Source organism: Uloborus diversus, chromosome 7 (assembly GCF_026930045.1).
Source record: "Uloborus diversus isolate 005 chromosome 7, Udiv.v.3.1, whole genome shotgun sequence".
NCBI classification, from domain to species: Eukaryota; Metazoa; Arthropoda; class Arachnida; order Araneae; family Uloboridae; genus Uloborus; species Uloborus diversus.
The window spans coordinates 19,698,181-19,749,693 of record NC_072737.1 but is presented as its reverse complement, the minus strand read 5'-3'; the positions used below and the strand labels follow the sequence as shown (position 1 = coordinate 19,749,693).

The 51,513-nt window shown below is 35.8% G+C and overlaps 2 protein-coding genes across 2 annotated transcripts in view; one reads left to right on the top strand and one right to left on the bottom strand.

The window, feature by feature from the left end:
* Nucleotides 1–4,356: 4,356 nt before the first annotated feature.
* Nucleotides 4,357–27,777, bottom strand: LOC129226574 (uncharacterized). Its single transcript, XM_054861191.1, has 5 exons — nt 27,640–27,777; nt 26,159–26,368; nt 20,411–20,581; nt 15,980–16,111; nt 4,357–4,670 (listed from the first exon to the last, which is right to left on the bottom strand). The coding sequence occupies exons 2-5, from the start codon at nt 26,256–26,258 to the stop codon at nt 4,570–4,572; spliced, it is 504 nt and encodes a 167-aa protein (XP_054717166.1). The 5' UTR covers nt 26,259–26,368; nt 27,640–27,777; the 3' UTR covers nt 4,357–4,569.
* A 20,602-nt stretch (nt 27,778–48,379) lies between these two features.
* Nucleotides 48,380–51,513, top strand: part of LOC129226318 (coiled-coil domain-containing protein 66-like) — a 53,947-nt gene continuing 50,813 nt past the window's right edge. The window contains exon 1 of the mRNA XM_054860919.1: nt 48,380–48,388. Coding sequence (XP_054716894.1) covers nt 48,380–48,388 — 9 coding nt within the window. The remainder of the gene's footprint in view (nt 48,389–51,513) is intronic.

Sequence of the window (51,513 nt, the reverse complement as noted above, 5' to 3'; positions counted from 1 at the left end):
AAATGCCGTAACTTATAACTTGCTTTGACGCTTAGTGAATGGCAGTAATTTTTCATCGTATTTGTGGGAAGCTTTCTTTTCTATTCTTCTGAAATTACATTACACCGCAAACTGTCTGAAGCCTGCAATTTACCCCCAAAGAAAACACGTGGAATGGAATGTTTTACCCCTTTCTTTAGTATTATTAATCACCGCAAGGTAGCGTATTCGAGCTCTGGATTTGCGAATTACTGTTGTCAACTAAGTTTAAAATTGCAGCCGAAGATTTCATGCGATAATAACATGAACCTTTTTACACGAACAAAAACTTGTTCGCGCTTATTTGAAACATATTCTTCAGAACGTTTACAATCAGAATAATTGCAATCAGAAATAGTAATGATTGTCAAATTTTAAAAACGACAAATTTTGGTGCGTTTTATAATTTTGTAATATTGTGTACACTTGCATTAACTAAATCTGAGAACGTTTGCCTTTCGTCGATATTTCCAGTTTACAGACGATGAAATTTAATTCAATTTTAGACATCCTTAGGATTAAATTCAGTTTTAACTCGATAATAGCGTCACCCAAATATAATTCTTAACTTCAAAGTTTCTCTATTTAGCAACAATTAATCTATTTGAACAAAATATAGTTTTCCAGGATATTCATCAACATGTTTTTCAAATCTGATTAAACAGTTCTACTAATTCTACAAAACAATTTCGCATTTTTATCCACTAAATTTAACTGACGGATATCAAAATCTGAAATGATAGCTCTAGTATTTAAACTATATCATTTGATCTTTCAAAAACTCTCTTACGTGTAAATAGTAAATATTTTTGTAGTCATTTGCGATAAAATAAACAGTCAAAATTCACTTACCGACTTCTTTGTGCTTGAAGTTTTTCATAAACCATTCTTGTTAAACAACTGCCAATAGTTGAAATTTTAATCACAAACACGAACAATTGGGACGATATTCTTACTAGTGGCACTATGGACTCTTTAAAAACAAGCAAATTCATTTCATCACAGCTCAATTGAAATTGTGTCTAGCACATTATGAAGAAAAAAAAGACTTAGTTTTTTTTCGCTACAACAGCGCCGTCTTTCGGACAAAATACTTATATATAGTCAGTACATTGGCTCAATACTTAGATTTTTTTTTTTCCTTTTTGTACTACTTCAAGACAGGGGTGCCCACAGGGGGAATTATAACGCAAGTTGTGGCATCAAAGGGGGGGGGGGGGTAATTTTTCCATTTATTCATTTGAATTTATTTATTGATTCATATTTAATTTAAATTATTTATTTCATGTTATTGTTTTCTGTTTATATTTTATTTCATTTGTTTATTTAGTTTATGTGTGTGTGTATGTCATTGGCGTAGTACAGAACTTTTCTAATAAAATAATAATAATAATAATTAAAAATAAATAAATAAAAATATTTAAAAAAAAAAGAAAGCTAAAAAATTAAAAAAATGAAAAAAGGGAAAGAGGGTTGAGAAAAATGGAGCGGGGGGAGGGATTTGCGTCATTGAACTTGGGGGAGTTTGGCACCCGTTTCAAGATCTGTAAAACACACAATGTGCACTATTTGTCCAGAACTTATCGTGCTTAGTACCTTTGGTGCTAGTAGATTAGTGACCGACTTCAGAATAAAAATCAGGGAATGAGCAACTGTGGTAGTAAAATACTGAGGAAAATGCAAGCGATGACTCTCCACATTGACCAAGATCTGTGGACCCGAAGAAAGGGGGGTGGGGGAGAACGCTTGTAGAACTTGACGCAATTTATTTCTGATTATTGTTATATCCAGAGCTGCCAACTTTTGAAAATCCGAAATCGTAGCAGCATTTTGCAGGGGGGAGGGGGGGGCCGCTGCCGCAGATTTACACAGTGATGAATTGTCGACAGTATAAAGAACAAAAACAATGATATCAAACAAATTTCAAATATGATAGAGAAAATATTAACACGGAATTTAAAAAAAAAATTTCTTCTCGGAATTATTGGCAGTTCTTCCGCTTTTTTTTGCCGAAGATTCAACCACTGGATCAGCGTCGTGATCTAAGAACCAATACATCTTTACACCACGCAACTTTTGAAGAGGGATGCTTGTTGCGTAGAGACCGTCAGCAGTCAGCACATGTGTAGACGTTCGATTTTCTGAACTTACCGGTTTAGTTTTCATGCTGTTTTTTTTTTTTTTTTTCTCCCTTCTTGCTTTCTTGGGGTTATAAATTAGAAAAACAGAAAATCGTAATTTTTGGACCCGCTTTCGTAGCATCGTAGTTAAAAGCTGTAATTCGTAGAAACTACGATTTTTTTCTTAGCAGTTGGCAGCTCTGGTTATATCTATTATAGTGATTGTAATACGTTGAGGTTAGAATGAGATTGGTATAATACTCTAATCATCAGCGATATCATTCTAACGAGTAAAAGAAGGTTTTGTAAAAAGAATCAAGAGTGGAGTATGTAAACTAGTAATTTCAAAAACAGATTTGTAATTAAAGTCAGATACTTTTTTTTCTTTCTTATGAATCAACTTATATCAAGAGTTACTTGTAAACTGTTTTTAAGTAGCTTTAAAAGAACTACACAGGTTTCTACATTTACGATGGATTTACTTAAAGAAAGTCAAATACAAACCCCTCTGGAGTGGACATTGACGGGACAAACCTTTTCTTCGGAAAAACAGGGGTGCCCGCTAGAGATGAGTTCGGGCTCATTTTTGAGAGCACGAGCCCGAGTGGAATAGTCTCGGACCAAAATCCGAGCCCGCCCGAACCCGAAGGAAACTTGTATTAAAAACATTCTACAGTCTGACATAGGGCCGTGGTAGCCTGATCGGTAGGGCATTGGACTCGGGGTCGGAGGGGCTCGGGTTCGATCCCCGCTGGTCGAAGACCCACCGTCGTCATTAAAGGGGACTGGGCGACGTTAAATATGCTCGTGGTCTCAATGTCCTCCAAGTGAAACGATACCTCTGGGGGTGCTAGTTCCAGGTAGCTATTAGCTCTTGGACTAGTTCTAAATTCTCATTAACTGTTCGATCCGGTGATGGTGCTGCCATCTATCGGTGTATAAAATAATGGAGGCAAGGCACTTTGTATGCAGTCCTCGACATAAATACAGTTGTAGTCAGTTGTGACTCTTGAATAGAATAGAATAGAACAGTCTGACATGATTTAATGAGATGTTAATCTCAGCAGTTGTTTTGCAATAACTAAATATATGGGTACTTGTATTGCAACTGCGATTGGTTCTTTTTTTTTATCTCTCTGTCAATGAAAAATGTTGTTGAATATTCTTCATTGACAGAAGTTTCTAAATTTTCTCAAAATGCTCCACTTCAAATGCATTACTGTGTGACATATTGCAATAGTAATTAAAAAAAATCATATTATAAATTAAGCGTTAATTTATTTATTTATTTATTTGTTTATTTATTTATTTATTTGGTTAAATTTTCACATTGATTGAAATGTTCGCTTCTTTTTCTCACAGCATGATAATGTTTTTTTTTTTTTGCTTTGAATTTGTTTGGAGATAGACGATTGAATATCTTAGCTTGCGTCCGAGCCCGCGCGATCCCGAAATCTATCTTCGGTTGTAGAGCCCGAGCCCGCTTCGTGCCAGGGCTCGGGCTGTCGGGCCTGGGCTGAGCCCGTCTCATCTCTAGTGCCCACAGGACAATGGTTTTTTAATTATATTTATTTATTTTATTGGCGAATGGGCTGGATTCGGAAACAGAACACTTTATTTTATAATGCGTAGGATCAGCGACAATGAGAGAGCAGCAAAACTTCAGTGCTTGCGCGTTCCCGCTGATTCTATCTTTAACAAAATGAAGTTTTCCCTTTTCGCTTCCAGTTCTTCCCCCCTCTTTCCACAGCACAACTACATCTCCAAGCGTCAGGTTGCTTAGCTTACCTCCGCCCAGAGGTGCCCATCCCCCCAAGTTCATTGGCCCAAATTCCCCCTCCCTCCAAAAAAAAGTCAACCCTCTTTCCCTTTTTTTTATTTTTTTAAAAATATTTTTTATTTATTTATTTTTATAAAAATTATTATTTTATTAGAAAAGTTCTGTGCTACGCCAATGACTTACACACACCCAAACTAAATAAATAAATGAAATAAAATATAAACAGAATAAAATAAAACAAAAGAAAATTAAAAATAAATCAATTGATAAATTCAAATTAAAAAATAAAATTAATTAAAAATACCCCCCCCCCCCCCCCCCCCCGTAGTTTTTTTTTTTTTTTTTGATAGCGCAACTTGCGCCATAATCCACTCCTGTGGGCACCCCTGCCTCCGCCAACCGAGTTTAAACTCACTCAATGCACAATAATTGTCAATAATTATAAGAATCATTCACTCTATTCTTTTTTTATAAAAAATAACCATTTATTATAAATATAAATTCTGAATCACGAAGACGTTGATGCATCCCCCATAAAGTCTTTGGCGTAACGAAGCACTTTTTACTGCCGACATCCATGATCATTTTAGCTTTGCTGATCCCAACAGCGAGTTGAGTTGTCATGTGGGAGAAAAAGGTGAGGCTGATCTTTCACTTTTTCTTCCTCGACATCCAGAAGTAAGCGCCCAGCGTCAAGAGCACAATGCCAGCCAGTGCCGCACCCACTGCTATGGGTATCAGATCGCTTTTTTCTGTAAAGATGCAGAAAGAAAATTTAATGGGGGTGCATTGAGGTGGTTCAAAAATACATGTTAAAAAAATGTTTCTCCTCGATAACAGGACAAACCCTCAATATTTTTAGACTTGTGGGCAGCAATATACTGGAAGAATTTCAGCTTCCTATTTCAACTGAAAGAGGGTGCTCAGCCCCTCCCTCAAACTGCATAAGTATGGGGAGGGGAGTTAAAAAAATACATTGAACTGAAAAAACAATGCTACATATTATAATATACACGAGTAATATGCATAATGCATAGCAATAAAATAAGTATTTACAAAATTAACAGCTGGGGAAATTAAATGTTTTTAATTTGTGACATTTTCTATGCTACGGCTAATGTTAAATTGAGGGATCATTGAGCACCCTCTTAAAATTTGAGTACGAAGCTAAGACTTTTACAGCATAATTCTATTAATAAGTCTAAAAAAAAAAAAAAAAATTAGGGGGTGTCCTGGACTCTAGCTGAAAAAATGTTTTTTTGAACCACCCTAGGGTGCATCCTTCAGTCAAAAGTATCACTTTGGGTCACTGAAATTGATACAATTAGCCAAAAAATTAATTAATTAATTATTTAATTAACTAACTAACTAAATAATAATAATAATAATAATAAATAAATAAATAAATAAATAAATAAACAAATAATAACAATAATAAATAAATAACATAAAGCTAGAAAATACTTTTATTTTCCCAACATTTAACATTTACTTAATTTTTTAAAATGTCAGATTTCTAAAGACGTGTGTGACGTCATCTTTTAGAAACATGGAGCAAGCAACTGTAGAGCATAGAAATTCGAAAAAAAAAAGAAAGAAAAAGAAAGAGTGAAAAGCGTGACGTAACATGTGACGTCACAAGTGAGTCACATGAAAGTTGTGACGTCACAAGTGAGGACAGAAGCTTGTGTGAAAGAGAGCCGATTCAAGAAGTGAGCTTGAATCGGAGTGCGTGGTTGTCTTTCCTGGCAAGCTATCGCCTTTTGGTGATTTTTCACTGCGAGCAATTATTAGAGGAACGAGAATTTATATTTGATAGTTAAAAAAATATTCATTTGGCGAAGTTTGGTATTGTTCAAAGGTTTTCTTCTGGTAACCTTAGCGACTTGTTCACCTGTGACGTCAGCAGCGAAAATGAAAACAGCGACTGAACGCCCTTGAAGATATTTTTTAAAGAGACAATATAGGTAAAAATTACGAAACAAAGTACCTCAAACCACGTTTTCGACTATGCTCTTTCAAAACAAATATTTTTGAAAAATGAGAAATAACCCAACCATAAAAACAACTAGGTAACAGTAGGTAGAAATGGAAAAGATATCATTTACGTCGCCGCCATGTTTGCTCGTCCTGTTTCAATTTCGTATTTTAATTTAAGTCTTATTGTGTTATTTATCCTTTCCTCATCTTATCTGTTACTGGGTATCATCAGAGTTGTCGGTGTCTGTTACTGGGGGCCGGACCTTTTTTCGAAATTGAGCGAATAAAACTAGAATGAACTCATTCAGAGGATCCAGAAGCAGCCAAACCTTAGATGAGATGTAGTTGCACGAAAGGAAAATAGTTTTAAAAGTCTAAATATATTAAAAGACTGAGTTAATCCGAGAGCGATGTCTTAAGCATGTGTCTGACTGATGCCGTTATCCTATACAATAAAAAATGTTATTCGAAAAATGTATTCGTTTGTATCTAGTTAAAGTTTGTGCAGTCAAGGAATACAGAACTTTTTAAAGTTTTTTTTTTTCTTTCCTTTCTTTCTTTTTTTTCTGAGACACTTTTTCTTTTTCGTTTTTTTCTTCTTTTTTTTTCGAATTTCTTTGCTCAACAGTTGCTTGCTCCATGTTTCTAAAAGATATAACTTTGCGTACATTTTAGTCTATCTTTTAAGATTTTTTATTCATAGGAAATATGATACAAAAGGAACACTAATAAATCTAATATATTAAAAGTTAATGTGTAATACACGAAGCAATTATCAAAAATTTATAAACAATTTATTTTAAGGCTTACTAAATGAAAATGAAAAAAACATATCTTTACTAATATTATAAAGAGAGAGGGCGGATTTTTGTGTGTTTATATGTTCGAGGTAACCTCCGGAACCACTGCACCTATTTGAAAAAAATTTTCATTATATGAAAGGTACTTTCTTACTGAGTAACATAGGCTATAATTCGAAAAAAATCCGATAAATAGTTCTTTATTTAATTCAAATTTAGGCTCAAATTTCAATTAAATTGCCTATTATTGGCTATTAAAGGGGTGAAAAATTACTTGCACATATTCATATTATATATCGTTAAAAAGGGTAGAATTTTCTGCGTTCTAAACAATTTATTTCAATGCTCTAACTTAACTACGGTGGGAGTAATTTGCGTTTTTAGCTCGAACCTTTTTAGGCTTAGCAGAAATTTATGCACTACTTTCTTCATTAAATCTATCAATAAAAAGTGAAGGAATTGTCCCACAGTTTTCTTTTTGACAGCATTGGAAAAAGCGAGATTTTTTACTACAGATCTCTCTCGTTGGTCGAAAAAATTAGCTTCTATCTTCAAAGGAAAAAAGTTACAAGCGTATTTAAATCAATTTCGAAATATGTCATTTTGATTCAGGTTGTCAACCATTTTATTTTCACGTTTCCATGGTTACGCTTTTTTGAATCCATCTTTCGCATTTTAATTTCAAAAAAGTATTTTAATATCTGTCGTCATTGTTTGGAAGGGTGTTTTTTTTTCTTCTTTTATTTAAGTTATTCTTTAAGTTATTAAGTCATTCTTTTAATTAATTGTTGAATATATGTCACTTGACACAATTTTTGTTCTCAAGGTAGACCGGACAAAGCCGGGCTACCTTGCTCTTAATATATAAAGCTTAAAGCTTATACATTAAGATTTGAAAGCTACTGTTTATGTGATTTTATACCTTTTTGTTTGTTTGGCGAAACATTTATCATTGCCAAAGAAAAAACATCCGCTTCACTCGCAAAAGGGCTGGGTTCCGGTAGCGTGGTCGCTTGGCACGTTAGGCGTTGAGCAGGTTCAGTCTAGGATTATTGTTTTAAGGCAGCCGTTAATGTAATTCATTGTTTTGGCGATTTGTTTTGAAAGAAAAGAAACTTTTAATTTGTTTTTATCTGAGTGAAATGTACGACATTTTCTTATTTTTTTCTGACGATAATTTTTGAATGTTCCACGGGATGTTTTTTTTTTTTTTTTTTTTTTCTCTCGTTAGACGGATGGATTATGATAGCGTGGTTACTGGGCAAGTTTGGCGATAAATAATAGAGCTGTGAATTATTTTTACATTTGAAAGATATTATTTGATGTCTTTTTTTGTTTATTTGGCGAAATATTTTAAATTTCAGTAAAAACCGCTTCACTCGCTAAATAGAGTTTTAAAGCAACTGTAAATCTAATTTAATGATTTGACGAAAAGTTTTAAATTCCAAAGAAACTTTTTTTTTTTTGAAAAGGTGTGTACGCATTTTATACAAAGAAAAATGATCATTTCACATCAGAGAGGGAGGGAGGGTCAATTTTTTTATTCAACGGACTTCCATTAAATTTTTATCACGGGCATCGCTGTGCGGGTACTGCTAGTTTCAAATAAATTCATTAAAACATCTTTGGTAAAAGAAATGCTTACGTTAGTTAAGATTTAAAGAAACAACCTCATATAAATAATAGCCAATGATCGAGTAACCCGCGAGTTTCGACAATGATATTCGCGCCACGGCATGATAATTTGATAACATGTTTTTGTAATGATTAAAATGCAGGGAAAGGCTGCATGTAACAAGGCTGAATTCGATCCGGTAACTTAACTATTTTACTGGTAAGATAGTCGTTTTAGGGGAATGAAGGTTAATCCACTGGAGTTAGGGTTAAAATTTCAAGTATCAAAATATCATCAAGCAGGCAATGGGGTCCGTTCCAAAATTTTAAAAGCATTTTTTTCTAAAGAGCATGCTTAAAAACATAGGATCTCACCATCTTTTAAATAATTTATTTATATAAGTTTAATATTTAAAAAAAAATTCTTCAATCGGAGCGCTTTCATTGTTTTACGCTTCTGCCATTGACATCACAAATGATGAAATGCCATTCTGTGTTGCCATTCACAGAGCAAAATAGTTAATTCGCATCTTTACTCACGTGTATTGGCAACGATATGGTTCATAGCAAGCGCAGAGCGCAATTTTAATTCGCTTGTTGATTATCATAACGTGGAAACGCGAAAGAAAGATGCGCCAAAGAGCATCATTTGTGACGTCATCAAGACCACGCCTTGTTTAAAAAAAAATCTGACATTTAAAATAATTAATTAAAAAATAACTGTTGGGAAAATAAAAGTATTTTCTGAATCCATGTTATTATTATTATTATTATTATTATTTTTGCTCATTCTATCAATTTCAGTGACTAAAAGTAGTACTTTTGACTGAAGTTAACCACCCCATTTTCACCCGTCATACCTTGACGGGCGACTTTCTAGTTATTCGTAATCACCGTACGTAACAGTTTAAAGTTGAGCATTATTAAAAACATTAACTGAAAAAATAAACAGCTAGGAGTGACATCCAATCCTAAAGAAATTGCCGAATAAAAAGAAAAAAAGAAAATATGTTTTATAATTTTTTTTAAAGTAATCTTTATCTTTACTAATAATAAAGCTGTGAAAGTCTCTCTGTTTGTCTGGATCTCTGTGACGCGCATAGCGCCTAGACCGTTCGACTGATTTTCATGACATTTGACACAGAATTAATTTATAGCATGCGGGTGTGCACCTTGAAGTGATTTTTCGAAAATTCGATTTTGTTCTCTTTCTATTCCAAGTTTAAGAACATTTTTCCGAGCAAATTATCACAACGTGGAAGAGTAAATTACCAAATTATCATGACGTGAAACCGTAACATGGGCAAGCAAATGAACATAGCAAATTGGCGAGAAATTCATCATCCATTATTTGTAAATATATAGGCGAACCAAATGACCTTTTAATTTTCTACTGCGAGCAAAGCCGTGCGGGTGCCTCTAGTTAATAATAAAGCTGAAGGTCTGTGTGTGTGTGTCCTGTGTCTCTAGATCTCTGTATCTCTTGACGGGCATAGCACCTAGACCGTTCGGCCGATTTTCATGAAGTTTAGCCAAAAGTTAATAGTCATAGAGATGAGCACCTCGAAGCGATTTTTTGAAAATTCGATTTTCTTCCTCTTCAATTCCAATTTCAAGAACATTTTACCGAGCGAATTACAAAAACGTGGACGAGTAAATTACCATAACATGGCATATTGTTGAGAACTTCACCATCCATTATTCGTAAATGTACAAGCGAATCAAATGACCTTTTAATTTTCTACCACGGGCAAAGTCGTGCAGATACCACTAGTTTATTAAAATAAAATTAAAGAAAAAATAAACAGGAGAGAAAGACAGACGCTATCAAGTCGTCTGCAAAGCACTAATGCCAAAGATAAAAAGTTGATTGTTCGATTATTATCTGTCTTGAGATAAAAAAAATGGCATTTGTTTGGAACTCAGAGAAGTAGCAACCTGTTCGTTGCAATCAGGATTGAAACCATGCCAATTAGAATCACGGTGCGTGTGTAGGAGTTTTAGAAACACTTCCTAAAATCTGTGACGCACAAATATTTGCACAGGGGGTGAAAGATAGGATTATTTGCGGTTACGAAAGGAGATGGTATTTAAAACTTGTATTGCGAGCATTTTCGATGCGGGTTTTTTCTTCTTGATTTTATTTATTTATTTCTTTGCTTATTCTTTATGTATATCTTCCTTATTTTTTTTTCTTGATTGGTTTTTTCACACGTTTACATCATATAAGGAATGTACAGGCGTACCTCGTATAGCAAATAATTCGTAATTCGTTCCGTGCAGTACCGAAACCGTGCTATACGAAACTGGCAGCTTATGACTTTTAAACTTATTTTTTACACTAACTAATCATGTACAGTAAATCTTGTGTAAGTTGACCACTCGCGGTGCAGTACTTTGGCGGTCAACTTAGACAGGTGGTCAACTTATAAAGGGGGTAATGTTTTTCTTTTTTTGTCATTTCTTGCACCATGTATTCATTTTTTGAGTAATTCCACCATATTCTTTCTGTTTAACTCACTTTCATTGTTTAGCATTATTGAAAGTGAAACAATAATTAAAAATACTAATCAAATAATTTTGTTGTTTTTTCCTTGTTTTTAACTATATTAGACACTGTAGTTTTAGAAATTCCATCTGTGCCGTCTAATTTTCTCTGGCTTTCTCCATTTTCAATTAATTTTAATATAATATTTTATACTTTTTTTAAATCTCAAGTTCAACTAACTTTCTTTTTCAAGCCTTTTTTGTACAACTTATAGCACAAAGAGCAATAAGCGCGACTCTCCCAGTTCATAAAGGCAAAATTAAAATGTCCTATCTCTTAATCCCTTGCACCAGAAACATGTAACTTTACTCATTAGCAGGCCCAGATCTGCGTACCCGCAGTGCGAGGACCCGCGTCCTTAAAGGGGCTAACGGCCCTACAAATTGAAGAAAAAATAGAAAAAAAACTAGCTTATTCACTTTACAATTAGACACTTCTGGTCACTAGGGAGGGGCCCTACATATTTTGTTGCAGGGGGACCCAAAATGTATAGATCCGGGCCTGCTTTTTTTTTAGCACAATTCCTGTTGTGCTACAAAATATTGCAACTGAAAGAAAAGACTTTGAACTTTTCTACTGACACCTATTTTCATTGAACAGAGTACAAAAAGCTATCTCAAATAGAACAACAAATGAAAAACAAGTTTGGAGAATAAAGATCAGCATAATATTTATGCTGCTGTTTAGTTAGTAAAATGCTAGTCTGTCATCGAAGCATTAAAAACAATTTTGGAAAGCTATCAAAAAAAAAAAAAAAAAAAAAGAAGAAAGAATAATAATAATAATAATAAATAAATAAATAAATAAATAAATAAATAATAAAACTAAATGATTTGCTGAAGAAAGTTTTAAAAAATAAACCAAGTGGTCAACTTACTAAGGGTTTTTTACAATACTCCAAACCAAATTTGGTGTACATTAGTGGTCAAGATAGACAGGTGGTCAAGATAGAGAGGTGGTCAAGTTACGGAGGTTTTCCTTCATTATATGAGATAAGACTGATTCCGTTCCTGACAAAAGCGGTCAACATAGACAGGTGGTCAACTTTTAAGGGTGGTCAACTTGACAGGTTTTACTGTACATAGTAAAAATCATGTCAATATGTATCGTGTTGTATCGAAACCGTGTTTCGTGTTATAGCGAAACCCTGCTATACGAGACTTAGAAATAATGTAAATCAAGGGATGTATACCGTGTTATATCAAAACCAAGTTTCATAAATTCGAAGTTAAAACTTATTAGAGTTATTATCAAGCATTAATAGAATGTATTAAGGGGTCATAGCACCTTTTAAACATTTTTTTAAAAGTAAATCCTATTTTTGTTGAAACCATAACATGCTTACTTATTTTGCAATCAATAATTCATTGAAAATTTTTTTCAATATTGCCTACTTTTTTTTTTAAATTAAAAAATTTTAGGAAATGTTCAACTTTTAAAAATTTCTAAGGTTTTTTTGTTTTTAAACTAATATTAAAAAAATTTTGCTAAACGATCACAATCATCATCTCTAAAAATCTGTTCATGCATTTGCTTTTGTGTTTATTAGAAAATTTTCTGTGATTAATTATGTAAAAAATCGTATTTATTTTTTAAAAAAAACTTGGTTTCTCAAGGTATAACATGATCAAAACAATTAAATTATAAAATGCTTATCCAATGCACAGTTTTGTTACATATACAGTGGTGGACAAAATTATAGACTCAGTTTTTTTTTCTTTTGTTTCAATTACAACATGAATCAATTTAAATTAATTTCATTGAAGTAAAGATGAATAGTTGAAGAAATAGTTCTAAAATTAGTACATCTTATCAATTAAATTAAAAAATTCATAAAATTAGAAAATTTGCAAATTTAATATTTTATCATTAAGTGAAACCTGGACAAAAGTTTAAACTCAGAGGTAAAAAATCCAGGATTATGAGAAAGTTTCGTTCCAAAATGTTAATTTAATGCCATAGAATGAATAAATGTTGCCATCAGTGATTGCTAAAAGTTTTGTTTTTGGAAATTAATGAGAAACATATAAATGCAACCGCTGGACAAAATTATAAACTGACTTTTTTTTCATTTTTTCAATCATAATTTAACTCAGTTAAAAAACTTTTTGTTCCAGTAAAGATAAATAACTGACTAAATAGTCCTAAATTCAGTATAACTCATAAACTTTATGAAATAAATAATTTAATTAAAAAAATCTCAACTTTAATATCTTTATAATACATGAAACCTGGACAAAAGTATCAACTCACAAAAGTAAGAAACTCTGAATTTTGGTAGAATTTTATTCAAATACTTAATCATTTAATGTCCAAAAATGAACCAACGCTGAATTACAAAATTAAACTTACAATACTGCATAAACACAATTATAAGCTAACAAATTTTTTTTTTTTTTTTGAGTTTAATTAAGTTACATTTGCAATTACTTCAGTAAAACAAAAGTATAGATTTAGGAAAATGTAATTTTGCTATTAACATGGATAAATTGAAAAAAAATCAATATTTGAAATGTTTTAAAAATTAACACTGCATTAAATCTAGCCATTAGTGTAAACTACAAACTTTTAAAAACGAGTTGGGCTCTCAGTTTTCTGAATTACCTCGAATATGCGAATGGGCATGTAGATTTCACAAGCGTTTCCAACAGCTGCAGTGGCATATGGTTCCATACTGAAAATATTGCCCTTTTTAATTCCTCTATGGTTTGGTACAGGTGCCGATCATGATAAACTTTGCGAACCGTGGTCCCCCAAAGATTTTCAATCGAATTAAGATCCGGACTACGAGCTGGCCATTTGGTAACTTTGATACCCCAGCGCTTGAACCATTCTTTTCTACTTCTCGCTGTGTGTACACTCGCGTTATCTTGCTGAAATAACCAGTTACCTCCAAGAATCAGATGAGCAAAAGGTATGAGATGATCTTCCAGTATTAATTGATAATCTTCAGCGTTCTATCTTCCATTAAGAAATGCCAATCCTACTTTACCATGCTGAGAGATTTATTTATCTTTACTGGAACAAAAATTTTTTTAACTAAATTAAATTATGATTGAAAAAATGAAAAAAAAAATGAGTTTATAATTTTGTCCAGCGATGCATTTATATGTTTCTCATAAATTTCCAAAAACAAAACTTTTAGCAATCACTGATGGCAACATTTATTCATTCTATGGCGTTAAATTAACATTTTCGAACGAAACTTTCTCGTAATCCTGGATTTTTTACCTTTGAGTTTAAACTTTTGTCCAGGTTTCACTTAATGATAAAATATTAAATTTGCAAATTTTCTAATTTTATGAATTTTTTAATTTAATTGATAAGATGTACTAATTTTAGAACTATTTCTTCAACTATTCATCTTTACTTCAATGAAAATAATTTAAACTGAGCCATGTTGTAATTGAAACAAAATAAAAAAAAAATGAGTCTATAATTTTGTCCACCACTGTATTATCCTAAATTCCATAATTTTTAGAGATAACCTTCGTGTTATATCAAACCCATGAAGAATTAAATTCAAGTAGCGTACCGTGTAGTATCGAAACCGTGCAATAATAACCGCAAATTTGGTACCGTGTAATATCAAAACCGTGTTGTACAAGTACTGTGTTACACGAGGGATGACTGTATAGGCTTTTATTGCTTAAGAGATTTAATTGTTTTATTAACTGTTCTTAATTTTATCAAATTCTAAAGAATGCTAAAAACAAATTATTTCGTCTTGAAAAATTAAGTTCAACTTGAACATTTGTTATCATACAACCTTTGACAATAAAGTTCGGGGAATAGACCTGTTATGTAAAATTAGATGAAAATTTCCCTACTGTCGTTCGAAATAATCACTTCTCATAATTATGCACCACTGAGATCTGCTATAGATGTCTTGTAAACTTTGCAAGATGTTTTCTTTTGGGATGAAGTTCAAAAGCCTTGTCACGTTGCGCCGAATGTCGGGAACATTGGCAAATCTATTTCCTTTAAAAGCGAGTTAGAGTTGTGGGAATAGGAAGAAGTCTGGAGGACTGAGATCTGGTGAACATGATGTATGTTTCTTTCGGAGTGTGGCCACGCGTCAAACAAAATTTGTTTCAATAGTGTTGCCAGTTCGGTCGTTCTGACTTTATTCACTGAACTTTATTGTCAGAGGTTGTAATATGGTAAAAATTACAAGGTTCAAATAATTCTAGTCAGAATGCCTAAAACTTGCTACAGAGTGAGAAACTCAAAATAGTTTTTAAAGCAAAATGCTTTTAAAAGGAAAAAGATCATTCAAAATTCATTGAAAAGAATGATAAAAAATAATTTTAAAAATCTATCAAACCAAAAAAAAATTATTATTAAAAAAAATTAAAAAAACAACTAAAAATTGAAAAAAGTGACAAAAAAAAATCACTTGAATTCGTTTCTGACGAATTGAAGTTTTTGCAACCAGAAAAATGCATATCATAACACAATTCTATGTCTAGGATAAAGAGAGAGGACCGCATTTCAGATCTTTACTAATAATAAAGCTGAAAGTCTCTCTGTCTGGATCTCTGTGACCCGCATATCGCCTAGACCGTTCGGCCGATTTTCATGAAATTTGGCACAACATTAGTTTGCACCATGGGGGTGCACCTCGAAGCGATTTTTCGAAAATTCGATTTTATTCTTTTTCTATTCCAGTTTTAAAAACATTTTACCGAGCAAATTATCATAACGTGGACGAGCAAATTACCATTTCGTGGACTAGCAAACTACCTTAACGTGTACGAGCAAACTACCATATGCGACCATGGGCGAGCAAAAGAACATAGCAAATTGGCGAGAAATTCATCATCTATTATTTGTAAATATACAGGCGAACCAAATGACCTTTTAATTTTTCAACTACGGGCAATGCCGTGCTGGTACCACTAGTATTAACATATAAATCAAGGTTGTGTGATTATTTTCGTAGAAATTTTTCTCTGAAACGGAAAAAGGACCTCGTGCCCCGTATCTGCCAATCACAAACACACTGTATCAAACGACATTGATCGGGCTAAGTGAGAGTACTAAGCGATCTTGGTTGCCCTGAAAAAAAAAAGGTATCAATCCCCAACTTTCTAATTCTGGTTATGTGAGTACGTACTGACGGGTTTGCATTCTCCTTCGTCTGATGACGTGAATCTCCTCTCGCATGCGCAGACGCCATTCGCACACAGACCGTGGTCGTAGTCGCACTGCTCGCTGAAGCTGCAGTTGGCCCCCGTCGTGTTCCACGCTGGAAAAGAAAATATCAAAAGGATAAAAGAACTTCAAATGAAAATAATATGCATGCGATATACTGACAGCCTGGTTATGGCATCCAGAGACTGCAGTTTCGTCTTCGTTATGGACTCATCAGTTTGGGACAGTCAATACTCCCATTGGAAACGAGATTACCAACAAACTGGTTGCCAAAATTAATCTAGTATACAAACGAGAGCCCGCAAGCAATGGTGCGGTTCAACTTGAAAATGATGCTAAGAGTTAGCTCGGTTATTGACTTTTCCAGACTGATGAGTCCCTAACAAGGACGAAAAGCAGTCTCTGGCTGTCATAGCTAGGTCGTCGGTGTATTGCATGTACTTTTGCCTCAGCCTTGGTTCAAGAGCGGTAAATTACAGCAAATAATATTTTACGGAAAGGTTGTATTTTTTGTTTTGCAACTATGTGGTTTTGAACAGCAAGATATCGAGTAGTCCAGTGACGTAAAAAGCACCACCACAACCCCACGGCGCGTGGGGGGGGGGGAGGGGAGCAAGAGGTATGAGAATGCACTCTCTAAAAAAATAAAACTATGATGAAATGCAAAAAAAACTTCTTATTTGAGGGGGTATTATTACTTTAAAATTGTTATTACTTATAAATCTTGTGAGAGGAGCACCGAAGTCTGTATACGCTACAGCCCTTGCCATCCCCTCCCCCCCCCCCCATACACAAGTCTCACACAAGTAGGCTCCATTGAGTACAACTGACCGTATATTTTGTTATGGATACAACACGTGTTTAAAATTGAGAGGGGAAAAATACAAAAAAGAATTCTTCTTTTCGTCGGAAAAAAAAGGTATCTTAACAACGTGCATAAATTAATATTGAATCCTCACTCAATACGATCATTTTGTAATAAGGTGTTCCATTCAGTGCAGACGCATTTGTTTTAGTTCAGAACTCTCGCGTCAATACCAGACGACGAAGCTACTGATTTAGAGTTTTAAACCTTAGGATATTGCGAAATTAATCATGATTTATGCGTCGCGTCGTTGAAACTGTTGCGAAACCAGAGCAGCGTTTGTGGAATGCGACTGAAATCCGAGAGACACAGAGATTCAACAGACAGGACTGTGCGAAATTGTCTGGCGTGTGCCATTTCGATTAAATCATGCATTGAAAAAGCTCAGTCTTTTCGAACTTTTTTTGTGGTAAGTGAATTTTTTATACATTATATAGTATAATATTTGCTTATTTTGGAAGTTCTCCTTTTTTTCCAGTCTCCAGCTCAGTCACTTTTCTATGCCGGGCTGATGAGTGCTAATAAGCACGAAATTGCAGTCCTCGGTTGGAAATGACTGAGCTGGCGGTGTATTTCATGTATTTCACCTTCATTTTATTTTACACGGATGAGTTTCGATTTTACGCGGATGCGGTAATGCAAACAGATAGAATTTTCCCCTCTTTCAAAATTCAAACTCCTAAAGATTTCAGATTACGCGTAATCAACTGCATTTTGGCGTGCTAATAATCGAGCTTCGGCCACTGGAGACATTTTATGCGATTGGTTCCAGAGCTCTTTCCAGAAGTAAAGTTATTAAACCCATACAGTTCAGAACTTACTGGAAGAAGAGCTTTTAGGAATGACAAAGGAGGCCAAAACCAACGCAGGTACCGACGTCGGTGATGCTCAACCAAAAACATTCACATAGAAAATTTTGAGCCATTCCTAGACAATAGAAATGATCTTTCTGATTTGTTAGTGAAGGACGATTCCATCATGGAAATGACGCAAGTGATCATGGATGCATTAATGCTCTGCAAGGAATTACAGAGAAAAATTCTTAATGACTGCAAAAAGACTATCATAGTAGAGATGAGTTCGGGCTCATTTTTGAGAGCCCGGGTCCGCCCGAGCCCGAAAATTTGTAACCGAGCCCACGCGAGCCCGAGTGATATTGTCTCGGACCGAAATCCGAGCCCGCCCGAGCCCGAAGGATACTTCCTTGTATCAAAAACTGAGCCTTCTACAGTCTGACATGATCTCTCTGTTAATGAAAAATTTTACATCAAATGTTCTTCATTAACAGAGAAGTTTCTAAATTTTCTTAAAATGCTGCACTTCAAATGCATTACTGTATGACATATTGCAATAATAATCGCAAAAAACACTATAAATAAGCGTTAATTTATTTATTTACTTTTTTGGGGGGAGGGGGGGGGGTAAATTTGACATTGATTGAATTGATTTAAATGTTCCTTTCATTTTCTCATAGTAGGAAAATATTTATTTGCTTTGAATTTGTATGGAGATTGGCGATTGAATATCTGTGCTTGAGCCCGAGCCCGAAACCTATTTTCGGTTCTAGAGCCCGAGCCCGCTTCGGGCCCGGGCTGAACCCGTCTCATCTCTATATCATAGCCAACTCCTCTTTATAAACATAACACGAAATTGGCTTATGTTTTCTTTATGCGTGTTGTGCATAAAAGTCGATATAAGTTCACATTAAACTTATTGTACAATTAGTTATCACTAGAATGAAGTATCTTGTTATCTACGGAACCAAACCCCTATTTTAACACTAGTGTTAGGTCTCAATTTACGCGGTTTCGATTTACGAGGCATTTCCGTGGAACGCAACCCACGCGTAAATCGAGGGTCTACTGTATTAATATTGATGGTGATTTTTAGCGCATGAGAAATTCAGCTTTAAAGTTTTCCTTTTAAGTTATTCATATATATATCAAATTTCAAAACAGTACATCAATGACCAACTTAGCTTTGCTTTCCTCATAACTTTTCGGTTCATATGTACTACATCAAACCAGATTTTGCGAGGGAAAGAGCCAGGGATTAATCATTAATCCAAGGTTTCAGTGGTGGCGATTCGGGGGGGGGGGGGGGGCAAGGAGGGGCAACAGCAAGTAAAGTCAATTTTGGGTGTAATCATTTGCAATTTGTTTTAGCTGTTATACAGTGAAGTCTTGATTAACCCGAGGGATATGTTCCAATGACCCTCGCGTAAGTCAACGCGCGAGGTTAACTTACTGTTTATTTCGAGTTGTAAAAAAGAGCATGTATACAACTTTTTGATAAATATACATCATTATTGTGAACACTAGTAAACATCCAAGAGACTATCCATAACCGTTCCTTACCAATGTATTACCCTTTCCTACATAAAGAACTCAATTTATATTGTATTTCAAAAAAAAAAAAAAAAAAAGTGTTAACTTTATTAATAATAAAACTGAAAGTCTCTCTGTCTGGATCTTTGTCTGTCAGGATTTCTGTGATGCGCATAGCGCCTAGACTGTTCGGTCAATTTTTATGAAATTTGGCGCAAAATTAGTTTGTAGCATGGGAGTGCGCACCTCGAAGCGATTTTTCAAAAATTCGATTTTGTTCTTTTCCTATTCCAATTTTAAAATCATTTTACCGAGCAAATTATCATAATGTGGACGAGTAAATTACCAAATTATCAGAACGTGGAACGTAACATGGGCGAGTAAATCGGCGAGAAATTCACCATCCATTATTTTTAAATATACAGGCAAACCAAATGACCTTTCAATTTTCTACTACAGGCAAAGCCGTGCGGGTACCACTAGTTCTACATAAACTGGCGGTGGCTGCATAAAATCTTTCCTTAACTGTAAGTGGTTTTTCGTACACAATAGCAAAACGAGATTTAGACTAGTAACGTAGAGTGTAGTAACTTTCGCGTTCAGTGCTGACAAAGGGATGAACATCCATGGACGAAGCTAATAGATTAGTAGTCAATAACGAAGCCGATACTAAGGCCAGAGTTTCGCGTCTGAAAAATTTTATGTTGCGGGAGAGGAGTTCGCTTTAGTTCTGGGATACGTTACTTGGGAAAAACTGGGGATTGTATCCATTTCATCTAAGTCAAATCGCGTTGCACTGCAAGTTCCCTGCAAGTCTTTGCATAGTTAAATATTGCAAAGATATTATGGGTGGAAGCTTACTTTTGCTAAAATAGCGTTGTGGACATGACGTCCTACGTCAGTTTCAAAAATTTTCATATCCTTCTTGCTCTTAACAGAAGTAATTTGGGTCAAAAAATAAGACTAGATTTCAGAGGAATTTTAAAGAAAAAATCAAGTTGGTGTGATTTTTTTCTGCAGAAGTTATTTAAAATTTAAAGACACGAGGATTTCAATCCCGTCTACACTTTACTCCCCCCCCCCCCACAATGGAAAACTTCACTTAAAAAAATAAATTAAAAAAAGGACAGATTTAACAGCCTCATACGCTTTGTCCCCCCCCCTCGAGATGTCAAAACAAATCATAAATAAATGTACTTACACTCTAAACAGTAACCTTCACTGACTGTCGAGTTGATGGTCACATTGACGAAAGCAGGCTTGTCTTCTGGGCATGCGCAGATGCTGTCTTGGCAAATCGATCCATTAATTGCTTGGCAGTCGGGGTTATCTTTGCAAGTAATGTTCTGTGGAATACCTGAATGTGAAAGCCCTAAATCAAAACAAAATTCAAATTAATAAATTTAAGTATTTCAATCAGTTCATTAATATTTCAGTTTGGGCACAATCTCTCGCTTACTACAAAATTATACATTGTTTAGTTAAAATATTTTAAGGCATTTTTTGTACATGAAAAAGCATCATTGGAACAATGCGTTTTGACTTTTTTTTTTTTTGAAAACTTTGTTATAAATTCTAGTTTAAAAAATGTATCTAGAGCGATGTTGTAAATAGGCAGAGTAGGCAGATGCCTAGGATGCAAAATTTTACCTTTTATTTCTTTATTTCTTTTTATTGTTCATTTATTTTTTGCATAACCTTCGAAAACTAGAAAAAAAATGTGCTTTTATTGGAATTAAAGTGCACGTTTAGTTTGACCAATGCAGATAAACTGCATCGACAAGACATACTGTAAATACTTCATCTGTGAGAGAGTGGCATAGTGGTTAATTCGTTATAGCAGAAGCTGGGATAAACAAGAATTTAGTTCTGCTCCTATAAGTTGGCTTCTTGGGCCGAGGTCACGGGTTCAAACCCGGCTCAAGTCGGTAGATTTTTAAGATGTAAAATATCATCAAGGTCCACTCAGATAACTATGCGGCACGTAAATGATCACAAGAGTGCTCATTTGACTCGGGCATTCTTGGCAAAAGTCAGTGTAGTTTTTTATCAGGAGAGCCATGAACCTCCATCTGATGGAAAACTGGGCGTCAGAATTCGTAAGTGGTAACTACTTTCGTCGATAGAGGTGCCATATGAAAGAATGGATGCCAACCTCTGAAGAATTTACTATAGTTGGGGCAAACCTAACCTGGCAGCATTGTGAAGGCTGCGCAGATCCTAATCACAGCATTACGAAGCTGCCAGGTTAAGTTTGCCCGAACGATAGGTCTGCAGGTGTCGAGGAGTCAGTAGGCAGTCCCAATAGTAACAAACATTTCAATATACTTAAAGGAGCAAGATCTCATATTGGCAATCTCTTATTGATAGACTCCTCTGCATTCCATCATTAAAAAAAAACACTTACTAAGAAGAGCATAATTTGTTGGTTGTGCTGTTACGGAAAATTAAACAGGAAAACTTTCGCTGTTGATGTGTTGAAAGTTATTGAATTATAGATGGCGCAACAGTGCTAAGACGCCTTCTGCCGGTGTACTGAGGAAACAGATCAGATAACACTGAACCTTGACCCCAGAAAGACATGCTGGAATTACATGTCACTTTTAGTCACACCCCCTTTGGCAAGTTTAATTAAATCCTTTTTTAACACGTTTTTATTAGCTTCACCTGCATGTATGTATGTATGTATGTATCTTATAACGGAATTTTGTAGCTCAAATTTCGCCCACTTCCTGCGATCGGATTCTTTTGAAATTTGGCACGCGACCTCAGACCCGATGACAATGCAATATTCTATAATCAAATTAATTAATTAACTCGTTTAATTGTTAGTTTCCTCCAATTTTAATCAATATTTTGGTATAAATCCAACAATGTGAAAAAGGAAAAATTTTAAAAAATACATTAAAAAATGCTCGCAAAAATTATTTAAAAATATCTACAAAAACCTTTAATTTTTTCTGCATCAGACAAAATTTGTTCCAATGTCCCAAGGTAATTAGAACATAAAATATAATTGTTTTTAACTAATTTCACGCCAAAATTTAGGTGAGCCTTCAATTGGAAATTCATTGCTGATCAGAACATTGTTGAACAAAACTTTTATTCAAATGCATCTCAAATTTTCAAAGTAATGTAGATATGATTTCCGCACACATACATCGATGACTGAGATGGATTAGCTGGATTAGACAATTACTCCACAGGCAATTTATCAGCGAAGTTGAATGTTTTTAGAGCTCGGCTATTACACTTTAAGGGGTACAGTTGCTCTTTTTGGAGTTCGAGAGACCACGTTTCGAATGCCACCCGAGACCTTTAGTCGCTTTTTTTTTGAGGGGGGGGGGCGAATTTCATGAATATAAAAGATTTTGAACAATGTTGAAATGAATATTTTTTCGTAAAACAAGTAAACTAAAAAGAAGAAAATAAAATAATAGTTTAAAAAACTATAAAAAAAACACGCTTTCGTAGCAAAATGAACTAAAAAGTGAAAAATAATCTTTGGATGATAGTAGTTGACCAATCACTTAATTTTAATGTGATACAAAAAAGCGTGGGGGGGGGGGGGGGGGGCTTCTTATCAGTTGTCTTGAATTTCTTCCATTTGTTGTCCATGCAAAAATGTAAATAGACAGCACCCCACGGTTTCTTGTATTACATTAAAATTAAGTGATTGGTCAACTACTATCATCCAAAGATTATTTTTCACTTTTTAGTTCATTTTGCTACGAAAGCGTGTTTTTTTTAGTTTTTTAAACTATTATTTTATCTTAATCTTAAGTTGATCTTGACATTGATATGGCAGGCATCACCATTTCTTTTCAGGTATAAAACAACAGCTACAGTTTAGAGCAACAAGGTGAACAATAACGTATTTTGTTGCCGTCGCAGCTGGTGTGAAACTAACATAATATTTAGAAACAAATCGATACCCTTGTACATAAAGTAAAAATATAAACAACACATTACAAAAAAATCAAGCGTGTCTGTGAATTTCAAAAATTTGTAGACACGTGATTTCGAGGAGGGGATTACAAGATTCAATAAAAACTTTTGCTAGTTGTCTTTACATTCAAAACTCCAATCTTTTTGCGCTGAAAAAGGAGCTCTAGGTAATGCAGAAACATAAGCTTACAATAGTCTGTAAAATTGTCTTTTTTTTAAAGTTGTTCTATAGATGTGTTTAGCACAATTCTGGTGGAGCATCAATTTCTTTTGTATTCGGCATTAGGCAGCTTTTACAATGAAAATGCATTACAATACTACGCGGGCTGTTGGAAAATTATCCGACCCTTTTTTCTATGAAAATCTGATTTATATAAAACAAGTGGATTTGCATGAGCTGACCTTGAACCTTTGTGCGCATGCGTGAATTGTTTCCCCATCTGTTAGAGTGTCAGCAGCAGGCTGCTGGCAAGAAGTTTAATTTAGTTAGTATGTAAGGCTCTCGACTACTGAAGCAAAATTTTCCATGAACTAGGTGACATCCAAGTGAAAACCATTCGACAGATGCAGACTGCTTTCGGTGACTATTTCTAAGTGAATTTCTCGCACTTAATTTCGACCAGACTCCCTGTAGTTTTATGGACTCTTTACTCTCCCGATACGGCTCCTTGCGACTTCTAGCTGTTTTCTCAATTGAAGAGGCTATTTTGAAAGGTTAGTGCTGCTCCGATTGCTTCGCCATTTTGTTTGAAATTTAAAAAGAACCGACGAGGCCACTACACTTTACGTCGGTCAAATTTGGTTTCCCAGCGATTGATGCAATTGACAGACGGTAAAAAATACACGCATGTGCAAAAAGGTTCAAAATCAGCTCAGAAAAGCGTGCTTGATTCATATTCATCAGGTTTTCACAGAAACAAATGAAGTCAGATACATTTCTAACAGCCCTCGTATAATGGCGATTTCCTTCCCATTGCGACAAAGGCAAAAGTCAGTGTTTCAGTCAAAACAGACTTTAAGTTAGCTATCAATTTAATCGGTTCCAGGTGACGTCACAGCACAATCAACAAATCACGGTCCGTTCAGTGAACGTAATTGTTATTGACGGAATAAAATATGCTAATGATTCAACCAGAAGGCGAGTTTTGTGTTGCTCTGATAAGTGGGACATGTAACTCGCGTGGATTTGAGTGGGGAAAATTTCTTAATCCTGCCACGAAAGCAATCCAACTCAACGAACCGCCGATTACCTTTGCCTATTGCCCCAAAAAGAAGTAAAAATTTCAAGGTCATGCCACAACGTATCGGAGCCACACTGTAATTTTACCATTGACAGGTACTGACACACTTCGACAAACTTTCTGCTGTTGCAGTGGAGTGAGCCATAACAATGTAATTTTTTTTCATTCCGTTAAGTTTAAACTAACTAATAGAAACGTCAATAATGCAACAACTTAAATAAATGAATAAATAATATGCCGCTGCTGAGGGTATCCATCCCCCGACGTCAGAAAGATCAAGTTTACAAGGGAGCATTGAAACGTCTAAAATTTTAATTTCTAGTTATCAATATACCGCCCAAAAGGACGGACATGTCAGTAAGGGTTATTGGGGGTTGGATTGTCTGGGACAATTATGGAATATTACAGAAAATGGTTTTCGATTGGTAACAGTGGGCCACACGGGTCAGCTTTGCGGGCCGTAGGCTGGGCACCACCATAGATGTAGTATTAACAAGACTCACAACGAGAAACCGGTTCCATGGGCAACAAGCTCTTTTAGTACTGACGGGCAAATGTCCGAAAAGCGCATGCAAGCAACAACTTTTGCTGTAACCTGATGTAAGGCCCTCTATATATACGAGCCGGCGCATCAGCTTAAGATCAGCCTTTTTGGATCGGAGAGCGTGTTTGAGCGGTTGTCTTTTCTGGCGAGTTATCGCGTTGGTGATTGTTCACTGTAAGCAATTATTATCGGCACGTGAATTGTTTATAAAATAAAATATTATTTTCTGCAAATTTGGCGAAATCCGAAACTTTGCTGTGAAAACCCAAAAAGTGCAACAATGAAAAATTCGATCCAAAATGGCTAATCTTAAGCTGATGCGTCGGCCTATCTATATAGCGGCTCTAGCCTGATGAAATGCAAAACAGCTTTGCATCCGCGTAGGCTCAACACCACACTAGAGAATGTGTCTCTAGGGTGGTTGTCTCTAGTGTGATGTTGGTAGGCGAAGCTTTTGCCAGTCTATTTCAAGTTTCGCGCGTCCATTGGCTTTCGCTACAGAATCGGGTTGTTTTCTTCAGTCAAAAGTACTACCACTGAAATTGATAGAATAAGCAAAAATAATAACATGGACCCAGAAAATGCTTTCATTTTCCTTACAGTTATTTTTTAAATTAATTTATTTAAATGTTCGATTTTTTCAAACAAGGCGTGGTCTTTATGACGTCACAAATGATGAACTTTTGCGCATCCTTTCCACGCTATGATAATCAAGAAGCGAATTAAATATTGCGCTCTACGCTTGCTATCAACCCTATCGTTGCCAATACACGTGAGTAAAGATGCGAGTTGAATATTTTGCTGTGTGAATGGCAACAGTAAATGGCATTTCATCATTTGTGGTGTCATCGGCGGGAAACCTAAGCAGTAAAAGAGCACCAATTAAAACAATTTTTCAAAAATATTAAACTTAGTCAAATTATTTAAAAAATGGTCAGATCCTATGTTTTTAAGCATGCTCTTTCAGAAAAAAAACACTTTTAAAATTTTGGAAACGACCCCATTGTGCATCTAGCTATACTATATCTATGGACACCATTGCGATAGGGCTTGCTGATAAGCCAGAATAAAGTTATTATAGTCTAATATTTGGTAAACCGCTGCAAAATATCTTCATCCCTTTTCATCATGATGGCGAATAAATTGAACAGTCACAAATATTTTTTTCAAATTAATATTATCACTTTTACAAGACAAAAAGGATTTTTTCCCTTACCTTTGGCAGTTGGTAAGGATGTTAAAGCTATCGTAAAGAGAATTAGAGGCAGTCCTAGAGATGTAATGGTAACAAAATGTTTGTGCACCTTCGGCCACATGTCTTGGTTTAGTTTGTTTTTCTATGAAAAGGAAAAGCACGCCAAATCTTTACGTTTCATTAATCCATTAAATTCCAGGCATTTAATCCAAAGAAGTGCTCAACCAGTACCTGAAAAATCACTATAGTCATAAAATAGGTAAATTTGTAAAGAATATAAAGCCATAAATTTGTGGTAATAATTATCTTAATCCCTAAGCTTGAAAATTAGATCCTTCAAGATCGTTGCTTCAAGTATATAGCATTGAAAAGAGTAGATTTCGATAACTGAGCCACATGGCAATTTTATCAACAATCATCAAAGTTATTGACGCCGAAGACTAGATGTTACTGTATTTCGGCCTTGCTAATATTGCTAGAACGGGGCGGGTTGGTTATGGTGGCGTAATGATCACTTTGCGAGATTGGCGATACAAAGCTTTTAATGACGTTTAACTTAGTTGGCGAATTATTTATATTTTACATGGAATTTTAACGTTATTTGTTGTTTGGACGGAGTATTTCAAATTTTAGTGGAACTTTTAATGGCTGTTGATGTTCTGATTCCTTTATTTGACGCCAAGCGTGTTAGAAACTCGTCACGATCACGTTACCGTAACTTTGCCTGATTTTCAGAAATCGTTTGACTAATCAGCGAGTCAGCAATCGAAAGGGAAGGCTACACTTTGTTCACGGAATAACATAGACCCAAAGTAAACAAAAAGATTTCCAGAAGGTTTGTTGCTGCTATGCCACTTTGGACGATTTTCTCTTGAGCGAAAAAAAAAAAAAAAGTTAACCAATAGGATTCGTATTCCCCGTCTGCCTGGCACCAATTTGTTCTTATCCACGCCAAGCACGTGATTGAGGTTGCCAAATAGCGTAATTCATTGTTTACAACTAGTCTATCTTTCCCGTGAATGAAATTTAGTGAAACTAATCAATAATATTACTTTCAATGCTTTGGCGGCTCTTAATATTTGAATGGTTACGGTTTGTTTGTGATTTGTGAGGTTTTTTCGTTCAATTCTCAATTTCGAACGCTGGTAAAAGGGTTTTTTTCTCTTTCGGACACAGAGTTCCATGAAAATACAATCAATCAACACCGACTTAATGCACCACTGTTTCTGGTTTGGTGTTGAATGAATCAACGTAGGGAGCTTTTCCTGCACCCATATATAAAATCGCGTACTCATTATACGTAACATTCAAAAAAGGAAAAAGAAACATATTAAATTTTTAAGTTAAAAAGAGGTCTAATGTTTCATTCCTTATAAATGGTTAGACGGAGATTTAGAATTGCACTTCGAAGCTATAACAACGTTATTTAAGCATTTATAATCGATTAATTTACATTTATAAAAAGAAGAAATGATTCCTTATAGATATATATTTCTACTTACGAATTCTACAGCGCTTTTATGTACTTCCAAGCATTTTACCTATTTCCCGAACAATATCTTTTCCAATATTTCCAATTTATCGCCTTCCAATACTATACCAGACTCTGACATTCAGAGATAATATTAAACTTACAGTCTTTTTTAGATCTTATCTGATACACAATAAAGCTCTCACCATTCAAAGGAATTGTTTTTCCACCTCATTTCAAACGAGTTTATCAGCCCAGACCAAGGGTTTTCAATCAGATACACCTGATAATCTTCGAAAGAAATACGGCGGCCTGCTACTGATATTATAATTTTGATAGGAATTTTCATACCTTTACTTTTGAATGTTTCGCGTTTAAAAGAAAAGACTAATGGACTTGAGAGACGAAAGAGCTGTTGTTGTTTCTGATGCAATTTGGGATATACAACTCCAGGGGCGGATCCAGAAATTTTTGTAAGGGGGGGGGGTCAAGTTTCAATGGCTTCAGCATGTTATACCTCCTATGTAAAAAGTGTCAGTTAAGCAGGGATGACTATACCCCCAAGAATAATGGTGCACCCCCTCATATGGAACGGAGCACCCCTTCCCCAAATGTGATCAAAACCCTTTCAAATTGCACCCTTACCCAGGAGCGGCATTTCACCATTTAATTTGGGGGATCGAGTTTCTTAAATATGTATAACCCCAAAGCGAAACCAAACACACATTAGCTAACAAGAAGTTGTCATAAAATTGGTTTAGTATGAATAAAATTAGTGTTTAGAAACAATTAAAATTTTGTTTCATTGACTAAAAAGTTATCATACAAAAAAAAAAAAAAACATCTCACTACTAAAGTTTTTATACCTTTTAGAAAAGTTATAATGCATGATTTTTGGAATTCGGAAGAGCAGGGAATCGTGTTACTAATTTATCAGTGCCCAATGTCGTGCTGTTTAGCCAGTTCAGCTAAATGGAATTTTTTTTTTTTTTTCACTCTTTGTGCTTCGAAAATATTTCTCTAACATCCTGAGACATAAAAAAAAAATCTTTCTCTACTAGCTGAGCTGATTGTAATAGTTGAAAAATAATTGAAGTAACACAAAGTTATGTATGAAACACTTGCTCTTCAAAATCACCCAGGCTACTTCAAAAACTGTGAGGGGCTTAAAATTTTCATCATTGAATAATCTAGTCATGTTGGCGCTCTCAGCTTCAATGAGATATCATCTGCCTCCAGCCCTGTTATTCACTATTCCAGACTGATGAGTCCATAACAAGGACGAAACTGCAGTCTCTGGATATGAAGACCATTCTGTCGGTATATTGCTTGTAATTTTTCTTGCATGATGCTAAAAATTTTTCTCACAGTTGAAGCATTTTATTTTTCGTTTTCGAAATCCAATCCAAATAACCATAATCCCAGCCAACCATACAGAAAAATAATTATAATTAACATCAAATCTTGTGTTAATTTCATTTGAAACTGAATCTATTACTTCATACAAAATATTCAAAAATCAATGTTTGACTTCACATTATTATCATGTGGATTTTTGTCTTTTTTTTTTTTTGCGTCTCTTTAAAATTGGCTAGGAGGAAGAATTTTTTTGAAAAACTTCACGATTGATTGAAATATACATCTATAAAACATCTATTTTCAGTTTCAATTGTAGATTTAACTGTGGTAATATGGTGCACAGACCAATTGTAGATTGAACTGTGGTTTGAATAGTCGAGTAGCGGCTTTTGATAGCGTAAAGCATTTTTCAAAAACCTTTTTCCGATACAAACAAATTGGATAAAAATTCAAACGAAGTCATGCATGCTAAAAGGCATGAGCTTTTTCCTTATTGAAAGAATCGTTTTGCAATAATCCTTCCAGTCGTCAAATCACTGCTTTGAAGTTATAGAGAAATGGTTTTATCGTTTTAACTCTTGAAGATTATCTTGTGTCACTCCGCGATTGCATAATTATAGAGTCCCATGAAAGGTATTTGGTTAATATGTCTTTTTTTATTCAATAATCACATGCATTTTTAAGAAGTTTCTATGAAAGCATTATAATATATTGAGCAGCTGAAACGTGTATCTAGCAGAAGAAAGCGATGAACACTCATTAAATAAATATACACTTTAAAAATGAGCGTAAAAGTAAATGTAAAATATCAAGGAATTTTCTTGAGAAAACCATGCAGCCACACCACTTTTCACGAGCCTCTCATATTGGACATACCATCGTTACACTGGGCACACAAGTGTGAAATATTTAACCTATATGAGGCAATGTCTTCTTTAGTTAAAATTAACCATAGTTCTCTATCAGTTTTCTATGTTCTGAAAAAGCCGAAAATACTTCATGAATTTTTAAGTCATCATCCAAATAACGAAAAACACTTTTTCTAATCTGAGAATGTGTAGAGTTTCATCAAATAGTTGCTGAGAACCAGCGAGATTTCCTTTAATGAACATTGATTTCCGACTTACATAAATTGAATTCATCCATTTTCTATTATTCTGCTCAAAAAATTTGGGGGTGCGACCGCCCCCTCTTGACCCCCCTATTTGCCGCCCCTGCCCTTACCCCTTAAATTTGTCGATACCTGCGCCATGGATCATACTGCTTCTTTTGAAAATGACCAAAAAACTGAAAGTAGCAATAGCCCAGTAATCAAACTCAGCCAATCCATTGAACTATGACTCGCTTAGAAGAAACACCTAACAGAAGCAAGAAAGTAAAAAAAAAGTTAACATTGATTCCTGTACTAATTTTTCGAATCTAAAAAATTGAAGTTTAACATCAATAATAGTAAAATTCTTATCACAGGGGGGTCGGCTGACCCTTTGACCCTCCCCTGTAACAACCCTCCTATCGTATAGCGAATGGGAATTGAAGCAGAAAAATGCAGCTTCTATGAAACTGAGGCCTCCACAAGGGCAGAAATCTGACATAGGGCCTCTGGCAGCACCATCTCTCACCACGTCCATAACTTAGACATAGTTCTGAAGCAGAAGAAAAGTCTCTAACAAGGAGACGGCACGACCGTGGGGTCGGAGATTTGCGTCAAATTTTTTTGTGGCGAAAGAGGACCCCTATTACCTTACGTGGTTAAAGTAATACGAAGTACGAAGCAATGCTCAGAAAGTTATGAGAAAAATCGATTTAAAGTCGCCATGGAGACTCATAGGCGCTTTATGAGTTTAAACTGTCAGTACCTGGACGAGCCGCCGCTAGCCTAGTTGGTAAAGGCACGATCTTGTGCTCCAGAGATAGCACGATCGGTTCCCACTCTGGACATTCTTCTTTTCTCTCTCTCTTTTTTTTTTTTGCTATCACAACAATTAGTGGTAACGCTTTTCACCCCTATATTACTTTCTGGAATTTATTTTTGTTAAAGATCGCTAACTTTTTAATTCACTGAAAAACATTCTTGCTCGTTATTCTGTACGGTTTGTTTTGCCTACTAAAGGTTTTCGACCTTTGGTCCCCTTACGGTTATAAGGGACGTTTGCTCATAGGACATTCGGATCTTTTTTCTTTCTTTCTTTCTTTTTTTTTTTTTTTTTTTTATCACAGCACAATTGTTGAAATATAGTTTCTCTTTCCTACATAATTTTAAAGAATTTATTTACATAATTTTCTTTTAATTATTTTCTTTTTCTTCCAGCAGAACAATTTAAAACAATTTATATTTTTCATTCTAAAGTATGTGAGGCGGAGCATTGAGTTTTTAATGAGAATAACCAAGTCTATAAGGAAAAACTCAATTTTTTTTAATGATTATGTACCAAAAATGCAGAAGTATTTATCACAGAAACAAACAAAGCAATAATTTTTGCGACATCTTGCGCAACAAATGAAAGCGTATTTTTTTTACAAATGCAGGGAGTTTGCAATACATCAGTAGAAAAACATACCTCATTAACATTCATGAAAATATTTCGAATAGTGGATAATTTACACGCAAACCAGGCGTATTGAATCATGTTTTGAAATATTGGTGACGATAATTGATGGTGATTAATTGAATGAATTTTTATACAATCTTCGCGGGAATTAATTTCTCTATTTTCTCTAACAACACGCTGCAGTTTTGCAAGCGCTTTATGAAATTTTTGACTTGTCTGTAGAACAACAAACTAACAACAGCCTTATACGAGGATTTTCTCCAGAAATGTTTGAAAACTTACGTTGAGGAGAATAAATTTTTACTCCTCATTGACTTTTGGGGGGGGGGGGGGGGGGGGTCAGACAAATCCGGAGATATATGATGAAATCTTCCAAGATGACGAAAATATGCCAACTTGCTGTATAAAAATAATTCCTCCAAAATGCACTCCCTGGGTGCAACCTTGTGATGTTTACTTCTACTGACAAGTCAAAAATTTCATACAGCGCTTGCAAAATTGCAGCGAGTTGTTAGAGCAAAATAGAGAAATTAATTCCCGGGAAGATTGCATAAAAATTCATTCAATTGATCACCATCAGTTATCGTCACCAATATTCCAAGACGTGACTCAATACGCCTGGTTTGCGTGTAAATTATCCACTATTCGAAATATTTTCATGAATGTTAATGAGATAAGTTTTTCTACTGATACATTGCAAATTCCCTGCAATTGTAAAAAATATGCTTTCATTTGTTGCGCAAGATGTCGCAAAAATTAATGCTTTGTTTGTTTCTGCGATAAGTACCACTGCTTTTTTTGTGCATAATCATTAAAAAAAATGAATTTTTCCTTATAGACTTGGTTATTCTCATTAAAAACTCAATGCTCCTCCTCACATACTTTAGAATCAGGGTTGCCAGACGTCCCGGATTTCAAGGGACAGTCCCGTATTTTGAAAAATTGTCCCGCGCGTCCCGGGGAACTTCCATACGGGACGGCTAAAGTCCCGTATTCTAGCTAATAACAATATTTTACAAAACGAGACATTCGTTTAAGGGAAAAAAACAAAGTAAAACAAAAAATGTGAAATAAAGAGCAATAAGAAAATCATGTAGCAGCAAACGAAAAAAATATTTTCGTTTTAATTTAGTTTTTGTTTTGGAGGCAGACCACGAGGAGCCGAATGATTGCTTCCTCTTTGCTCATTGACTAATGTTGGAACAGTGTTGCCAGATGGTCAAACCCAGATTTCCCCAATTCCCTTCCAACTTTTCCCCAAACAGCGATGTTTTCTATCATAATTCCCCAAATGCAAAAATTATTTTTCCACGAATATTTTCATAAAATGAATCGACTTCCAATGATATTTTTGTCTCTTGAAAAATTTTTTTTCCCCAAATAGCCAAATTTTCTTATAAAATTCCCCAACTTTTTTTTTCTTCCCATTTTCGCTTTTTTTTTTTTTTTTTTTTTTTTTTTTGTCTTCTTGATCTTTATCTTTTTTTAAATCTTTACTAATACTACAGCTGAAAGTCTCTCTGTCCGGATCTCTCTCTCTCTCTGTCAGGATCTCTGTGACGCGCATAGCACCTAGACCGTTCGACCAATTTTCATGAAATTTAGCAAATAATTAGTTTGTAGCATGGGGGTGTGCACCTTTAAACGATTTTTCGAAAATTTGATTTTGTTCTTTTTCTATTCCAATTTTAAGAACATTTTCCCGAGCAAAATTATCATAAGATGGACGACTAAATTACCAAGTTATCATAATGTGGAACCGTAACGTGAGCAAGCCAATTGGCGAGAAATTCATCATTCATTATTTGTAAATATACAGGGGAACCAATATACCTTTTAATTTTCTAGTACGGGCAAAGCCGTGCGGGTGCCACTAGGCATAAATACAAGCGCCTGACCGAGAGATAAGAAATAGCCAAATATTTTTTTTTCTACTCGCATTTACTACTCTGCTTCTGTATGTATACATTTAAATTATGATTTTTGTATATATTTATCCAAGAACATTCTTCATCACACTTTTTTTTTTTTTTTTGCCTGTTTCACGTATCAACTAGTTACTCACGCAGAACTATTAATGCGAATTCCGTAGCATAATATTCCACATAATGCGAAATGCGAATTCCATCAAGTTGAGCAAAGCTAAACCAACGCTGTTTGATACCAACAATGTAACTACTAGATGTCAAGACTCGAATTTAAATACGAATTTTTTTTCCCCGAAGTTTTTTTCCCCCAGGTTTTCCCCAAGAAAAAAATTTTTCCCCAAAGAATTCCCCTCAAAACCCATTTCCCCAGAGAGCACCAGATTTCCCCAAAATGGGGAAATTTCTCCCAATCTGGCAACACTGTGTTGGAAACATCTCTGCGCATGCGTTGTCAATCGCAATGAAAATGATTTTCATACTTTGATCGGCGACATTTTGTAAGATTTAATGCTATGTTACGGTTGAATTTTTCAGATTTATCATGAAGAGACATTCTACGTCGGAAAGCACCCCTTAAAAATGCACCATATTGAGTATAATTGCCCTTAACCTCAAAAATATTCTCCCTCCCCCCCCCCCCCCATTCGCTTCTAGAAGCCTGTCCCGTATTTACTGTTCTTAAATCTGGCAACCCTGTTTAGAATGAAAAATATGAATTGTTTTAAATTGTTTTGCTGAAAGAAACAGAAAATAATTTTAAAAAAAAATGATGTATATAAATTCTTAAAAATTATGTAGGGAAGAGAAACTATATTTCAATAATTGTGCTGTGATAACAAAAAAAAAAAAAAAAGATCCGAATGTCCTATGAGCAAACGTCCCTTATAACGGTAAGGGGACCACAGGTCAAAAACCTTTACTAGGCAAAACAAACCGTACAGAATAACGAAATAACGAGCAAGAATGGTTTTCAGTGAATGAAAAAGTTAGCGGTCTTTCGCAAAAATAAATTTCAGAAAGTAATATAGGGGTGAAAAGCGTTACCACTAATTGTTGTGATAGCAAAGAAGAAAAAAAAAGAAGAGAAAAGAAAAATAGTCCAGAGTGGGATTCGATCGTGCTTTCTCTGGAGCGCAATATCGCGCCTTAACCAACTAGGCTAGCGGCGGCTCGTCCAGAGACTGACATTTTAAACTCATAAAGCGCCTATGAGTCTCCATGGCGATTTTAAATCGATTTTTCTCATAATTTTCTGAGTATTGCGTCGTTTTACTTTAATCACGTAAGGTCCTCTTTCACCACAAAAAAAAAAAAAAAAAAAAAAAAAAAAAAAAAAATTGACGCAAATCTCCGACCCCACGGTCGTGCCGTCTCCTTGTAAGAACTCTGCACCCCAGGTAACTGCTGGGATCGAACGCAGGACTTTCATACCCACGGGCTCAAAACCAGCACGTTTTTTGCGGGTAATTGGCGATGACGTACCACCAAGTCGAAGGCATTGAAAAGCAAATGTATTATTGCTAGAAAATGAGTAGCTTGTGTCATTGAGTTGCGAGTTCCCACTTTGAGTGATTGTGCTCCTAGCTCTCAGTGACGTAGTTAGTTTGAGGCGCCCAGAGGAATCCGAGTTAGTGGTCACGCATTTGGCTCGGAGGAAGAAAGTCCCTAGTTTCTGACTTCACTGCTTTGAGAAACGAGCTGGTTGCTGTCTGCAGCGTAAGCAGGATTTCATTTTGTAGGAGTTTTCTTACATGTACGAAGAGGACAATCATGTGTGAAAAAAACCGGACATTTTCATTTTCTCATTCATTTCGGGAGGATCCAAATCCGATGAACCCTCTCCTTGGCTACGCTACTGGTAGTTACGGACTCTTATCTTCATCTAGTTGCTTCTTAAGAGTTTTCTTCTGTTTTGGGTAATGGGTAAATACAAGGCTTTCAGACAGGGAAGTCCTCTATGAGGACACCTTTTTCACTAAGGGGGGATGGGAGTTGAGGGCAATAATATAAGCTGAATCTCTAGAACCATTAAACACAAATGAAACCTAGTCTGTCTCGACTTAAGCCAGAGAGAGAGATAAAGCTACCCCTAGAAGAATAAAGCGATTTACTGTATACGAGTAATTATTGTTCTCATAGTCAAACGAAAACCTTGTATTTCGAATGCAGGATTTTCCTTTTCCTACTCCTTTAATAGAGCCTGTTATTTTATTCTTGGGGGGAGGGGGGATCCCTGAACGCTTTGACTCCAGTTTTGGATTTTCTCTAGAAAGAGACCCTCTTCCCTTTACCTAAGCTTAAAAGTTTTAACTTCAGTTTCCAAAATTCTTCAGGAGAAAGCCTCAGAATGTCCTCTCCTTTCATGCACCCAAATATAGCATAAAACTTCAGCTACAAAAATTTTTTTGAGAGAGTACGTCCGAACTCCTTCCTCTAAGTTCACCACAAAGATGGCTTCAGTCTCAAACATTTCTCTGGAATGACTCCCCCCCCCCCCCCCCCGAAGTCATTCAAATAAAGCCTAAAATTTTGTTTCAATGCTTCGGATTCGAAGGACTTCTAAATTCACCAAAGAAATTTGCGTTTTTAACACTCCAACTTCAACTTCGAAATTTTCAAACAAAGCTTCCCACCCCCAATTTTAACGTCATTAAAGACAGCCTTAACCTTTTTAAGACTTCAGCTTCTTTCAAAACATTCCAGGAGAGAAATCCTGAACCACCCCCTTAGTTTCTCTAAACTTCAAAAATTGCATGCAATTGCGTTTTTCCCGACTTTGTTTCCAAGATTCCCTACGCATTCGAAAATTTTTCCAGAGAGTCCCCCCCCCCCCGGATATCCTTGGAGTGTCAAAGAAATAGTCGTTTTTAACACTTCAGTATCGAAAAATTGCGGACTCACGCTCGATGCGAGAGCAGCGTTTTCTCGCAAGGGTACTGCCGAAGTAAAACTCAACTCGCTTCCTTCCTTCTCCACCAGAGGCGTAGCGTGACGAAACATTTTGGGGGGGCACAGGCCTCTAACGTCAGGGCAGATCCCCCCCCCCCCACTAACTTAGATTATAGCAGTACACTACACACACACACATTAACAATTCCTCGGAAGAAAAAATAGTATGTTGAGATGACTCAATTTTAGAAGAAACAAAGATTCTGTTCAAACCTGTTGGGTTTTATGCTAAAAATCACGAGTTTCAAAAAGTTTTCTCGCACTAATTAAAACGAAGGAATATTGTTTTTCGCTCTTGCAGTGAGTATGATTTTAAAAATAATATTTATTTATCAAAATAATACGTGTTTCTTGATTAACTACACAAAATTTTTAATTTAGCAATTTAAATAAACAATCTTATAAAGAGATTAGAACAACATTATGATTTCACAATTTATGTTTATTATTACTGTGCTTCTTCTTAAGTGGTACGACAGCCCCGGGTGGGCCGTGGCCATTTCAGGAATTCATTGATTACTGAAAGCTTGTTTTAATCTCCCTAGAAAGGAAATATAGCGTGTTAGCATTATTTTGAAAAATATTACGTATAAAGTACGGTTATGAAAGTAAGTAATTTTATTGTCGCTGCATCATTCGATGTCTTTCTTATTTAAAGGTTGAGTCTGGTTCCGGGCCATTTCCTTGAAACTCAAAAGTAAACAAGAATGAAAACCAAAGTTATTCTCTTCTGTTCAAAATACTCATTAAATCAATTCCATATATGATTGTGTGTGTAATTAATGTCAAATTATGACTGCTTCTATTTATATTTCTAAGTAATAGAATTGGCTATTTTTAGCTTGTACACCCCCGATTGAGAAATATCTTGTTCTGCTATTAGAAAAGACATATAAAGAATGAATGCACGCAGTCGACAAACGTCGCAGATTCTCAAGAAAGGACTATTTCTTAATTGAGGCGGAAATTTTTTTTTTTAAATAAGTAAAAAATCTTAAACTCTTGAGAATAAATTTGTACTGTATTTCACGGATTCTGGCGGATATAGTCCATATGTAACAGGTATTTGTAACTTTAAGCTCAGCATCTTTTTTTTTTTTTTTTTTTTTTTTTTTGCATTTTTACGAATTACCTAATTTTGATTTATTTCGCAATATATTTTTTGAAGCATTTTAAACCTGTATCGAATAGGGCTGAATTCTTTTCCTGTGCTAATGCGTAGTAACAGTTAATAAGCAAACCCATCTTAGTTACAGCTCTTATTGTAAAAAAAGTGGTGCATACACGTACGTCAGGGTTTTAAGAATAGCTTATCAAAGAATACAATTGCATTGCAGTTCTTTGTAATCATAGCTGAAATTCTACTAAAAGAAGCGAAAGAACCCTACATTTCCCTCAACTTAGTTTTAACTTTTATACATAAATAGCTTAAAGTTTGCCTAAAATGATAGAATCTAACAAAAATTGGAAGGCAATACTGGAGCTCGGCGGCTCGGCCCCTGTGAGCTCCTATGCGAATTTAACTCTGTTTTCCAAGTTACGTTTGTGCTACGCCTTTTATAGCAATATTTGTTACAAACACTATGTTGGTTTTTTCTCACTAATTTTTTTCATACAAAAATTAATGTTTTACAATACCTTGTAATGTCAGTAGAAATTGAGCCTTCTATCGGTTGAGGATGCAAATTTTTCTACCAGATCGTCAAGCTCGTTGGGCTCCATCAATTGTGCTGTAACCTCCTGTTCAACAGCCATTAACGCTAATCCGCTTAATCTGTCCTGCCCCATAGTAGTCCTCAAATATGTTTTTAGACGGCGAAGAGTGGAAAACGATCGTTCTGCGTTTGCTGTAGTGATAGGCCATGACAGTGCTACTTCAAACAGCTCCAAAATAGAAGGGATACTAGTTGATAAGTTGTGTTTCAGGAATGAATTTCCAAATTCTGATAGAGTGGGAGACAGATTGTTGAAGTTTAATTTTGCATAGTTGTGATAAAATCGGAGCTGTGTGGTGACGTCAAATTTCATTTTGTAAAATTCTTTAATGCTATCTGCAGAGGACTCATTTAAGGGATCTTTTAAATTGAGAAGTATGTCTGAAATAACTTTGATTTTACTATAATCATTTTCAGAAAATCTCTGTCTTAAATTGAAGAGGATAGTCTCTAATCCTTGGTAGTAAATATTAACTTTGTATGCCTCTTCTGCAGAAGTAGGAAAAAATGCCGATTGGAAATTTCCATCGTCAAGTCTTCTTGGCACTTTTCTTTTCCGGTGGAGGTGTGGTTGTCTAATTTCGAAACCGTCAGAAGAGAGTTTGTTGCATACGTCCTCAGTCTCCCCCCAAATACGCTTAAAATACTCATCATTTCTCTCAGATGATAAACAGTGTAGCAGTGCTTCGACTTTTGAAAAAAAAGATGAAATGTCCAATGTTATGCTTTGTATTTCTTTTGACAGAATATCAGTCACACTTAAAACACGGAACAAAAATTTTAAACAGAATATAAATTCAAAGTTCGTTACTAATGTCAGCAAGCCATCTGCTTGACTAGCTATTTTTACATCTGACGAATCATCGGAAATTTTAAGTAGTGTCTGAATTATCTCTTGCAAATTTTCTATCACCACCGATAGAGCACGATGACGAACTGTCCAACGTGTTTTGGACAAACTACAAAGTCTTCTAAAAACTGAACCTTCACTTTTCTTGCAAATATTTTCAAATATTGCGAACCTTTTTGCAGATGCATTTATTAAGTTATATAATGAATTGATAATGCTAAGAGCATTTCTCAGCTCCTTTATTTCTTCACAGAATCGCATTACTGCCAAATCAAGAAGATGAGCGTGGCAGTGAGTGTATAGTGCTCTTGGTTCTTCATCTTTGAATTTTGCAGCAACTCCGTTAAATTTTCCACTCATATTTGAAGCGCCATCGTATGCCTGTCCACGCAGTTTGCTCAAATCTATTCCTGTTTTCTGCAAATAATTTTTTATAGTACGATGCAAATTTTCTCCCGTCGTCTCTTCAACGTCAACAAATCCCAAAAACCTTTCTTTAACTAAAAAGGAATCTGCTGTTTTCTGTGGATACCTCACGCAAATACTGACTTGCTCTTTTGTGCTACGGTCGGTTGTTTCGTCGCAAATTATTGAAAAAGCAGACGCAGAATTTACTTCATTAACAATATCGACTACAATCTTGTTTTTTATGATATTTATTATTTCGTTCTGAATCTGGCCACTCTTATATGAATGAATTTTTGAGCTCATCATTTGGATAATGTCCACTCCTTTATCTTTAGCACGAAGCTGAAGCAACTCAAGGAAGTTCCCTTTGTTCAGAGAAGACATTGTTTCATCATGACCCCTCAAAGCTAAGCATTGCTTACCCAAAAACAAAATAGTTTCAATAACAAACCTCAAATACGTCCTATTTTGTTGCACTTGCTTTGTATGAGCATAAGACAAATCGTCACATATGGTGTTACCACTAATTTTCTTCTCATTCCAAAACTGCAATGATTTCAAATGCATCTCTGATTTTTCATGCTTTCGGAATTTTTCCAAAGCTTTCTTCCAGTTCGAAACCCCTTTTCTTGTGAAATTATCTTCACCCCTACCTGATTTTTCACAACAAAATAACCTGCAATAGTAGCAGAAAGCTGCATCTTTCATAATGCTATACTCAAGCCAAGGAAACTCAGAGTACCAAGAGTCTTTAAAACTTCTAGACTTTTCTTGACATTTCTGAATTTTATTAAAATCTTTCGGCTGAAAAGGACCAGTGTTAATATTTGCATATCTTATGCCATTAGCAGGATCACCATTGTTTATTTCGGTATCTCGTTGTTGGCTTTCAAAATCATCAGTAGGCTTTGATTTTTCTTCATCTATGGTAATCAATTCTTCATCACAAGATTCATCATCGCATAACATATTATTACATTCTGTTGCTTTCGCAACATCTGCAAATTCCTCAGTGTTATCTTCATTACTTAGTAATTGGTTCGTTGAAGGCTTAGAGTTTTCCTTCGTTCCTAGCTACGAATTCACCATCATTGTTTGTTTTAATAGAAGACGAACTCTCTGTCACAGAAACTTTTTTGAAAAAAGATAAAACAGTTTTCTGTTTCAACATCTTGCAGATGAAGAGATTTAAGTTTTAAAACTCGCAAGAGCAAGACGAAGTATTCATTTCAGAATTTATTCGATACTGCATGATAGCTAAATCTTTGGAGAGAAGAGATATTTTCCTTTTCAAGAATCGGAAGAGAATGAGCCTTTCTGCACAAAATGTTCAACTCGGCCGGCTTTTTCTTTCCGCGAGAAACGTCTATTATCCTTTAAAAAGACTCTTTTCTGAGAACTCTTTCTGGGAGGTCAATCATGATACTCTAAGTAGTCCCACAGGGACGATTCCCTGCTGTTCTGTCACTTGATGATCTCTTATTCTGTGATGTAGTCACTAAAACTCCCTGTTGATGGTTCCCAGGCCCAGGCAGGGTCTTTAGAAGAGGGAGACGTTCCCAGGTTCCCATAACGGCACTTTACCTGATACACTGTCATTGTGATACAGGTGCCGATTACAATAACTAAAAACAGGCGGTAAATGGTAGGCGGCAGCTTTGGAAGTTTGTCATACTGTTGGGAGCCTTGTGTTACCAGGCTTCCGTAAATGAACATTTTTATTGCAGTCATTTATCAGAACTTTTCACATCGACTAGCGACCGCACATGTCGTAAAAGGAGCTTAAGATACTGAAGTTCTTTACGAAAATAAACTTTAGAGTTCATCTTCGGAAGAATAAAATTTTTATTAATGAGTCGCATTATGTTCACAAAAATTTTAGATTAGTATTTAGAATGCATTTTAAATTTACATTTTACGATATTTAACCCCCAATGAAATACTGTTTGGATGGGGATAGTTATCCTATATAGATAATTTGAAAAAGGGATAGTTATCCTATATAGATAATTTGAAAAAACAAAAAAAAGTTACAATCAATACCGGATCAAGTCAAGGGATGCCCAGTCCTTGTAAATTTGGTGTCTCCCTCTCACAAGAAAATTATCACATTTTCAAAGTAGTAATTTCCAAAAATGGGTTGAAATTAAAAAACTTACTGTATGGCTTCCCTAAAATTCTGTTGTCCAGGTTCTCGTTCCTGCAACGTTCCTGTTCCGTGTGTTAATCAGGCCCAGGTTAAAACCTCAAAACAATTTTGTGAAATTCCTAAGACCAATTATGTCAGCTTAACTTAACTTTTTTGAATAAAAAGAAATCTGACGCATATATATAGTTTCATTGTGAATTGATTTATCACACGCAATGCACGAAATCAGCGGTACCTTGAGCGTCAAATAAAGTGCAAAGGAAATTCAAGAGCAGTTGTACCCTCCTCCTCTCCCCTCCTCAAATAATGCCGTTTGCATAGTTAAAATAAAAACTAATCCTTTATTTACTGTTATAATTTCAAACACATATGCATAAGAAAATGGTTGTTAAAAAATGGTTATTTTAACATTTTTTCGACTTCAAAAATCTTACACTGCCTTGGAATAAGCCTCTTTTTCGATAACCAGTGAAGACATGGGGATTGCAAAATAGTCCGTTTTTAACAAATACATAATTAATTCAAAAACCCCTCACGACTAAAATGGGCGCATTTTTTCATCATTTCATATATCGTGCCATTTCTAGTGTAATTTTTTGTAAAACTTATCGTTTCAGTCGATTTTCTCTTGATCTGCCTCTGCAAGCAGCGCAGAGACAATGAGCAGTGAGTGAAGTTATTTTTACTTTACTTGATTCTTATATGCCGATTTGAAAGATTTTGTAATTGTAACAACTCCTCCGAGCTCCAAGGCTGCGGCTATAGGAAATTTATACATTATTGCTACCTTACTGGGGAATGTTAGCATAAAATGAAAGTAATAAGTAGCCGCGTAGAAACTCCTGAGATGATTTTCGTTTTAATTTCGGGACAACAGAGGCAACCAATTTTAGTAATAAAAAAATCTGTTCAGCAAGTTGGGGGGGCACGTGCCCCCCCGTGCCCCCCCGACCCTACGCTTCTGCTTCGGACAGATCATGCATCGTTAACTTGGCTTTTGAACTTCAAGAATCCTGAAGGCCAGATAAGCCAGGTGGATACAGCGGCTCCAGGAATATGACATGGAGATCAAGCACCGGAAAGGGTTGTCTCACGGTAATGCAGACGCTTTATCAAGGAGACCCTGTCCTGAGAACTGCAATTATTGTTCCCGAATCGAAAAACAGTATGGAACGACTAGCCCTACCGCCTATCAGGTAACAGTGACTCCAATATCATCAGAACCTGATCCATGGAGTGACAACCAAGTTCGAAAAGATCAACTTGAAGACCCCGACATAAAACCAATTTTGGAGTTCATGGAAAGTGACAGTCGGCGCCCTAGCTGGCAGGACGTTTCCATCTTCAGCCCTGCAACAAAAAGATACTGGGCTTTATGGAACTCACTCCATTTACGGAACGGTGTACTGTACCGAAAATGGGAATCTGATGACGGCAAAACGTCTAGGTGGCAGTTACTACTTCCCCGATCAAGGATTTCAGATGTTCTGAAAGAAATACATAGTAGTGCGACTGGAGGACATTTTGGTGTCTTGAAAACCCTCAATAAAGTTCGGGAGCGCTTCTTCTGGAGCAAGGCGAAGGATGACGTGGAGAAGTGGTGCCATTCTTGTGACGCCTGTGCTGCTCGTAAAGGACCGAAGAAAAGAAGCAGAGGGAAGCTTCATCTGTACAACGTTGGACTCCTTTCGAACGAATTGGGATCGACATCCTGGGTCCTCTACCAAGAACTGCTGATAGGAACAAATACATTCTTGTTTCCATCGACTATTTCACCAAATGGCCCGAAGCGTATCCCATTCCAGATCAAGAAGCTACCACCTTAGCAGAGACTCTAGTTCAACATTGGATCTCGAGATATGGAACACCTTTGCAGATTCATTCCGATCAAGGGAGGAATTTCATCTCTGCTGTGTTTAAGGGCCTATGTCAAATTTTCGGAATTGAGAAAACTATGCCAACACCACTACACCCACAATCGGACGGCATGGTGGAGAGATTTAACCGCACAATCCTGAATAATCTCTCACTTATGGTCTCCAGAAATCAACAGGATTGGGACAAGAAGCTACCTTTGTTCCTGCTGGCCTACCGCAGTGCTGTCCACGAGACTACCGGATATGCCCCATCTCAGATGCTCTTCGGACGAGAGCTTCGGCTACCTTGTGATCTCGTCTTCGGTCGTCCTCCGGATGCGCCTGAATCTACTGAGGAGTCCATCCAGGATCTCCAGGCCCGGTTGGAAGACGTTCATAACTTCGCACGAGAGCGAATCAACATCGCGGCGGAGAAGATGAAGACCCGATACGACACAAGGTCTACTGGACATGAATTCAACGAAGGCGACAAGGTTTGGTTATGGAATCCCATCCGACGGAAAGGTCTGTCACCCAAATTGCGTCGCATTGGGATGGACCCTACAAAGTCCTCAACCGACTAAATGACGTCGTAGTGAGAATCAAAAAATCACCTAATGCAAAACCTAGGGTTGTACATTATGATCGGTTAGCCCCATACTATGGCCATAGCTCATGAGTATTACGTAAACAACAATGGTTGATAACATAAAAGTTGTAGATAATTTTTGCTTTTAATGTTTAGTAATATTTCTTGTTATTATTGTGTTTCCTTTGCACTATTGGTTATTATTTAATGTGTGTAATTGTGAACTTGTGATAGAAGTTTGGCACCCTTTCTGGGGATTGTACTGCCCGGGACGTGCAGTCCTTAGGAAGGGGGCAATGTTACAAATCCTGTAAATAGTAATTATTGTAGTAACGTAACCTGTAAGTAGTTTCCCGTAATGAATATACAACCCCTTTTCATATGGCTAAAGTATACGACCCCCTATTTCCTTTTTGTTCATTGATAAAATTTGATAACGGTCTACTATTTTCCAGAAGCGTGTGGAATATTTGAGAGATTTCTTTTCGGTGTGTATATAAACCGTTACGCTGGATAAAGATGGGAGTTTCGATTGAGATTTCGAACTGAGAGCGTATTTGCTCTGTTTATAGCGAGGCATTTCGCTGTGTTGTTTTCGTATCTGGAAGTAAATACGTATGTAACCGTTAAGTTTACGGTGTTGAGTGATATTTGCTTAATTGCTGATGATTAATTTAGCAGTTGTTAACGATTTCTCCTGTACATAGTGTAAATAAAGCTCCTGTGTTTTTATCAAGAACTGTGTCTTCATTTCAAGAAAGTGGAAGTCGCGCCGGAATCCGTTACAGTATTTATGTGTGCAAATTTGTAGGCAAGCAAAACATACATTTTGATTGCACCCGACTCCTTTGGCATGACGTCTGTATCTATGTGCGAACGTTCGTATGTATGTATCTTGGGTAACACAAAAATGTGTAGTTGTAGAATGTTTAAATTTCGAATATACAACTCATGTGGCATAAAGTTGTGCACCTCGTTTTTACTTCCTTTTACAAAAAAGGAAGTATTGTATTCGCGAAAACAATTTCACTCAAAAATCGGCCTTAGTTTCCATTTTGCTCAACCCTGAATGAATGTTGAGGTTTTTTTTTTTTTTTTCAACCCGACCACACGTGGATCAGTGCCTAAGAACGTATAAACCCCCGAAATATCCATTTTGACAAACCCCGAGTTAATTACAACGAGTTTTCTCGTGACGTCCGTATGTACGTATGTGCGTATGTATGTCGCATAACTCAAGAACGGTATGCCCTAGAAAGTTGAAATTTGGTACGTAGACTCCTAGTAAGGTCTAGTTGTACACCTCCCTTTTTGGTTGCATTCGAGTGTTTCTAAAGGGGTCTTTTGCACCTTTTCTGTGTGGGGGGGGGAATCATTGTTAATATCGATGTAAACTCAAGTGAAGTTATAATTTGTATACACTTGGCGATATATTGCCATATATATATATATTTTTTAATCTGATTTTAATTTGGCCACTGTTGGCGATATTTAGAGAGTTAACTATTGAATCTCATTAAAATTGCCAATAATGGGGAAATAACATTAAATTCGTGTAAAAGGAAGTCATGTGATGCACACATCACCACGTTTGATTGCAGTTGAATGTTAACACATTCTTTGTGGGATAACACTGTCAATTTTACATAACAAGTTATTATCTCCAAGGAATCTCTTAATCTATATCTTGTAGTCGAAGAATATTTTGTATCACATAGGGAGTGTAGTTGAAACCAATCTCTCAATGTATTTTTATTATCTAAAGATTTGTTTTCAGATTTTATTGAGCATCAATTTTTAGCTACTAAAAAATTTAACTTAAAATATAAGTGAGTTACCTCGGATTAACCACGAACTTTAAGGACTCGGATTTTCGAGACTACTGTACTTAATTATTTGATGCGAATTTTTTAATTACAATTTAGTTTAACTTTTGCAAATAACATAATAAACATAATTTTTAAATGCTATTTTCCCCCTGATTACGTATCTGGAATCACCTTTGACTCTAACCATGTCCCTCCCCGAAAAAATATCCTGGCTACGGCTCAAGTGATTCTCAGTCGCGAACAAGTTGAGAAACACTGAACTTTTTAAGACTGTGCGCATCTGTGTGTGTCAGTAACTGCAATCCTTTTAGTCTAAAATCCCACTAGACCCTACCTACCCTCATCGAGTTTCTAGAAATTGGAACCATAGATGAAGAGTAAAAGTTGTAAATGAAACGCGAAAGTAAGAATTTCTATCTCTTTCAAGTTCAAGTGAACTAATCAGGGTTGCCAGGGGTTGAAAAGAGCCTAAAAATGAGCAATTTACCCTCATCGAGTTTCAAAAAATTATTTTCATAAATGAAGAGTAAAGGATGGAAATAAAAGCTTAAGTAAGGTTGCCTAACTTTCTCGTGTCCCTAATCAGGGTTGTCATGGGATAAAAGGTTTCAAAGAGGGAGATAATTTACCCCTCATCGAGTTTCGGAATTTCGTTGTCATAAATGAAGAATAAAAGCTGTAAAAAAAACGCTAAAGTAAGGTTGTCTACCCTTTTCCGGTCCCTAAGCAGGGTTGCCAGAGGCTAAAAAGTGCCCAAAAAACGAGTAACTTACCCTCATTGAGTTTCCAAAAATTGTTGTCATAAATAAAGAGTAAAATTTGCAAACGAAACGTTTAAATAAGGTTGCCCACCTATTGCGTGTGAACTAATCAGGGTTGTCAGGGGCTAAAAGGTGCCCAAAAATGAGTAATTTACCCTCATCGAGTTTCCAAAAATTATTGTCATAAATGAAGAGTAAAAGCTGTTGCGAAAATGTTAAAGTACGTTAAAGTAAGTGCCTACCTGTTGCGTGTGACCTAATCAGGGTTGCCAGGGGCTAAAAGGTGCCCAAAAATGAGTAATTTACCCTCATCGAGTTTCCAAAAATTATTGTCATAAATGAAGAGTAAAAGCTGTTGCGAAAACGTTAAAGTACGTTAAAGTAAGTGCCTACCTGTTGCGTGTGACCTAATCAGGGTTGCCAGGGGCTAAAAAGTGCCTTAAAATGAGTTGAATTTATCCCCATCGAGTTTCAAGACTCCAAAATTCAAATAACTGCCAGAGCAGCTGGATGCTGGTTGTTGTGTGTTAGATACTATTTTGGATTGCGTAAAGTCGAGAAGGTCGTTTGTAAATAATCCGATTGTGATGCACATGGACGCCTGAATTATATGCATGAAAAAATATCAAAGAACGACGAACGTCATTCAACGGTCAAGTGAAATCAATAAGCAATTCGTGATTGCTCAAAAAAAAAGCACCCTCCTGTTAGCGATTTTTTTTCACTTATCTTTTTTGGTCAGTGGGTCACAAAAGGCTGAAAAACACGGCCAAACACCCCCTAAATATTTCAGTGGTTCTGCGTCAAGACTCTTCTTTCCTTTTCCTATAGTAATGAATGAAAATTTTCAAATGATTTTTTACACGTTAATAGTACTGGTAACTTAAAAGAAGAAATTGTCAACAGAGATAGTTAATGAGTTTGGTTAACAGAACTTTGGATAATTGAGGTTTCACATTAATAGGTTGCCTCGGGCTTGCCAGGACGGATTTCGATCAATCGAACTGTGAAAAAAAATTGCTTTCAGACAGGGAGAAAAATAATTCTCGGAATGGCATTCGAAAGAACCCATTCCAACTCGAATTCTGGTTCTGAGTCAATGAGAAATACCGCACAAAATAGCAATGAACCAGGAAAATGCGTGCATGTAAACGTAAGATAAAAGCATTGCTACTTGATTTTTGTCTTCAACCAAAATTGAAAATAATAGAATACGCATTTTCACTTTTTGCAGAAAAGTTTAATGCAACAAAATATACGTTTAGGATCGGAATTTAAAAGGACGTGTAACCTTTCATAAGCTTTAAAGAGTATACTTATTTAGTATTTCATATAGTAAGTTATGAACATTAATTCAAATTAATCTTAAACTGAATAATTCAATATTCATCGTGACGATTTTTTACATTGAATCAAAAAATTAGATTACCAAAAAATAAATAAATAAAAATACCAATACCTTGTAGCAGCACCTTTTGCTTAGAATACCAGCTCATATCCTTTCAGGCATTGATTCCATTCGCTGCTTACTTCCATTCCATCCCGACTGATACTGTTCTGTGCACTTTTCAAAGAGTTCAATTTTGTAGGTGGAAACTAGGTTCAGAACCTTCTTATTTAGATAACGCCACAAAACCAAGAGATTTTACTAGGACAGTTTAATACCGAAATCTTTATTTCTGTTAGCCATTTACGAGTGTCAATTTCAAAATGGTACACGAAGCGGAACCTTGGTGAGAGGAATCTGTATGTCGTCGCCTCAGAGCAACAGTAAAACATCTAATCCCAGTAATAACACTAAGATATCCTACTGTTATTCTGAGGCGACGATGTATCAGGTATAATAGAAAGTATTCGACCTTTGACCCAAGAAACGAAACTGGCATACCTGGAGCTTTGGAAGCACAAAAAACCTCAAAGAAACACACTTTTCACCCAGCGGTACAGTGGCGGATGGGGCAACATGAACCGGCCCTGGCATTTACAGACCAGCCGGTCCCTTTAAGACTTGCTCCTTGAAGAGGAGACGCTCCCACCGTCCTTAAGTTTTTTTTTTTCAGATATAAAAGATTTAGCGGATACATCTTCTAGTTTTAGTAGGGAGTCACCATTAGAATTTGAGTATTCAAATTAGGAGAACTGCGTTTACGAATGTGGAGAAAAAGAATCAATAATACGAACACCTGCATAGTAAAAATTAATATTCTAGCTAATGATGGGTGGGAGGGGGTTCGGGGGTACTCCCCGGAAAGTTTTCAAAATTACAGCTTCAAAAACGCATTGTTAGACTTTTTAAATGATCTTGGGCGATGTTTGCGGGAGGGGGTATTTGGAGAATTTCTCCAAAACTTTTTCAAAATCAGAGTTCTAAAACGTATGCGTAAGCATTGTTTTGTAACACTAGGGGGAAGAAGGGCGTTCAGGAATTCTTTCTGGGAGAAATTTCTCAATTGAAGTTCCCAAAGCGCCAATTTAGGTGACAATTGACGATCTTTGGGGGGAGGGCTATGTTTTTTTAAATTGAAGTTCTTCAAAAAGTTTGCTACCTATAAATTGCCCCCTCCCCTAAAGTCAGTATCTGAAGGTCTTATGTGCAATAACGATTGATGAGGAACCGCGTGAAAAGAGAACGTATAATTTTGATGAACGTCTTTAAATCATCTTTGACAATATTAATGAGAGCAAAGATCCGGTGTCCCCCCCTCCCCTCCGGGAATTTTTTTCAATTAGTTGTCTTAAAAATGCATTCTAGGTGATCTTAGGTAATGTTTGGGAGAGAAGAGGCTCGAAGGTGCTCTCCAGGAATTTTTTGGTAATTGAAATCTAAAGAAAGGGATTGTAGGTTTTCATTGATAACGTAAAGGGGACTGACAATTCTGGGAAACTGAAGCTTAAAAAACGTTATTTCATCGACTTTCAATGACGTGAGGGGGAGGAATTTTCGGGACATATTTTGGAATTGAAACCCATAAAACGAAATTTGAGAGGACCTTTAGTGATGCTGACGAGCGTGTTGGGAACAAAAAATTTTCTAAGTTAGCTTTTAAAACGCAGTTTTTGTCGATCTTCGGTAATGTTAGTGGGTGAAGCTGTTCGGGGACTTTCATTCCGTAATTTTTCGAAATTTGAATTCTAAAACGCAGTCGTAGATGATATTCGCTGATGTTACCAAGGGTTCAGGGACTTTTCTCAGAAATCTTTTCGGGATTGAAGCCCTAAAAAAGAAATTTCACACCACCTTTGGTGATACAAGAGGGAGGAGAGATTCGATGACCTCTGAAAAATTTCTTAATTGTAGTCCTAAAAACGAAATTTTAAATGATCCTTAAAGATGGGGTGGAGGAACTTCTGCAGGGATTTAGGTGATCACTCTCCTGGAAGCTTTTCGAATTTGAAGTCCTAAATACGAATTGTAGGCCATCTTTGATAACGATAGGCGATATGAGATGGGACTGGGTTCCCATTTAGAAACTTCCCCTGCACTCTTTCAAAATAAAAGTTTTAAGCACGTTTCTAATCTACCTTGGAGGTGTAAAATGAAGGGTGAGGCTAGAGGATGTCTCTCCCTTCCGCATTCTTTGCTAAGTCCCTATCTTTTTATTAAATTATTCATACAAATGTTATGGGAAAACCTCCTCCCAGTATATCTTTTCCGAGATCATTTTAGTTCTTTGGTTTTTTTTCATAGTGAAATTTTCAATTTCCAACCTGGTGTTTGAATTTGTTTGAAAATAAAGAGATTGAGATTCGTCAAAATATTTTTTAACATTTTGGACTGATGTGGTACTTTTCAGGGACACCAGATCTTCTTCCAACTTTATTTTACTTTAAATATCCTCCAGCTAGAATATCTTAACAAAGTTTTATTTTACTTTCGTTTTATACATTCAAACACTTAGTATTCATTACGTTACAATGTTTTAAATCTCCCTTACTGCATTTTAACTCTTTTTCTATTTAAAACATGCTTCAGCGCCCCCTATGAAACCTCCATTATTATCTAGCTATTCATTCATTGTATTAAATTAAAATTTGTCATAGGTTTTTTACAATGTACTGAATACTTTTTTTGCTTGATTTTTTTCTTTATTTGTCAGAATGTCTCGAAAAATTTTAGCTGCCTTTAGTTAGGTAAATTATAATAAAGAACCGTGGATGTTCCTAAATAATATTTAAAGGTTTAATATTCAAGGGTTGCATTTTCTTTCAAAATTTTGTTGAGAAATTTTTTTGTCACGGGAATTCCACTTGGTATTTTGTTACGTTCATTGTCCCCCTACAGACTATTATTACAGGCAGCTGTTAGCGCCTTAGAAGGTCCTGGACAGTTATGCAATAAAGTTATCTTATCGGTCAACCGATGAATTTACAGACACACAGTAAAGCATCTTATTGCTCACAGCAGAACATTTTTTAAAGAATTTTTACTAGGCGACATAAGTTTATCATAAGAGCAAAAATTATTGAGAAGGTTACAGCCTTTTTTTTCTCAACAAATGTATGGAAAATCGTCGCCTCAAAGTGGTATTTCTGTAAGTACTCTTTGTTCTGCGGCGGCTGTATAGGATTTCTGATTTAAAAGGAAGCCGATATGAACAAACCTTAAGCATAGTATTAACTCCGAAGTAAAGGGGGTCCGGGGGTTTCTCCCCCGTAAATTGTTCGAAATTTTTAGTTTTGAAAACGAATTTTAGACGATCTTTGGTAATGTTAGGATTGAAGAGGTTCGGTGTCGCTCACCTGTCTATTTTTCGAACTTGTAGCTCTAAGAGTACAGTTTTAGACGATCTTTTTGATGATGTTAGAGTGAGGAGAAATTTGAGGGTCCATATCCCAGGAAATTTTTCTTTATTTTAATCTTAGAAATGCATTCTAACTGTCTTTCGTAATATTATGCGCTCGGGTGCGACTCCCTCCCCACGCCCGTTTTTCGAAATTGAAACGTTCAAAACGCAAACATTAA

Coding starts and splice junctions, on each gene's coding strand:
- LOC129226574 (XM_054861191.1), bottom strand. CDS start 26,258: ATGTGGCCGAAGGTGCACAAACATTTTGTTACCATTACATCTCTAGGA. Junction 16,112..20,410: donor TGAAGGTTACTGTTTAGAGT/GTAAGTACATTT, acceptor TTTCTTTTCCAG/CGTGGAACACGACGGGGGCC. Junction 4,671..15,979: donor AGGAGAATGCAAACCCGTCA/GTACGTACTCAC, acceptor GCATCTTTACAG/AAAAAAGCGATCTGATACCC.